The sequence below is a fragment of the Doryrhamphus excisus genome, linkage group LG5, assembly GCF_037039965.1.
Source record: "Doryrhamphus excisus strain RoL-2023G ecotype Guam linkage group LG5, RoL_Dexc_Guam_v1.1, whole genome shotgun sequence".
Classification (NCBI taxonomy): domain Eukaryota; kingdom Metazoa; phylum Chordata; class Actinopteri; order Syngnathiformes; family Syngnathidae; genus Doryrhamphus; species Doryrhamphus excisus.
The window spans coordinates 7,271,088-7,338,256 of NC_136361.1; the positions used below are offsets into that span (position 1 = coordinate 7,271,088).

Below are 67,169 nucleotides of genomic sequence, written 5' to 3' on the forward strand. Positions count from 1 at the left end.
CCGTACCCTTACAGCCACCCGGGTACCACACTTTGGGAACCTAAGGCCTAAACCAGGGGTGGGCAAACAGCGGGCCATGGGCCACATCAGGCCCGAGCATCTTAATTGGGCCCACCATTTCCAAATTCCTTTTTTGAAACCTTAAAGGAAAACTGCACTGTTTTTTTCACCTTTTTTTTGGGGAATTTTGCCCATTATCCACAATCTTTATGTGAAGCATAAACACATATTTATTTCCCTTTTCTGTGCATTATAGCGACAGAAAATGAGTTAATATGAGCTACCTAACAATGCATACATGCTGTGGTCATGCATTAACCAGTACCAGTACCAGTTGATGATCACATATAATACTTACAGCATCTTGCTGTATTTTGATCATCGGTACTTCCTTCCTAGGCGCATTGATTTAGACCAGCTTACGCTACTTCTGTTAACAACAACAGCATAGATAGAAACGACCCTTTCAATGTCCGCTCTCCTTGGGATAGTTGTGTCTTCCAGCACAACACATGTGCTCCAGTCCTCAGGTTAAATGTGTTAAAAAGCGGTAATGTAAAAAAGTGAAATTGAGATACGTCACAGTGTGCATTGACGGTTTGAAAGTAGAATACACAGGAAAGGGAAAGAAATATGTGTTCATATTTCACATGATGATTGTGACTGTGGAAAAAATAGCATCAAAACAACACAACACGTCAATACACATGACTCACAAAGTAACCGACTTCCCTTTGTATTGAGTTGTGGACTCCAATAGAGCAGCTACACACAATAACCCACACAGAAGGTTTTCTGGAGCTTCCAGAATCTGCACCTATTCCACTCAACAGGATGTGATATCCATGTGATGTATTGTGTTTTCTTTTCTGAGGAGAATAGAATGTTGTGTATGTTAACATTCAGACATAACACACACCTCCAATCATGTTGAAACACAAAAGCATCTTTCTGCTTACCTGTACTTGCTTTCTCATTTGCCTTTTATAGTGTGCATTGATACATTTCACCACTGTGTGCTCTTTGAAGGTTCTTTTTCATATGTGAATACATGCCATTAAACCTGTGCAGGTTAGTGCCATAAAATATTGCATGCGTTGATAACAAGCAAACAAAAAAATGGATGTAATATAAAAAAAAAAACCTTTCATAAAAGTACCTATGGCTTAGGGTAGCAGCTTTGCTGTGCCATTATTACTGTGCATGCATGTATTTCTTAAGCTTGGTCTTTTCAGCAGCAATATGTATGAAAGTGTTACAATGTGAATATAAAAAGGAAAAACCTACATATACTGTACCACCATCCTCAAAATGAAAAATGTACATATCCTGAATGGGACTATTTTTATACGATGAATAAGCAAAGCACAAAAATGTTCCTTGTTTCATATATCTCTGAAAGGATTTTGGTGTTTTTTGTAAATGCATTTGAACTCAACAACACTTGTCTAACTCCATTTAAATAGTGTTTGTGTGTGTGTGTGTGTGTGTGTGTGTGTGCCGAGGAGGAATTGGGGGACATCTAAATGTAGCAGATGACATGTTGGCCCACGCACGTATCGCCAATATGACTTTGCCCACTTGCTTTCACACCGTGGAACCTCTCATGTTTGCTCTTATTTTGCCTGAGCATTCTGTTTTTTCTCAGTTTTTCTCCTCCTTCAGCCTCTCTCTCTCTCTCTCTCTCTCTCTCTCTCTCTCTCTCTCTCTCTCTCTCTCTCTCTCTGTCTCTCTTTCTCTCTCTCTCTTTCTCTCTCACTCTGCTGTTTTTTTTTTCCTGTTACATTAGCATAATGCAGCCTTTGCCTGCCAGTGAAGGGGAACATATCCAGCCCACACTTTCCTCACCGACACCAGCCGCAAACGCTGCAAACTGTCAAGGCACACAGCGACACACACACACGCACACACATATGGAAAAGATGTTGACAGGATTATAATTAATGGAAACCAGGACCCATACTGAACTCACAAGTTAACTTTTGTAAAGTTGCATTTGTAGACAAATCCAACACAACCCACAAATGTTTACATAAAGCTTCAGAAAGGCAAAGTGCCTCATTTGCATCTGCTGTGAGCGTGTGTTAGCTAACATGTCATGATTCCAAGTAAGGCTGTAAGGCGGAAGACACAGTGAGTCCGTCAGCTTCAAATTGGACATGTTTATCAGTCATATGCAATTCCGAGATATGGAGAATGATGATTCCACTGTGTATTTTGCAACATAACATAAACACCACAAAGCCTCAAGATAATAAATGTGGATAATTCAAAGCTCACATATGCTGAAGTGACAATGGAACCATTTATTGTTATTTTACTGGTTATTTTGCAGCGATAATGTGAAAAAAATACATTAAAATTGGGGCTGTCAAATCACTGAAAATTTTTATCTGATTAATTGCAAACGTAATACGTATTAATCATAATTAATCACAATTAGCAACAAAAATATGCCAATTTTTACTGCATTTACTGAACAAAAAGATAAATGAGAGGACAGGACTACATAATATCTGTATGACTGTATTCACAGCTCCAAATGAACTGATTATGTCAAGCAAACTAAAAAGATGTCACTCAAATCTAAAAATATATTAGACTAGCACTAGTCTCTTTAATATTAGCGGAACATTTGAATCACACTTTAAACTGTGTTATTAAGAGCAATGAGCAGTTGTGTTCAAATACATCACATACTTTAAGGTAAATGGACTTGTCTGGACTTGAGAAAGAAGAAAGGCTCTCCATATGCAGATTTTGGATACTTTTGTTCATTTCTCCAACACTGATTCGCATCAACACACAAGTTTTAACACATGTATGATTTGATGGCATATATGCGGTGATGCAGTATAAGAATGTAGCATCCTGCACTGTATCAAGCTGGAGGGCAGATGAAATAATAATGAGGTACAGGAAGCCAAAGGAGGAGAAGGTTTGGAGGCCATCAGTGATGTTCTATGGTGGTACCACATACCTGCGGCTGTCCTGAAGCTCCATCCTGATCATGATTATCTTCAGTAGTTCCAATACTATTATATTTGAGTTCTTTACAAAGTTTATGGTGGAGATCTTTTGTGTTGACATAATCGAGAAAGCCTATTTTCATTGAAAACGACACTGGATGGATGGGGATGACAGTGGAGACATGCACCAGTCCACATGATGTCCCAGTGACAGAGACAAGACATCTTTGTTGATGGAACACATACAGCAGCACCATGCACTCATACTCATTTACTTAAAATGTTGTTGTTCATCTGCTATGTGCATCCACACCAAGAAGACACCAGATTATTCCTCATGCCCCCCCCCCCCTTTGTCCAGAGCTCTCTACTCTGTGTCACTACTTCCATGTTCCCTTGTTGCTTGCTGATAGGGTTATTAATGTCGATATCAATGGTAGAGTCAATGTCAGTAAGATGAGATTGATATTTTTTAGTTCTCTTCTGTTTCTTTTGTACATATCTGTATTTTTTATGTTGTTCATACTACTATATTGTTGATATTCTTACATTTATACTGTAGAGAAAACGTTCTTGGACACGGGAGGGCTTTGGGGCCAAAAAGCCAAAGGATTTGAATGAGAGCCAATCATGGCGTTTGCTTGTGTACAGTAATCCTTCATTTATTGAGGTCACTTGGTTCTGCAAAGTAGTGATGTTTTTCATCGGATGTGAAGTAAAATTCATGCTGGGATTTGTGCAAATTCACCTAAAGTTTCTGTCAAATTTTAAACGGTAGTGTATTTAATATCGTAGCATAAAGAATACAAGACATTTAATGGTAACACCTTGAATGGTACACAAAATTACAGTCGTTAATGAGGAACAAACCTACCTGACCCCAACAACTACTCATTTGTTCCTCATTAGTTCCTTAGTGATGACTCTAAATGTACTGTATGTGCCTTAGTCATTAGTAAAAATGAGAAATACAAAAATAGGTAATGAAAAAGTGCCCACAGTAGCGGTATGAAACGTAGCAGGAGCGACAGTGACAGCAAAAATATTTTCATGCCAGTATGTAGCTGTCACGCCATTAAACAGGATTAGCTAATTCCTGAGTAGCGCCAGCTGACGCTCGTGGCTCCGCCCCACAGCCGAGTCCTCGAAATCTGGGTGCACAGAGAAAAGGCAGGAAGTAACTGTCACAACACCAAACTAGTTTATAATTTATATTATTACAGAATACAATTTGAAATGCACATTAATGACAAATTAAAAGTGATAAATGTACATTTAACATCCCTGTTTGAAAACTTGTTGACAAAAGCGGCAATGAGGCAAGGGATGAGGAGGCCCACATGGATTGAACCTTCGTACTTATTTTTTAAATTCAATTGCATTTCTCACCTTCCTTATAAAGGGTGAACTGGTGGACAATAACTTCTGGTTTGGGTTTCCAGTTGTGAGGCCGTTGCGCATTTCCACACAGGGTATTAATAACATGACAAGACTCAATGTCCCCAACACGTGGGATTCTTTGTTCATGCACTTGAGTCTGTGGGACTACACGAGTCCAAAAGGACCAGGCAGCTCTTTATTTGACAGAAGCCAATCATGAGCTATGAAAAACCTGTCAATTGCTTGTTAGCTCCCAGACGCCCAAAGGGAGGCTGAAGTCATTGCAGCACCCCAATGAATGCAATGTACTGTTGCTTAAATGAACCATAGAGAATACACAGTATTGGGAAAACTCCATTAAATGTTGTGTGAACCAAAATGGCTGGATAAACTAGCTATGCTGGGAGTTTCCCCCTCCACATTCTTATTAATACCACAAGAGTCAATGCGACGGAGGGTAAGATAAGTTTGTTACTTGCAACATTGTACAATAGCCAAGACAGAGTGTATGAGAATCAAGGCAAAATTTTGGCAAAAAATATTTGTCTAACGTAAAATCATACAAAAACAGGGGAGTTCAACAACAGATGTTCCACTATGTTCCAGCTATGTTGCACTCTGTGTCACCACGACAGTCGACAAAGTGGTAACTGCATGTTATTTTTTCTCATTCCAGTGGCAGTAAATTAATAGAAACTCTTAATAATTTATTAGCGTTAATTTAGCGCTAACATAAGGCACCGATCGCGACTTCAGTCTGGTTCTGACCATTTATTTTTATCGTTTGCATCTTATATTGCCATAGACTTCTGTAGTTTTTGTATATCCTTCAACAATTTTTTTCTTTTTCACGCCGCCTGTTTCTGTCAGGGTCATAAACGGGCACAATGAAGTTAAAAGTAATAATATGCTGTGTCTGCAACACACTACTGAGGAGCAAGGTCAGGGTTTTTTTTTTTTTTTTTTGAGAAACCCGTGGACAAACAAGAAAGAAAGTTTTCCTTTGAGATACAAATGTCACTGTACGGCAACACACTTCAGTACATACTGTGATCCTGTTTCTTCTTCATCCTTGGTCCCAAGAGACCAACTACAAGCAGGAACTAAGCTCAAGGAAACATGGGATATGAAATGTGGATGCAGTAAAAAAAAGAAAAAGAAGAAGAAACAAATGCATCTCAAATGAATTCCCTGGTAGAATTCTCAACAGTCCCTTGTTGTCAGTGTACTCCTGACTCTTACCAGTACTATATAATACAATAACAGATGTCCTAAGAATTATGTATTAAAGCAATTCAAGTACAACAGTAAAGTCACAAAAAAAACAACTTAATATTCCATGTGAATTTGATAGAAATCACCAGGATTACAATCATTCGATAGAAAGAGTGTTGTATTTGATAGAAGTAAACTGCTGACTAGGGATGCCGTGAATCATTAGATGAATTGATTGTAAAGACATTCACTGCGTATCGAAAGACTAGCAAACGGGTGACAGCCTGGGCTGCAGCCAAAATTATTAGCTTACCGTAACGGAAGACGAGAATGGATGAAAATAGTAGCAATGCATACATTATAGCCACCAATATTATCACGTATTATGTATTGTGTAAAACTAAGACAGGAGCAAAATCGAACTAAAGGCACTTAATGAATACAGACCCAGCATCTCGTGCGAGCCTGGAGTTTGTTTTTCAGAGAGCAAATTACTGTATGTGTTGTTGTGAACATATATTCACATTCACTCAATAATGTAATCAAATCTTACCTTTATGCATTCCCACATAGTAGCAGCATTCGGGAGCAAAGATGAACTAATAAAAGCTATCTTTGTAGTGTGGGAGATGGTGCATTCAAGGACTGTTGAACAAAGTGGGACAGGTCGGCACTCACAACAAACAACATAGACATGCAAAACTGGGGGATTTCTAACTGTATAATTCTTAAAAAAAAATAAAATAATGGCCCGCATTGCCAAAATTAGCGATAGCGATAGGCCTCCTTGACATGTTTGCAACAAACAAAATCACTGCAAAATACAAAAACAAACAGTAAGAAACACCGTTTCTATAATATCTAAGAAAATATCACCTTTCTGCAGAACTTCTGTCAAATAGACCTTGCCTCTCTGTCCCTCTTTGTCACCTAGCTGACACTTCTTTGTAAATAAACCCCCACTCTGCTTTGCAACAAAGCGTTGCAGGCCTTGCATTGATCTCATCCACTACCTTGCTTGGTGTGCTTTTGTGTGCTGGTGTTTTCTCATCGGTTCAGTACAGAGCCAAAGAAAGCAGCAGAAAAGAGAGCGAAAAAGGCGATCAATATGAAGAAATATGCGAGGAGGTGTCCACATTCCTGCTCTTGTTTGTACATACAAGATAAGTCGTCAAGTGAAACTTTATTTTTATAGGTCATTTAAAACTAGTTCGACCAAAGTGCTACACCGGCCACATAAGACAGTAAACAGTAAAAACAATTAATACATACAATAAATAAATAGCAAATGCTAGCTAAAAACCAAGTGTTTGCTCTATTAGTGTTGAACAGCAATGAAAAAATATTTTTCAGCAAAGTTTTCAGTGAGTCTGAAGTCTGAAGTCTGAAGCGAGGGATAGACAGGAGCAGTTTGTCTGCAGACCTCAGTGCCCCGCCTGGGGAGTAAGCCTGGAGGAGCTCAGACAGGTACAGAGGGGCCAGTACATGTAAACATTTAATAACCAACAGCAGGATTTTAAAGTGGATCCTTAAATTTACCGGGAGCCAGCCAGTGTAGAACAGCGAGGGATTATGTGGTCCCAACGTTTGGTCCCTGTCAACAGGCGGGCTGCTGAATTCTGAACCCCCTGGAGGCGATGAAGGGAGGACTGGTCAAGGTGGGTATAATGCGAGTTGCAGTATTCCAGCCTTGATGTAATAAAAGTATGTATTGCTTTTCCAAAGTCAGCAGTGTATATTTATTTTATGACCCTACATAGAAGCTTTAGTTGAAAAAAACTGATTTCTTTATTGTGTTTAAAATTCCTTTCTGTGATGAAACCAAGGTGTCTCACTAGTGATATGCGATACCACTGATTCTCATTTCCTTTCTTGCAAAGGTCTTTTTATGGCATACTGATTCTTATTTCCGTATTATTAAGTCCGCCCCTCTGTGATGTCACAAAAGAACAGTTTTACCACACCTTTTGAAACCGAGCATTTTGAGCCATCCCAAACTTCTTTCAGGGCTCATTTTAAAAAAAAAATAAGCAAACCTCATTATCTGAAACTTTGCCATCGTTTACCACGAGAATACAATATTCTAACTACATTTATAGGTCAGAAAAGTGGAAAAAGCACAATAAGCCCCCCTTTTAAATTTTGAACCCTGCAGTGGCTTATAATTTAGAACTACTAATAACTGTTTAAATACTGCCGCTTACGAGTCAGTGAGGAAATGGTAGGAGCCAAGGTATCACAATGAGCTTGTCAATATTGAAAATTGCAGGAGGACTATTACATATAAGAGTATAACAATAAAATAGTCTGACTCACCATGTTATCTTACTGACAACACTAAACATCACACAACAACATAACACTCAAAGGGTGTACCTGAGAAATATGCAAACATGTATCATGATTTTAAAATTAAAAAAAAAACTCTTAAAGTTTGTCAATAATGGATTGGAAAACTGCAATGACATCAGCCTCCCTCTGGGCTCCTCTGACTCTGCCAGTCAACTATGCCTCTGGCATAGCAGGTGGGAGGGCGAGGAGCCCGGGAATTTCATATTCTAGGCCGTGACTGTTTTGCATCTTGTGTAATTCATTGTCCTTTTGCTGCTCAAGGATCGCTATAATTATTAAATTATGTACCAGGAACACAAGACTGAGGTGTTAACTCCAGTATAGCGAGACGGGAACTGTGATGTCACCGTAACATACTTTCTGTTCACACGGTGATGCTTAGAAACCATTTTGAAATGTATCCCCCCTGGGCGGCTCCAACCCAGTGTATATGCTACATGCTATCCAAAACCCTAAACACATTTATATTACATCTCTAAATTACCGTCAGCTCAACCTCATAAACTGTCATTTTGGAAACAGATTATTGCATTCCAGTTTAAACTGTTGGCATGAGATGAGCTGCCCAGGGTCAGTGACTGTTTATGAAGCGAGTGCCTGCACTGATTGCACATAATATCTCTGATAACGGAGATCATACAGCTGGGAATAAACGAGATATGCAACAGGACAATATTGCTTCATCCATAATGCACAACAGTGGCATGACAGTAACACAATGACAGTAATACTGTAGGAATTAAATTTTTTTGCCTAAATTAAGCATTTCCATGCTTTAAAGGAAGATGTAAGTATAAGCCATTTAGAACACGATCTAAATTGTGAAAGTAGTATTCTACATTGGTCACTAGTTGACAGTAATTGGAAAAACAGCCTTTTATTGCATTCTTAAATTATCTCACAACAGGCACAATAAAAATAATAATAACAAAAATAACAACATGGGCTACTGTTGCGGGCTATAACCCACAATAAGCTAAAACTGAACTCTGAACCCGACTTTTACTTCCTGTCCACCACCCATTATACTCCCCTACTGGAACACATTTACTGTGACACAAACACAGGCACTAGTCTTACTTACGTATTTACTACATGTTATTGCATTTTCTCTGATGAAAAAGTGTTTGTCCTAATCAAATTTTTCAGACGATCAAACACATTTATGACAATACAAATGAACACAAAATTCACTTTTTAAATACAACTTTATTAAAACTGCATTAAAACGTTATTAAAGGAGAAAAGAAATCTACATGGCCCTGTGTAAAAAAGTGATTGCATTCTATCCCCTTAAAACATAACATAACTGAGATGAACGGAGATCGATCAGTCTGGAAAATTTCTACGGCTTAGGGACTCCAGCAAACCACAGTGAGAGCCATTATCCATTATCCAAGAAAGCTAGATATAGCTATATATAGCTAGATACTATAGATACCGTATATAGATAGATAAATACTAAATAGATACTTTAGCTACACAAACTGTAGATAGACAGTATATAGACATGTGTTGTACTAGGTACTATGGATAGATACCGGTACTATAGATAGATCCTGTACTGTAGGATGAATCTTGTTCCAGTCCTGTAATGTTTCTATGGTCAGGACTACACCAGGCAAGATTTTCATTTGACATGTGGTTCAACAAGAAAGACTCACTCCACTGTCCACGACATTGAGTATTAGATTACTGAGGAAATGGTGGCCATTTGCCATAAGGCCATCCATTTCCAGAAGACAGCTGGATGACCTGGATGACTGGAATCAGTAAGGGATGGCACGACATCAAGCCTTTTCTTTTAAAGCCTGAGGCAATCAACGGCTGCCATGTCAGGATTAAGCCACCAAGTGGTGCTCCTTGGCAGGACCGGCCATCTGTGGAAGAGTTTGCCCTGGAGGAGGTTTACCCAGATCACAACAATCATTTTATTTGAGGCAGTTGATGGGGAGGTAAGGTAAGGTTTTGGTAAGGTATTTGCACTCATTTCTGACAAAAAAAAAGAGATGACACCTATTGATCAGCCCTGGAAAACCCAAATGATGGACAATGTGGTGGACAGCGGATAAATCCCTAGATACATAGTTGAGACCACCCCAAATGACAAAAGTGAACATGCCACCCAGCTCAGCAGTACTGGCCGGAGATCCTGCTGATATTTAGAAATACCATCATCCTTTATTTATTATGGTTAGTTGGTTCTCGCCGCCATAGACCACCACCTGCGGGGGGCAAGCAAAAGGGTCCGATACAATGTACCTTGGGTGGTTGTTGAGGGTGGGCACCGAGGCAACTTTGTCTTGGGACATGGACATCACTTTGCTGGCAGAGGAGACATTCCAACTACACATAGTCAAACTCACCTTGGCTCACGGTCTGGGTTCTGGAACCAAAGTTTTCAAGAGGGGGCTGATCCTCTGGAGTTACCACATGGGAGAGGCCATGAGTTGCTGTAGGCTTGCTAGCCCTTTACTTTGCAATACTGTTTCATGGGCTGCACGGCGGATGAGTGGTTAGCGCGCAGACTTCACAGCTAGGAGACCCAAGTTCAATCCCACCCTCTGCCATCTCTGTGTGGAGTTTGCATGTTCTCCCCGTGCATGCGTGGGTTTTCCCCGGGTACTCCGGTTTCCTCCCACATTCCAAAAACATGCTAGGTTAATTAGCGACTCCAAATTGTCCATAGGTATGAATGTGAGTGTGAATGGTTGTTTGTCTATATGTGCCCTGTGATTGGCTGGCGACCAGACCAGGGTGTACCTCACCTCTCGTCCGAAGACAGCTGGGATAGCCTACAGCACCCCCCGCGACCCTTGTGAGAATAAGCGGTAGAAAATGAATGAATGAATAATGTTTCATATTATCTGAATGGGGGCTTATTAAGTTCTAATAACTGTGACCAAATTGTTGGCATGCAACGGAGTCCACCCCCGCCGATGGTCATGAGCTTTGGGACATGACTGAAAGCGGATGAAATGACTTTCCTCTATAGCGTGGCTGGTTTCACTCTAAGAGACTGGGAAGTCTTGGCTTTCCTGCAACCCAGACCTGGATAAGCGAAAGAAAAGGAACTGGAATCCATAAATACCCATTATCTTGGATGAACTGGATGAACTTCCTTTATCCAGTTTTATGTTTGAATACAATTATTTTAGGCCAAAAATAAATAAAATGTTGCTTCAATGTGCACTTTTTTTTTTTTTTTACTAAAAATGGGTTTTATTGAACTATAAAAGATTGTGTTAATTGTGTTAATATTAATACATTTTTGGAATTTTAAGTACTTGGGATCAACAGTCCAGAACAATGGAGATTGTGAAAAGCGAGGTGAAGGAGGTGAAGAAGCATGTCCAGGCAGGATGAAATGAGTGGAAATAAGTGTCAGGCATGATGTGTGATAGAAGATTTTCAGCTAAAATGAACGGAAAAGCATACAAAACTGTGGTGAGACCAGCCATGTTGTTTGGTCTAGAGACAGTGCCACTGAGGAAAAGACAAGAAACAGAACTGGAGGTAGCAGAGATGAGGATGCTGAGGTTCCCATTGGGAGTGACCAGGATGGATAGGATCAAGAACGAGTACATCAGAGGGACATTACATGTTAGAGGCCTTGGAGATAAAGTCAGAGAGGCCAGACAGAGATGGTTGGGACATGTCCAGAGGAGAGATAGTGAATATATTGGTAGAAGGATGTTGCATTTAGAGCTGCCAGGTAGGAGGCGTAGAGGAAGACCAAAGAGGAGGTTTATGGATGTAGTGAAGGAGGACATGAGGGTAGTTGGTGTGAGAAGGACAGATGCAGAAGACAGGGTTGGAAGGAGGCGATTGATTTGCTGTGGCGACCCCTGAAGTGAAAAGCCCATAGAGAATGAAGATTAATAAATTTTTGGAGAAATTTGATGGCGCAAAATTTGTAGTTGCCTCATGTTAGCAATTTGTCTATTATCTGTAATGCACACAACAGGGAAAGTTGTGAGTTCATGTGTGGCATAAATACTGTGAATGATTGGTAAAATTCCAAAAAAGTGCAGTTTTCCTTTAAAGGCTCATCTAAGTAAAAAAAAATTAGCATGTCTGGATTTGATCCACTTGTACACAAGTAGCTGAGCAGTACCAAACTCCTTGAAGATTAAAATGTTAAGTGGTTGGCTTGAGGCAGCTGCAGAGCCCTCATCACTTCTAGTGCCGTTTCATAAAAGTAATTCATTTATTGATTCACCAGTCAAGAGTGATATGTGCTGCAGACCAGAGGGGTTTGACAAGGTTGATCTATAGACAAGGCGAAAGACACAAGTGGGCAATTCAGAGAGGAAGGACTTTGAAAAGAGGAGATAAGGCAGGTTCACATAATTAAGTCACAAATGCCATGTCGATAATGTACACAGTGGTGATATGACTGTACTCGACTTTACCCTGAGAAAAAGGATGTTGACAGGCTCTTGCATAAATATTGAATCATTAGAACAGATACAAACACGTTCCCCTGTACATAATTTTATCACAGTGTTTTTCAAACTATTTCCTAAATGGATACAGATCGGTAGAATCTAAATCTAAGAATCTAGAATCTTAATCGGTAAATCTACTTTGGTGAAAACCATTGGATAAATACATTGAATGTCTTGCAAAAGAATTCACCCCCTTGGATTTTTTAGCATTTTTATTTGCTTTATGAATGAAATCAACGTCAGTGTATTTTTCGACACAGATTTTAAATAGTGGTTTTGTACAAACTGGTGTTAAAATAAAAACATATCATCCATCCATCTTCTATAACACTTATCCTCGCAAGGTTGACGGGCATGCTGGAGCCTATCCCAGCTGTCTTTGGGTGAGAGGCGGGGTACACCCCTGACTGGTCACCAGCCAATCACAGGGAACATATAGACAACCATTCACGCTCACATTCATACCTATGGACAATTTGGAATAACCAATTAACTAAGCATAATTGGCAAAAAAAAGCATTTGCAAAGTATTCACCGCAAAAGAACACTTCAAGAAACTCAGGCAAAAGATAACTGAAAGGTTTAGCTCCAAGAACATTTCCTGCTCACTAGGCATCCTACGGACTTCGGTAATAATTTAGAAATGGAAGGGTACGGCACACAAACTGAGTGATCGGGCAAGAAGAAGTCTGGTGAGGGAGACCCCGTGAACACTCTAAAGAGTTGAAGTACTTGAGTGGTCCAAATGGGAGAGACTGTATACACAACAACTGCTGCATGGGTTCTTCACCAGGCACAGCTGTATGAGAGAGTGGCAAACAGTAGACCACTCACATTGAAGTCGTTTGGAATTTGCCCAAATGTTGATGTTTTTTTTTGGACTGATGAAACTCCAATCACCGCAAACCACCGTAAATCATGTAGTGAAACATTATGTTGTGGGGATGATTCTCTGGGTGATCAAGGTAACAGGGAACAGGAAGGCAAAAAAATCTCTGCAAATCCTGGAGGATCTGTTTCAACCTGCATGAAAACTTTGCTCTAGGAGAAGATGTTATCTTCCAGCAAGACAACGACCCCAAGCCTACAGCAATGTTCACGATCCCTGAGTAACATGACAGAGTTTGAGCTGCAAGGGAGAGTGGTATTGCGATTGTACCCAAAGGTGCATCTACTAATTACTGACCAGAAGGGGAGGGATCATAACTTACTTGACCTTTTAATATTTTTAATTAACTGACTCAAATTTCTAAAGATCAGTTTTCACTTCGACATGAAAGGAGCTTTTTTAAAATTCATGTAATTCTTGTAATTAATTTATAAAAGCAATAAAGGGGCCAAAACACTTCTGCAAGGCACTGTATATGTAACATTATACATCTAATTATTTAGACATTTAATTAGCAGTATTTTTGACGATGTGTTCCACTTGGTTGGCGGTATATGCCCCATAATTTTCTGTTAAGCAGAAATGGGTCTGAGGTTTGTATGAAAAATGAGAAAACAGGTGTTTTTTTGAATGAACGTATCCAAGAACTAGGATCTGTTTCTGGGCATTACTCTTTTACCAATGTGTTCATGACAATGTACCGTTGTTTGCCTGTGGAATTACTTATTGCTTAAGCTATGAGACATGGGATTAAAATGTGTTCCTCTTTGGGGTCCAAATGAATAAAGGAGAAAAAGCTTGCATTTTATCTGAAGTTGATATCAGAGAAGCCTGGAGACTGAGCTGGGAATTAAAAGCATCCTTCCATCTTCAAAAAGCACAGCTTCAATTACCAAAGATCTGCACAGAGCTTGTCATATCACTGGGATCATGCTACGGTGCTACAAGCGCGCCTGATCATGTTAAGCCCGGGCCTGCCGTATGTATTATCCTTTACTGTCTTTGGACAAATCGTCATTTAATTGCAACAGCAAAGAGAGCGGGAGATAAGAAGGAAGATGAGTGTCAAATCCTTAATGATCAGAGCATAGCATAACAGTAGGACACTGGGAGCTAATTAATTGTAGAAGCTATGACTACCCCCCCACAGACTCAATCTAACACCTACTATATTTCCTACGAAGCATACATATCTTCCAATCGGAAATCAGAGTAACATTTGTTTCAAAACACCATGAAAGAAACTTTTAGAAAGTGAACTTGAATGAACAGTGGATATAATCTAGACTTACAAGTCCTGGTTTTTAATAAGGAGGCTTGGAAAGGCACCCTGAGCATTTGTACTACGGACCATTTGCTCGTTCCATCACTTCCCTTCCGCTGTATAAATGCAATTTCCCTGAATTTGTGTTTTTTTTTACTTTTTTTTTTTTAGTTGTTAATTAATCATAAATCATTTTTGTGTACCACAAAACTGAAGTTCATACAAAACTGTGGTGAGACCAGCCATTTTGTTTGGTCTAGAGACAGTGCCACTGAGGAAAAGACAGGAAGCAGAACTGGAGGTAGCAGAGATGAGGATGCTGAGGTTCTCATCGGGTGTGACCAGGATGGATAGGATCAGGAACGAGTACATCAGAGGGACATTACATGTTAGAGTCTTTGGAGATGAAGTCAGAGAGGCCAGACTGAGATGGTTGGGACATGTCCAGAGGAGAGATAGTGAGTACGTTGGTAGAAGGATGCTGCGTTTAGAGCTGCCAGGTAGGAGGCGTAGAGGAAGACCAAAGAGGAGATTTATGGATGTAGTGAATGAGGAGATGAGGGTAGTTGGTGTGAGAGAGACAGATGCAGAAGACAGGGTTGGATGGAAGAGGTTGATTTGCTGCGGCCACCCCTGAAGGGAAAAGCCCAAAGAGAAAGAAGAAGAAGAATCATATAGTTGCTTCATCCTTCGTCAAGAGTCATTTTTTCTGTCACAGTCCTCAGTTCTCTGCCCCCCGCAGCACTTTATTGCCAGTGTTGAAGGCCCCCAGCCTCCTCACGAAGCACAGATGACTTTGTCCGTCCCTGTGGATCGTGTCCAGATTGTTAAACCAGTCCAGATTGTCATCCAGCTGCCGTCCCAGGTACCTATTGGTTCTGATCACCTCCACCACCAAATCCTTGACGGAGACCATCACCATGGTCTTGGAGGTGCTCAGCTGTAGGTGGTTTGTACTGCACCTTGCAACCAGGTCCTCAACCCCGACGGTCCATCCCTAATGCATCCAATAATAATAATTTCTGCTGGTGGCAGAGTTCAGACTCCTACTGGAAGTTAAATTTGTAGAGGGACAGTTCTCGAAGGTTTATTATGTGTCTTACCATGTCTCATTGCAGCCTCCCAGCCTGACCTAGTGTGGTCTTTGAGAGGTAATCCATGATCCAGGAGACCAGGGGCCTCATCTATAAAAATGTGTCTGGATTCCAGTGGAAAACATCACATACTCACAAACCTCAGAATTAGGTTCTATTACACATAGATTTCGGGATAAAAGGTATGCAGGACACTTACTTATCTATTTGTCAGTGCTAACGTGCTTAATACTAACCTGTCATGTTAACAACATCAAACAAGTATCTGTGTGTGTGTAACGGAGTTAAAAATGCACTTTATTATTTATTTTCTAAATGTGTGAATTTATTATTATTTAGTCATTGTGTCAATTTTATCTCAATGAGTTATTTATTTTTCTTATCTTGTTTACTCTATTTTCATTGCTTTCTTTGTATGTGCTTTATTTTATCCTTGCACTTCTGCTCCTCCCGGACTTCCGTAGTTGGCCCCAGCTCTGGTAGCACTTCCTCTCTTTGCCACACAACGTGGTTGGCATTGACGAGGGTAAGTTCAGTTAAAGAGCTGCAGACAAAATGTGTTTAGTTTAAGATTTGATCATCTGTGTATATTGTTTTTATGTCGATATATTTGTCATTTCAAGTGGTTTTATGTTATTTTGATAATTGGTTTTAGTCAAAAAGGCTTCTTTTCATTTACACTTCTGGCGGGATTTGCGTTACATTAGGCCCGTTGTGGTTTTTGTTACGATGTGCAATTTATGTTCCGTCTGTGTAGGGTGCAGAAGTGGAGAGGAAAGACACTTTATTTTCATTCTTTTGTCCAACAGGTATGTGTTTTTCATTTTTGTAATCATAATACCTTTTCACATGTCATTAATCACTCCTTCCCCTTCTCTCCCCGCTGCTACTTATGTTGGCCACTAGTCGGCAGTGTTGTGAAACATTGTAAATATAAAAACTGTGTTTTGTTTACCATTAAAACAAGTACTTGCTCTCTTTGCCACAAAACGTGGTTGGCATTGACGAGGGTGCAGAAGTGGAGAGAAAAGAACTTTATTTTCATTCTTTTGTCCATCAGAAACCTAACAATGGCCGTTACATGTGCGCAGTGATGATGCATATGCAATGTAAATTCATCAACCAATTATGTTGGTTAAAACGACAAGAAGTGATGGATTGTTCCTAAAGTTGACACACTTTTGGATTGCTGATGTTGTCAAGCCGCCCTTGACGAAATGATGTGATCTTCAATATCTGTTCTGTTCCTTGATGTCTTTAACATCAAGTACTTTGGCTTCCTGCGGTTCTCCATTTAAACTGATCCACATCCACACACTTTGATTGCAGAACATTGGCCACCTGTTGCTCTGTTGAAGCAACATCATCTTGTCCTCTGTTCGGAGCACATTCTTCTTAAATTCTGCTCCATTTAATCTATCCTGCACAGAATTTGCGATATTGTTATCCTTTTATTTATTTATTTTTTTTCATTTTTTGCTATTGCATCCACTTTTTCTCCAAATCCATCAATTTGATTTTGAGGTGAGGCATTATCTTAGGTGAGCTGTTCATTGAAGACGGCCAGTTCTGCAAATTTGTTCGACATCCTGGGTTCCAATCCATTTTAAAACATAACGTTTCACTGTTCGCCACTAAATAAAGTAACTGTCAAATTGACAACATTCTCTCAGCAGAATGTGTCCCAGCTCTCAGTCCCCTCACATGTGGCACAGATTTTCATGTTATTGCAAGGAGGGGTATATTTGAATTCCATCTGTGACCGTACCACATACAGTGTGTGTCTCTGTGTGTGTGTTTATAAACATGTGCTGTCAAATCGATTCCCAGAGGCACATGACCCACATGCGCTTTGCACTGGAACATGGCTATTATAATTTGTCAAAGTATGCATTGATATGTGCTTTAAGTCTGAAATCAATCACTGATAAGCTATATGACAATATGTCATATTTGACAATATGCCAAATATTTGCAGGTCATTTTAAACTGGTTTAATAATTATACTAAATATTGCAATTACACTGATCTTACTAGAATTTTACTAGGAATTACTAGGAATTAAATTTTATAAAAGTGTCATAATAGCAAAAATGGTAAGCCGCTATAAATTCTGAATGTGTGCATTAAATTGGTTTCAGACTCGACCGTGATAAGCGGTCATTCATTTATGAATTGAATATATTTGTAATAGAGCTCTGTTATTAGAGCCCTTCAGACATGAAATAACACCCCTATAGTCGGCCCTTCCTATGTGGTGGTTCAAACCTCACTCCCTCACTTTATCGCAGTTTTTCCAAAATTCTGAGAGAAGTGAGAGAGTGTAGAGTAGTGTAGCGTGAATGCATTGCAAGGAAAATTTTAACAAATGTGCACGCACACAGCTTACTTCCAAATGTGAACATTTTAAATAGTTCATAGAATTATATTTAGAATTAAATTGTTATATTGATATAAAACAAAAATGTTTGTGTTGTTTATGTTGTGGTGCAGTTACTTTGATATTTGAATTATCACAAAATTATTTGCGTCAAAGTGAAAGTTATGTTTGAAATGTATCTTCACAAAAAGCTGTTTTTTTCTCTTTTCCTGTTGTTCAGTAATGTTCCACTACATTACATTACTTTTACACTCCATGTCGTCAGCCATGGCTTGTCAGACATAAAAAAGGTAAAAATAACTTATCCTCCCATTCCATGTGGAAGTGGTAAGTTTTTGGGCTCTATTGTTGGCTCTATTCCCCACTCTGAAACCTTTTGTTTAAGTTTTGAATGAATAATTTGGAGGCTAACTAGCGAGCTCGCGAGCATGCTATTCTTAAAGCTGTGGCCGTCTCATGTCCAATAGCCTGTGCATTGACAATGTGGTGTAAATTATTATTAAAAGAGTGTAAATGTGAAAATAAAACCATTTCTTAATGTCTCAGATCACTAATAATTATAATATATATCCATAACTATCACTAACCAATAACCAAAATCTCTCTCGCTTTTTTACGAATACTGGTCTTAATTAATGTGTTTTACATGTCAAGGTCCATAGCAATGATTTAGTTTTCAAAGAGAATAAAAGATCTCCCACCTATGGAGTTCAAGAGTTGTCATAACCCAAAGGCTGTACTCTTCTCTTTTTAAAGCTCAACCTGGAAAGGAAAATGTGTGGGGGCACAATAAAGGCGGCAGTGACAACAGCCCAGGGAAAAACATTTTTGGAAATAATTTCACTTGTCAGCCACGTAATAATAATTCTGACAAGATTTCACTCACAGTGCTGTGTAGAGGAAATTGTGGCGTATTTCCTGTAGAGAGTACGTAGGTGTTTATTTGAAGGAGGCATCTATTAGGAGTGGGTAATACTGCAAATTATTGTATTGATGTGACTCCAAGTAAATACAATATTGCAGATACTTGTACTTTTTACTTGCATTCATGAATTCGTTTTCTACCGCTTATCCTCACGAGGGTCGCGGGGGTGCTGGAGCCTATCCCAGCTGTCTTCGAGTGAGAGGCGGGGTACACCCTGGACTGGTTGCCAGCCAATCACAGGGCACATATAGACAAACAACCATTCACACTCACATTCATACCTATGGACAATTTGGAGTCGCCAATTAACATAACGTAGTGTAATTAACCAAACTTTTGGAATGTGGGGCCTGCGTGCTCACCATTCGACCGTCGTGCAGCCCTTTTTACTTGCAGTTTTTCAAAATAATTGAACGTTACTACCTACAGATTTCTACGTACTGTATTTCATTTTGACAGTGTAATATGTTTACGTCTGCAAAGAGTACGTCATGGTGCTGAGGGATTCAGTAGGGGTACTCGAGCGGTTAGCTTTAGCCATGCACTGCTGAATTAACATTCTCAATCATGAGAAGATGGGAAGGGGCCCCACTGTTCCATGTTTTCGCCTTTTGGGGATAATGCTTTATATGTGACGAGTTTGTGGTAGGAACCGGGTTCGGATCCCAGGATGCAGAGGACACCGTGGTCAGTTGCAGGGCAAGTCTTTTAATTCGTTCTCGGGACAACGAGGAGGTAACAAAGGACAACGGCATGTAACGAGAAAGAAAAGATGCTGCGGGAAAAAACAGGAAATCAAAGTACCAACAGAGGTCGAGGGGGCCACAGGGCGTGCAGCAGGAATAGTCCACGTCGACTGGAGGGCACCCGGGGTCGTCGATGTAACAGGAAGGTAAGAAGTGTGACCATATGGCGTGGAGACCAGAACAATAGCCAAGTGCCCTCCAGTCGCCACAGGTGGGTATAAATGGGGAAAATGGAATGAGGAACAGCTGTGGCACGTCCTGTGGCTCCTCCCAAAGTGGGAGTGGAGAAATCTAAAAGGGACAACAGAATTAGTAAGCAATACCAACAAAGGAACCTGACAATACCCAAGCTACCGCATCATAGATCAGGTGGCGCGTGACAGTATTCCCCCCCTCCATCAATGGACGCCACCTGGCGGACCTCCAGGCTTGTTGGGGAACCTGCGATAGAAATCAGATATGAGGGTCTTATCAATAATAAGTGATCTCGGGATCCACGATCGGTCCTCGGGACCGTAACCCTCCCAGTCGATCAGAAACTGCGTTCCCCTGCCTCGTCGTCTTGCATCCAGGATGGATCTTACTGTGAACGCAGGGTGGCCGTCAACCTGCCGTGCGGGAGGTGGACATGCAGGGGGGGGATTCAGGGCGGATGAAGCCACCGGCTTGAGTTGGGACACATGGAATACAGGGTGGCGTTTGATAGACGCTGGGAGTATAAGGTGTGCGGTCACTGGATTGATCATGTGTTTAATCTCGAATGGCCCAATGAATCTAGGCGACAGTTTCCTAGATTCTCCTGCCAGGGAGATGTTGCGGGATGCCAGCCATACCTTCTGGCCAGGTTTGTAGTTCGGGGCTGGTTTGCGGTGGCGGTTGGCCAGCCTCTGGTTGCGCATGGCGGTACGCGAGAGGGCGACCCTGGTGTTGCGCCAAACCCGGTGAGCCCGACGGAGGAAGGCAGCCAAGGAGGGGACTGTGCACTCTGGTTCCTGGGAGGGAAAGATGGGAGGTTGAAAGCCATGAACAACATGGAATGGCGAGAGGCCTGTCGCGGAGCAGACCAGGGTATTGTGGGCGTACTCTACCCAAGGGAGGTAGGTGGACCAGGAAGACGGACGCTGGTGACAAACACATCTCAAGGCTGCCCCCAAGTCCTGGTTAGCACGCTCGGATTGTCCGTTGGACTGGGGGTGGTAGCCTGATGACAGGCTGGGTCGGGCCCCCAGGGACTTGCAGAAAGCCCTCCAAGTGGCTGAAGAAAATTGAGGGCATCTGTCAGACACTATGTCCTGTGGGATCCCGTGCAGGCGCACCACATGCAGGACCAAGAGTTTGGCTGTCTCCATTGAGGAGGGGAGCTTGCGGAGGGGGACGAAGTGTGTCAATTTGGAAAATCTGTCCACAATGGTCAAAATAACGGTAAAGCCACTAGATGGGGGTAATCCGGTAACAAAGTCCAAAGCGATATGGGTCCAGGGCCGGGACGGGACCAGAAGAGGTGGTAGCAATCCAGCAGGAGGCTGATGAGAAGATTTACTCCTGGCGCAAACTGAGCAGGCTGCGACAAAGCTCCTGGTGTCAGCATGAAGGGTAGGCCACCAGAACCGCTGAGCCAGGAGGAAGGCGGTCCGTCGAGCCCCGGGGTGGCAGGCGATTTTAGAGGCGTGAGCCCACACCAGTACCTCGGGACGGAGTGCCGCCGGGACGAACAAGCGGTTAGGGGGGCATCCAGCTGGAGCGGGTGAGTCCTTGGCCGCCTCTGCTACGCGCCTCTCTACCTCCCATCGCAGGGCTCCTATGATTCGGGACTGTGGCAGGATGGTCTCTGGGGGGGAGTCCTCAACTGCGGGCGCAAACATCCTGGACAGGGCATCAGGCTTCCCATTGAGTGACCCCGGGTGAAAGGTGATGCAGAAGTCAAACCTGGTAAGGAAGAGGGCCCACCTTGCCTGCCGGGGATTCAGGCGGTGGGCAGAGCGGATGTAGGCCAGATTCCGATGGTCGGTGTAGATGGTAAAGGGGTGAGTGGCGCCCTCCAGCCAATGCCTCCATTCTTGTAAGGCCAGTACCACCGCCAGGAGCTCCCGATTTCCAATGTCATAATTACTCTCGGCCGGAGATAGACGACGGGAGAGGAACGCACAGGGGTGCAGTTTCTGATCGGTGGTGGAGCGCTGGGAGAGCACGGCCCCGACCCCAGAGTCGGAAGCGTCGACCTCGACAAAAAAAGGAAGAGAGGGGTTAGGATGTATCAGTACGGGAGCGGACGTAAACAGGGATTTGAGGCGCTGGAAGGCCTTTGTAGCCTCAGGAGACCACAAAAAGGGTACCTTGGCTGAAGTAAGCTTATTCAAGGGTTCCGCCACCTTACTGAAGTTATGAATAAAACGACGGTAAAAGTTGGCGAACCCCAGGAACCTCTGCAACAGCTTCCTAGATGTAGGAGTAGGCCAGTTAACCACTGCCTGAACCTTGGCAGGGTCGGGTCTGAGTTGGCCTTTCTCCACTATAAACCCCAAGAAAGACACAGAGGAAGCATGAAATGTACACTTCTGAGGTTTGACAAATAGTCTGTTCTCCAGGAGTCTCTGGAGGACTAATCGGACCTGCTGGCGGTGTACCGAAACGGAGGGGGAAAAAATTAAAATATCATCCAGGTAAACGAACACGAAACGGCCAATCATGTCCCGCAAGATATCATTTATCAGACATTGGAAGACGGCAGGGGCGTTAGTAAGGCCGAAGGGCATCACAAGGTATTCGAAATGCCCGAGTGGCGTATTAAAGGCCGTTTTCCACTCATCGCCCTCCCGGACACGCACCAGGTGTAGGCGCTACGTAGATCGAGCTTAGTAAAAATGGCGGCCTCATGCAAGGAAGTAAAAGCAGAATTGAGAAGGGGAAGGGGATATTTATTCCTGACTGTGATTTTATTAAGGGCACGAAAGTCGATGCAGGGGCGTAGGGAGCCGTCTTTCTTTTTGACAAAGAAGAACCCTGCCGCGAGGGGGGAAGATGATGGTCGGATGTGACCGGCAGCGAGGGAGGTGGAGATGTACTCCTCGAGAGCGCGGTGTTCGGGTTGAGAGATATTGTATAAGCGTGATGCGGGGAGTGGTGACCCGGGAAGCAAATCAATGGCGCAGTCATAGGGACGGTGAGGCGGGAGGGTCATGGTCCGATCTTTGCGGAACACATCACTAATGGAATGATACTCCCCCGGAACCAAGGACAGGTCAGAGCGGTCAATGGTGGTTAAGCCGACAGGAGGCGCGGGGGGTAAGGCGGCACGAAGACACCGGCTGTGACAATATGTGCTCCAGTTGGAAATAGTTAAAGTCTTCCAATCAAAGTTAGGATCGTGCTGGCGAAGCCAGGGGAGCCCAAGTACTAACGGCGCTGAGCGAGAGGGCATAAGAAATAAATTTGTGACCTCTTGGTGATTACCCGACAGTAGTAAGGATAAGGTGCATGTCTGATGTGTAATACAAGCCAGGTGGCGCCCATCAAGCGAGCGGACATTCTTGTGGTGGACAAGTTCGACAGTGGGAATTTTAAGAGACTTGACCAGTCCGCTATCGATGAAGTACTCATCTGCCCCGGAGTCAATTAATGCAGTCATAGGTGACGCTCCCCCCGGCCAGGATATCGTACCTTCGACTTGAAGTCGCCCCACCAGGGAGGATGACGCCGCCATTGTGGTAGGGGCGGGGAGTGCCAGCAGCTGGGGAATATCCCCGGTGGAGGATGAGCGTCGACATGCTGGGCGTACTGGGCAGCGGGAAATCACATGTGTGGGGCTCCCGCAGTACAGGCACAACCGCAGGCGTAGCCGGCGACTCCTCTCCGCCGGCGAAAGGCGGCTGCATGGGGACGACACCCCCGATGTCGTCAGATGGAGCTCCGCAACTAGAGGAGGGAGGAAGGAGCGGAGCCGGAAGAGCCCCGGGAGGTGGAGATTGGAGCCGGCGTGTTGGTAGGAGAGGCTCCGCCCTCCGCTGCGCGCTGCGCTCCCGCAGCCGGTTGTCAAGGCTAATGGATAGCGAGATCAGCTCCTCCAGCGTCTGCGTCTCATCCCGAGCGGCCAACTCGTCCTGCACCCGTTGGCTGAGGCTCGCCCGGTACGCGCTTCGCAGCGCCTTGTCATTCCAGCCGCTCTCTGCCGCCAGGATACGGAAGGAGATTGAGTGGTCGGCCACCGACGCGCCGTCCTGCCGAATCACGAGGAGGCGGCTGCCTGCCTCTCTCTCTCTCACCGGATGGTCGAATACGCTCCGGAGTTCCGCAATAAACAGAGGTAGGCTGGCGCACAGTTCGGGTTTCACCTCACATACCAACATTGCCCAGCTTGCCGCACGTCCCGCTAGCAAGCTGAGCATGTACGCCACCTTGGCTGCTTCCGTGGCATATGTATGAGGCTGTTGTGCAAATATGAGGGAGCACTGGTGGATGAACAGCCGGCATTGTCCGAAATCCCCTTCGTACCTCATAGGGTGGGGGATACTGGGCTCCCGGGGGAAGTAATTGGGAGACGACGCGCCAGCCGCGCTTCTGGCGGCATGTGGAAGAGGATCTGGCGTGGAGGTAGCGGGCCTGCTTGACAGCTGCGCATGTAGCTCCCTAACGAGTGTGGTTAGCTTGTTAAGGGTTTGCTCATGATGGCTAATTCGCTGGCCGTGGGCTCTGAGGGCTTGTCGCACCCCGTCGTCCTCCGCGGGATCCATACCTGACTTGGCTATTCTGTGACGAGTTTGTGGTAGGAACCGGGTTCGGATCCCAGGATGCAGAGGACACCGTGGTCAGTTGCAGGGCAAGTCTTTTAATTCGTTCTCGGGACAACGAGGAGGTAACAAAGGACAACGGCATGTAACGAGAAAGAAAAGATGCCGCGGGAAAAACCAGGAAATCAAAGTACCAACAGAGGTCGAGGGGGCCACAGGGCGTGCAGCAGGAATAGTCCACGTCGACTGGAGGGCACCTGGGGTCGTCGATGTAACAGGAAGGTAAGAAGTGTGACCATATGGCGTGGAGACCAGAACAATAGCCAAGTGCCCTCCAGTCGCCACAGGTGGGTATAAATGGGGAAAATGGAATGAGGAACAGCTGTGGCACGTCCTGTGGCTCCTGAATTCTGTTCCAGAATTAGTAAGCAATACCAACAAAGGAACCTGACAATACCCAAGCTACCGCATCATAGATCAGGTGGCGCGTGACATTATAAATGGCATTTTCCAGAATCTTTGCATAAAACTGTGCATGGAGCATTTGTAGAGCACGATACCACAGCATGATTGTTTTGTGTTACCATTTTTTGCTCTCTGGAACGGATTGGATTGGAATGGATTTCCATTATTTCTTATGGTAAAAATTGATTATTCGAGTAAGCCCTTCTGGAAAGGATGAGGCTAACTAAGCTTTTACTGTAGAATATAAGCTAGTCAGCCCCTAAACAACAATCTGTAACTTTTCTGCAGAAAATCATGGAGAAAATCAAAAGGATTTTCCCCGACCCTATAAATCTTTGTTCTTAAATGTTCCAATCCGCACCGAAGTACAGTCAGTAAATGAAAGAGACAACTGATAAATCAAAAGGAGTTTTTTTTTTTTATCAACTCCGAGCGCTTATCATCAGGTTAGCTCCACTGTGTACCATGAGGTCCATAAAGTAGCATGGCAACGCATCCTGCTAAGTGAACCAACTTCATAGTACTGCAAATCCAGAGTTAATCCATGACCTTATCCCGGATAAGAAATAATATCTATTTGTATTTTCTTCATTTGGCAGTGATCAAATTCCTGCTCCAGTGTGACTAAATAGTAGTTGTTCCAATGCAAATGAAGTAGCTGTTTTTATGTTTGTATATGAGTGTCTTTCATCAGTGTGTTTGTGTTTACTGAGTTGTTTCTCTCATCTCCCCAAACAGCTTGCCAACGAATTGTTACATTCATGCAAGTCTCATTGATGGGTCATGAATTTATCCACAGGTACCATCTATACACACTATATATGTAAATCCACAATGTACATGCAGATGAAAAGCATGCAAATGCAAATAGGTGTCAGTATGAACACAATGCAGACATACACCATTAGCATACACATTCTGCGCATTGTGTGTACTGAGTAAAATTAAACCCAATGGGATATGTTAGAATTTTGCATTCTCGTGTTAAACGATGCCAAAGTTTCACACAATGAGGTTTGTGCATTTGGAAATGAGCCCTGAAAGAAGTTTGGGTTGGCTCAAAACGCTGTTTCAAAAGGCGTGGTAAAACTGTTCCTTTGTGACATCACAGAGGGGCGGACTTCCTTATAAGTAAACTCTCTGCCCTCCCCCAAGTGCTGCTCCGTATTACACATTACCGATGCTGTAGAAAACATAAACGTTAAAATGCTAATGCTACGTTCACACCGACGCCGAATCGATGGCGAATTAAATCGGCGAGCAAAGCGGCGGCAAAGCGTAACAAAGCTTAATGAAAGCGTAAAGACCGTAATACAGCGTAAGAAAGGTTTGAGCAATTCGGGACATTTGCCAAGAGCGCCAAAAATTTTTAAACTGTTTAAAAATTTGAGGCGATCTGTCACGAATTGCGTAAAGCGGGGGGAGCGTATTAAAGCTTATCAAAGCGTCACAAAGCTTATCAAAGTTTTGCTCAAAGCGTAGGAAAGCTTAACAGAGCTTGGTTCAAAGGATCAATGGATCTGCTGCATCTTTATATATGCTCTGGATCAGAGGCGGGATGCAGTCGGGATCTCGAAATTTTCCATTGCGTAACAGAGCTTAACAGAGCCTATCAATGCACAAGAGAGCTTGATAATCGTATCAGAGCGTTATTTAAAGCGTGATAAGCGCACCAAAGCTTATCAATGAGTATTAAAGCGTATTAAAGCGTGATTTAAAGCGTAACAAATCCTGATCAATCGGCATCAAAGCGTGAGTAGCCGTAGCGATTCGGGAAATAATTTGTCGCCTAAAGTGGGAACGAATTTCGTATCAGAGCGTATCAGAGCTTATCAGAGCTTATCAGAGCTTATCAGAGCATAAACATATCTGAGAAGATCGTGAGATTTTTTGAAAAATGACGCCTAATTCGTCGCCGATTCAAAGCGCGACATTCGGCGTCGGTGTGAACGTAGCATAAAGCTACTTACCGTTGAGAGACGTCTTGAGAAACTTATGATTGTACAGTCTCCACTTCCCGATCGGATTCGGGATCCAACACATATGGCTGTATGTTCAAAGCAGACATTTAAAAAAGATAAATTATCGTTTATTATCAACTCCTGTAAAGTTGGCAGTACAAACCGGAAGTCTTTATATGCACTCGGCACACATCAAAACAGGCAGTTTTCGCTGGACCACGAAATCCAAAGGAATACAGCTGAATAGGTGCAGATTCTGGAAGGACTAGAACGCTTTCTGTCCTGGTTATTGTGTGTAGCTGCTCAAGAGGAGTCCATAACTCAATACAAAGGGCCAAAAAATGAGCATAATAGGTCCCGTTTCAAAATGTTGACTGCTTGCTGAACTTCACAATAAAATATTACTATTACATATTGTGCTCATTGTTAATCCATGATACTCTATTGTCTAATTATTTAAGTAGGGATGAACCGGATACGGGCGGCACGGCGGTCTAGTGGTTAGCACGCAGACCTCACAGCTAGGAGACCAGGGTTCAATTCCCACCCTCGGCTATCTCTGTGTGGAGTTTGCATGTTCTTCCCGTGCACGCGTGGGTTTTCTCCGAGTACTCCGGTTTAATTGGTTAATTGGTGACTCCAAATTGTCCATAGGTATGAATGTGAGTGTGAATGGTTGTTTGTCTATATGTGCCCTGTGATTGGCTGGCGACCGCGAGCCGCCTCTCGCCCGAAGACAGCTGGGATAGGCTCCTGCACCCCCCGCGACCCTCGTGAGGAAAAAGCGGTAGAAAATGAATGAATGAATGAAACGGATACTCATTATAAACGAGTATCCGTGATGGATAATGCATGTGGCAAGTACATTTCGTCATTATCCATATTCGTGTTTAAAGAAACCGCCTCTTTGCAGGCGGCAGCCACAGGAGCTCAGCTGTGCTTCACAAGGTGCAACTGGGAAATAGTATGTAATACTATTAATAACATGTAATAATACATGTAATAATACATATAGCATATAATACACATACACATATTTATACCCCGCCCATTCAAATTAAGTCACACCCACTTCTGATTTATGCCCCGCCCACTCCAAGTACAGATATGGTTATAGATGATTTTAATTGGTGAACCGATTTGTACAGCCTTTTGTACTTTATTTACATTTTAAATTGAGCACCACAACCTAATAAACTGCAAATGCACTCTGTTAATTAAATACATTGTCAAGCTATTTCTCAATTTTGAACATACATATTAATTTATTGACATAACAAAACATGCACGATTTATAATCTGTGGACAAAAAAAACACTCAAGCATCAGTCGTTGTGCTAAGCCAGAAGAAACGGTTGGTAATTGCAGGCATAATTTATCACAATACAAAACACATCAAGGTGCTTGCATCCATTTAGACAAAGATAAATCACTTTTCATTTGTCTTGCTGTTAACATCCACGGACAGGATCTTCATGAAAATAACAATTCCTGCACAGTGGTACCTGTTTAAGAGGTTATTGACATTACTGTAAATAGCCATTGCTTGAGAATTTAATTTTATTTAAACTTTCGACAGAGACATAATGATACTGGACAATAATTATTTTTTTTAAAACTGTTTTCCTCCGTTTGTGCAAAATAAAAATTTGAAAAAGGGATTAAACAACAGCTGAGAGTAACAGGAGCAAAGGTCCTTTACTCCATTGTAAAGGACCTTTGGTCCTATGCTGATTGCGAGTGATGGTATAGGTAGGGGTGGTTGGAGTTGATGACTCCGGGCCAGCAAGAGTAAAATGTGGGATTGTTTTTTTGACCGTTTTGGATGTTGTGATGTTGTTGTTGTTGTGATGCCTCCCTTTTTGGGACGGTCGCCTAGATTCGTATTTCTTTGCTTCAATCAATCGCACTGTAGTTAAAAGACAACCTGAAATTGACAGCTGAAATTGACTAAAAAGTGTAAACATAACCTGTACAAACACTTGTATTTCCATGGCACAGAAGTGAATGAGTCAAGCGAAGGACACGCTACCACTTTGTGGAAGTCATATTCTGGGATAGTCACTTGACCAAAATGTGTCCAATATACAGTTGTTCCCCATTTATAGAGGTTCATTGATTCTGCAATAAATGTATTTCCACAAAGTACGATTCCATATGAATAAATTGAATATTTCCATAGTTAGTAGTTTCATAGTTCCCAAATGGCGTGGGAAAGAAGGACAATGTAACACTCTGATAACTTACCACTTCCACACTGAATGGGTGGAAACTTTTTTCACTCTATACATGCCATGACTAACTCCATGCAGTGTTACAGTAATGTAATAAAATGTCATGTCTCATCAGTGTTTTGTGTCATTACTGACGCCTAGTGTCAATATTTTGGATGATTTTGGTGCCATAGTCAACCACGAAACAGCGATCATTTATTAACTTTTGAAAGAACGCAATAAACCACGATATAGCAAGGGACAACTTTATGTGACGTTGGGGCGGAATGAGTTAAAATCAAATACAAAAACTGTATTGGAGTTTAGGGTGTATATATCACCGTTTGCCTCAAGTCAGCTGGGGCAGTCTCCAGCCGCCCATGATGCTCAAGGTCCCATAAAATAATTCACATACCACCCACGGAATCTAAAGATCACGGCCAGGTATTTCTCCATTGTAAGCAGGAACATGATAATGACCAATAACCAAGTCAAGTGTATAATGTCAATTATAAATTGGTTCATTAATCTGGCGGGTCAAATTAAAAGATTCAATCAAGTGTATAAAGTCAAAGACTTGAAAGAATAGCAAACATCGAATGAAAATCTATCATTATACTTGACAGCAAGTTACCGATACTGAGATAAAGTTATTTTGTGAGTGTGGCAGACGATGCATCAAGGTAGGTAAGGAACGCTCCGGGGTATATATAAATCAATGATAATGGTTCTGGCTGCCATCGTGGCATTTTCACAGATTCTGCACTGTTGAATGAGTGGCACATAGCAAAGAGAGCAAACGGTTGCTTCTGTGCATCAAACTCCCCTTCGTCTTCCAACCTCTCCACTGTCTATCACACTCTACGTGGGATTTATCCTTGTTTCACCCGTTTGGAGCTAACTTATTTTCAATGCCAACATTCTGCTCTTAACAAGTGTTTCAAACCCATTCAACAATTACAGTCATTTAATGGGATGTGAAATACTACAATTCAATTAAAGATGACCTATTATGATCATTTTCTGCAGTGTTTCCATTCATTTCCTACTTCATAAAAGGGTTTCCTATGCTCTAACTATGAAAATATTCAAATTATTAATATTGAATACTACTTGACAGAAATTCACGTATTGTAGTCAGGTCTGAAACCAATTAACCGTGATAAAGGAAGGAGGACGGTAATTAGAAAACTATTAAAACATGTTTTCTGTTCACATTTTTACCTTTCTTGGTAAGATTCATTTAATTTAAATTGTTTTTTATGAGAAAAAGTTTGGTTAGTGTCAAGCTTTCTGAAATAATTAATGACGCTAACCAAGGTTCCACTGTATTGTGGATGACTGCGTAGTCTTTGGTTTAACTCAAAGTACATCTTTGGTATTAACCACAACACACACAAATATTTAAATTATTTTACATTAAGCACAAATGGGTCTGGGTTCTTTTGAGCTTAGCTAGGTGGTTCCTTAGCAGTTTTCTCCAAGGATACCTTTTAAGTTCATTGGGAGATGATTTTTCTGCAAAATGGGTTAAGAATTAATTTGAATTTGGTGTGTGGTAGCCAAGACTGATACATCATTCCTGAGAGAATATGGAGGAAAGGGAATTCAGCTGTCACAGAAGCCTCAAACACAACCTGAGGAAATCTCTGTTCTGTATTTCGTTGTCTGCTTCACTATTTCTCCTACTGCCTTTTTTTTCTGATGCACAGCCTCTTCATTCTTTTCTCGTTGTTATTTCCATGCTTGCACCTTCCAAATTCCTAGGAGTGAAAATATTCAAGAACGAGAATGGCCTTCAGTCGAGTCAAAACAATACCGCTGTTAATCCCACCTTTACTCAATTAAATAAGCGCCAACTGCCAAATATTTTGGCAGCAAAACTATTGTTAGATCCCCCTGTGTACCTCCTGTCTAGTGGTCCAAATATGTCTCGCAGATGTGGGTTTTGGTGCAAGGCTTTCAAGGGACTCACCGAGTTTCTCACCACCATACCGCTACACCAATTCTGCTTCAGATGGGCCACACCTGACTGACTTAAAGCCATGGAGGCTCCCTGAGAAACCATCAGTGCCTGTAGGAAATGTTCGAGAGCCTTACTTTCATCAGGGCTGGTTTAATTTATTGCCACAGTTATAGTGCGGAACCACAGGTTGATGTTATGCACCAAATGATTTATTTTTCAGTCACAATATAACTGTCAGCGATTCCTCACCCATAGTTTTTTGATGCTTGAAAGGTAATTTATTTGCAAGTTGGCAAGGGTGTAAAAAGAGCTTAAATGATTGTCCAAATGTTTAAATAAAAGATTATAGGTATAATAAACTGATCAAATTGATAACAAAAGGAAATTATGGATACATTCAGTCCTTAATCTGGTTAAGGGCCAATAATGGTAAAAGGGTAAAATAGTCCATGTCTTTCTGGGGGGAAAGAGACCTGCATGCTAACCACTCAAGCACCGTGCAGCCCTAGTTCTGTTTTAATCTTATTTTACTGAATTATCTGAAAATGTTGAAACTCAGTAAAGAATCAATAAACTGTCAGGCAAAATATCCAGGGAGATGTCAATGCAAGTAATGAAAGAAAAACCACACACTAAAAGGGAGGTCCCAAAAACGACAGCTAAGATCGTGTTAGACTTGTATTGTATGTCGTGTTACCCTGTCATTCGTTTTTTGCCCCTCCGACTGTGGCATCCTCTCACTTTAGCATACAAACACTGTCTTGTGGGAGTTGTCATTTCCAGCTGACAGATGTGAAAGTGATAACCGTCTCAGCTTTCACATCCATGCACAAGAGTCCTCGGAGGATCGGCACAGCAGTGGCAGAGGGCTGCCTGCCATGTCCATTCATTCATCAGCCAATAAAGCCGAACTCCAGCTGTGAGTCTTTGCTCCTCATCCACAGCACAGGTGGTCACTTGTCCAGGTGAGAGGTTGTACAAGTTAAAGCTTGGATATTGACTTAGTAGTGGCGGTCGGAGGGAAAATAAATTATGCAGTGAGGAAAAGTGGCGCAGAGATCGCCAAACCGCCAAATTCCCTCAACCAAACAAACCCCCCTTTGATGGAAACGCTGGCCTCCTGGAAGGAAGAGTCACCTTTAATTGACAATACAATGTCAAAGACTGGTTCGAATGTAAAAAAAAAATGGTCTTTGGTTTGGAGATATTGATTGGCAACACAGCTAAATGAAAAAATATGAATAGTATGAATAATGTATGATGCTGAACAGACCTTTTTGTAGTAGCGGAGGGATTAGAAGGCAATATGCAGTTGTCAAAATGTTTGTTCAGAAATAAAGCTTACAGAGACTTTAACAGTGACCTATGTCATCTGCCTAAGCTCTGTCACATTTAATTTGGACTTTTTTTAATGTTATATGAGGAAAGTAGAAAAAGAGTGGCGGAAAAAAGAGTTACATATCTGTTTTATCTAATCAACTGCAGTGCTGGGTTTCTTTATGACCACTGAGTTGGGCTGAGTTTCAAAATGACTTCTCTCAAAATAAATAAGTCAATATTAAAAATGTATCTAACATTTCAAAATTGAAGGTCAAACTATTGATTTGTTGTTTATAAGCTGGTTTCAACAGAAGGGAGACTGAATGAGAGTCTGCAACTTCTCTTCTGCAACTCTTTGGAACGGAATTTGGATGAGATTGTCCATCCGTTTTCTAGGTCTTTGTCTTCACTCGGGTTGAGGAGGTATCCCAGGTGACTTTGAGTGAGAGGCGGGCACACCCTGGACTGGTCGCAAGCCAATTGCTGGGCACATATAAAACAAAAAAACTAAAATCTTTACCTGCAGTATGGACAACTGACAGTCTTCTCAATTATTTTCTGTCATGAGCACCCCAGGGACAAAAAAACTTCAGCACCCCCTGATTTTTACTGGAGAAACTGATAATATTTATTCATTTATCAGTTCTGTACAGACTGAACGTGAAAGTGAAACCAGGAAAATGCAACAAAATGGAGACCATACAAGCGTATTAACAGTCAAATTGTATGTTGAGTACTATAAATTTGTACATATTGAGAGGTGTGCATTGACATTTTTGTATTCATTGTCCCATCATACGTATCTGATATCAGATTAAAGATGTCATGTGTAATGGGAACTCTGAAAGTACGATGCCAATTTGCCCCCCAAATCAACATTTTAGAAGGGAAAACCAGAAAAAGCACAAGACAGCTTCACTCATCACTCATCTCCGTTGCTGTGCTGGATGCGTCTTCACAGCCTACAGTAGCTCATTCCTCTCCTCAGTAAAAATTAAATCACTGTTAGTAAGCAAATGAGCCAAGACGCAGCACGGACTTTGTGGAAACAGAGAAAGTGACCCATTAGACAACTTAACATTAACAACAACTAAAAACAAAGATTGTTAAAATTTGGCTGTAGGATATATATTTTTTTACTGTTCATTTTTTCTTAAGGAGGAGATACTGAGAATATACCATTAAAAGTTCTCCTATTTGGCAATGTAGAGCAGGAATGCTGGTGGATACAAGTAAGACGCCTGGATTAGCCTGCTGCTGTGTTTAATGTAACTGTGAGGAACAGATGACATGTCCCACGAGGTACCATACGTGGTGCCTGACACATTGTGGTGTGCGTCTGATGTGCGGTCCAGTGGGCCCTGCACATTTAGAGGCAATGTGAGGTGCTAATTTGATTGGCTAAGATTACACTTGGCTGTGTTAAACCCTCTTACACCTTCTCCCCTCCCTCTTGTGGTAGGAGGGACCCATAACGTGGGTGCGCTGGACTGCGCTGCTCACAAAAATTGCAAAGGGCCACACCTCGTTGCCACAGTGTAGGCGCAGGGTAGGTTGCACCTGGTCTACGAAAAAAACAGCCCAATATGTTAACATTGTGTAAGATCTGTCTGTTTGCATTCTAACATTCATTCAACCAACATTCATTCATTCATTTTCTACTGCTTATCCTCAACCCCCTCATGCGGGGGTGCTGGAGCCTATCCCAGCTGTGTTCGGGTACACCCTGGACTGGTCACCAGCCAATCAATTTGGAGACAATTTGGAGTCGCTAATCAACCTAGCATGTTGGAATGTGGGAGGAAACCGGGGTACCCGGAGAAAACCCACGCGTGCACAGGGAGAACATGCGCCCAGCTGGTCTCCTGGCTATGAGGCCTGCCCCCTAACTACTCGTCCGCCATGCAGCCCTCTAAACCAAAATGTCTTTCTTTATTGTGTTCACTATGGGCTACACCTCTGGAAATACATTTAAATAATGAAAATTGTCTTGAAATATTACCCACCTGACAATGTCAGTCATAATAACTTTATAAAAGGCAAAACTTTCCTTCCAAGTGAGTAGAACAATTCCATGCAGTTTTTTATTATCTTTGCATCAAATGGTAGATTTGGGGATTATGATACGGTGCTCATTAATTTTGTTTCTTTGTCTGTTTTTATTTTACCAGCGGGTGTGGAATTAATCAAATATTTGTTGTTGTTAAAACCTCGTCGACTCAATGTGAATGAAAGTGAAATGGTGTGTGCTGCCTCCAGGTGCACTGACATTTCTCTTTCCTACAGGCCTGGAGTCAAATTTGATTTAGCAAAGTCAGCCATCAACCGTCATCCAAAACTATTTAACCCACAAAGAGTCCCGATGAAACCGCAAAGCCTCGCGCCATCAGTGATTGATGAGCTGCCATGTGACAAGAATAGGCTGATTTTAAAATGGATGGAACCTGTCAGTTATTGTTTGCTCGCATGCCTCTGATTATTATATATTATCATCAAAATTAACTCATGAGCACCCAGAGCCATGCATGCTCAAAGGAAAATTGATTAATTGGATAATATACACACAGAGACCAAGTGCAACAACAGAACAAAAATGTTCATTTTTTTTTCTAAAATGAACAATGTCAAACATGGGTACGAATGAAAATACATTTTTTAGGACGTCCTTACTGCCAAATTTTTCATCGCTGAAATCCAGGTTTTGTAACATTGTTAGTGAATAGCGGTGCTGAATGCCAGTTAGACCCAGCAAGTCGTTCTCCTAGAGCAGAGGTAGGGAACCTATGGCTCGGGAGCCAGGTAGGGCTCTTTTGATGACTGTATCTGGCTCTCAAGCATTTCTTACCACAATAAAAATGTATTTTTGCTAACATTTTAAAGTAAACCATCACAGAAATGACTGTTAAAAATAATATTCAAAATCAACAACTTTCTTATGCATTTTAATTTGTCCATCTATATTCTGCTGCAATACAGCCAACCATATCTATCTTTCCTGATGATATTTTCCAGGTCAAACACCAAAACTTGATTATTATTGGGTAATGCTGTAGTCTAGTAAACTTTCCTCCTTTAGTCAAATAGCTAAAGCTGCAGAACCAAGCCTTCTGACGAAGATGGCCAAAAGAATGAAATACGTCTACGGAGTACGGTGCAAAACTATGCAGCAGCAGAAGTTGTATTAATGGCAACAAGTATTTGATTTATTATTAGACACTGCCCTGCTCACGAAAGTGTGCTGGCCACACCCCATTGGCGTGGGGTAGTGTGCCTGGTCTACGTAATTAGAGCCCATTATCTAAAACTGTTGGTCTTACATAAAATGCACACATTTTATTGCATTCAATGTTTAAAAAAAATGTATATGGCTCTCACAGATACACATTTTAAAATATCTGGCCTTCATGGCTCTCTTCGCCAAAAAGGTTCCCGACCCCTGTCCTAGAGTTAGCACGTCGCACTAGTGGCGAAAAGGTTTTATTGAGAAGATAAAACCATATTAAAAAGTCACTTACATTGACAGTGCTCACGAAGATGCCAACTGATGGGATGGTTGTATCTTCCAACATGAGACTTGTGCTCCTCGTTCAGAATGAGTTAAAAATGCAAGCATCTAGCGATGTTGAGAGCCATTACCACTACCAACTTACCAACTTTTGAATTGATTGCCACAGCGGCATGAATTACAGTATAACAGAGCATTAACATATCCAAACTCACAGGCAATGGCGCAGCAGATACGGTAGCCTTAGCTTCCTGAGATGTTTTGAGTGCGCTGTGAATGAGGCACTGTGTGCTTTGGTTTTAGCTGCCACAATAACAATGCCAATGGACCTTGGTTAATTCAGTCAATTCTAAAGACATAGTTATATGTTATATGTTATACCCGAAAACTCCCTCCCATAAACATATTTATACGTCTTGTATAACGCAACTGCAGACTAATAATCACTATTCAAGCCATAATAGCAGCCACAAGGTCACAGAAGTGCATGTTTACATACGCAACATCAAGGAGGACGTGGAAGAATACGGAGGAGGAAAGTATGCAGAAGGTTACGTATTACAGTGAAACTGTATAAGGCATGCACACGCATAGTTTAGTTCCGAATGTGAAAACTTTAAATAGTTCATGGTTTTATATTTGTAATTTTGATGTAAGACAACCCTTTTCTTTTGTTTATGTTGGTACAGTTGTTTAGATATTACAAAAGCAAAGAAATTGTGTGAAACTGAAAGTATTGTTGGAAATGTACCTTTTCACAAAAAGCAGTTTTTTCAGTTTTTTGTTGGGAACTCATATTTTACTGAAACTTATCTATGTTCTTATTTTGTATATTGCACAGAGAAGGGAAATATGTGTGTTCATGTTTCACATTAGGATTATCGAAAATGGGCAAAATTTGCCAAAAAAGTTTTCCATTAAATGCCTGATATCAATATTTTTGTAGCTTGTTTCATATGAATTTATTGCAGAAATATATTAACAGTGTAATTGCAATATTTCACTCTCTATAAAAGCATTATAATAGTGAAATTGGTTTAAATGCTTTCAGGAGTTAGCCTGACCCTTCATATGTTTACATGCCATATTGGGGAGGCCATATCCAGAAATAGTCAGAGGATCGGAACATGAAATCCATGAAAATGCTTCCTATTTCTCACTTAGAGACTTAATAAGTTCAATTCAAGCATACCGCTGTATAGGACCCATTTTAGGGCATTTAAAGTGTTGACACGCCTGTCACCATTGCTTCTTAAGGAGTAAGTCACAGCATTATGTAAATGAATTGCAATGTGAACTGCAATATTTGTATATGTATATATAAATACCAGTATTTACCTTGCTCACAAAGCTCAACATGTTTTTAAATATAAAGTTGAATAACAGTATATTTTCATCCCTCCTTTTCTTTATCTGCTTCTCCTACTGCTGCCATTGGTGTCATGCTGCCAGCTGCGGAGTTAGAATGAAACACAGATTAATGAAGTCATTCTGAGCCAGGTGTTTCCATTCAGATTTGAAGCAAATTATGGAGGACAAAATGAGTAATTTCACTACTTTTTCTCTGCAGCGGCATGAGCTCCAATCAGGAAACATATTGCTCCCAACGGGACTCTGAAAAGAGAATTTCACTGGAGCTTTTCCTTGATAAATGGGGATAAAATTGAAAGATGTATCAGGAATAAAAAAAAAACTCACATAAATTTGGATGAATAATCAAGATTTTCACATCCAGTACTGAAGGATAATCCTTTGAAATCTTAAGTCATTTCCTTTGATTTTCAGTGGTAGATATATTTTTACAGCTGTGTCTGTCTAGTTGTAATAGAATAATAAGTTATTTAAGGCTGTCATAAGGTGTACTTAACCCCATGGGTAGTTTTCTGTTGCATGCCAATGCCTCCAGTAGCATCCAGTGCAATTTGCAACAGTCTTAAATAACTTTTATTCTGTCAACCGATACAACCACAACACAATATAATGCAAATGTCAGGAGGGGATATAAAATACTGAAAAGACATCCAAGGGTGCAACATCCATGGATGACTGGTGGCATTGGTAGCTCCGCCATCTTTTCTCTTGCCCAACCATCTGCCGACCAAATTGAATGTCAAGTAAAACTATTAAAATACAACTGAAATGTGCATCCATCCATTTTCTATACTGCTTGCCCTCATTAGGGCTGTGGATAAACTGGAGCTCATTCCAGCTGATTTCGGTACAGATTTTGGTACAGTGGTGCACCCTGAAATGTGTCCGCTTGTATACATGATTATGCAGGCATTGTGCTGATCCATATGTCGATCTCACACTCTAGCCTTTTCCTCATTCATGAAACAAAGATACTGACAGTAAACTACTCCACCTGAGCCAAGACCTCACTCCCAATCCAAGATGGCTCCAACTGTGTACATTGATTACAACAATAACATCAACAACAACTTTGACCACATCAACATGGAAGACAAAGTTGCTAGAGTACTTACTCTGTGGATGTTACCAGATATGTCACAAGTCGAAACGCTGCTACCGTGGAACCCATCTACTATGTCTACTATGTCCGGCTAACTCATGTTAACATAAGCAGTTGATGTGAAAATGTGAAAGCAATTTCTACTTTCACATTTATTGTGACTTTGACCGGAGACTTAATGAGAATGGGTGATAATGTGTGTCATGCATCGAGCATAAATTCTCCCGGAATCGTAAAGTTTTGAACATTTTGATTCCTACGTTGGATAATCAACCAGCCCGCCGACCAAAAATGGCTGATTAACTTCATAACTCCAATGAATAACAAGGCGGTGAACAACAACGAAGAAGAAGGCGGCAGGAAGAGTTTGTGTTCATCCATTTTAACCATGGACAGTGTGCAACAATGCTGGAAAGTTTGGCTGAAATTCAGGGGAAAAAAAGACATTTACAGTACTTTTGCAATGCCATCATCATGCACAGGAGGATGCACCACTAACATGATTAAACACCTCTGAATTGACTGTGTACAGAGTGGCCTGTTTTTGATGTGCTATGCCCGACTTCTTCCAAGCAGTCAGGTAAAATAAAACAATAACGTAAAGAGACTTCAAAACATTTATGTCAATGGTTTTAATATGCATATACTCGTTTAAAATTGTCTTGTGAGAAATTCATAGTAAAGTAATTCATAAATGTTCATATAGTTTAAAGGAGATCTATTATGCTTTTCCTACTTTTCTGACCTATAAACGTAGTTACAATGTTGTATTCTCATGTTACACGATGCCAACGTTTCAGATAATGAGATTTGCACATTTGGAAGTGTGCCCTGAAAAAGTTTGGGATGGATAAAATATATCCATCCAAATATGATTTGTTTACTGTATTATCAACTCCTATACCTACTAAATTAAGGCAGGCCGTGGGTGGACTAGACTAAAAAAGACTGTTTTGGTGTGAAGCACAAATGCAAGGAAATACAGCTGGAATGGGAAAGGTGCAGATTCTGGAAGATCGAGAAAGTTTTTTGTGCGGGTTATTGTGTGTGGCTGCTCTGAAGGAGTCCAAAACTCAATACAAAGGGTCGAAAAATGTGCACAATAGGTCCCCTTAAGTTCGATTCTCCACTTGAACATCTCTGTGTGGACTGGCGTCTTCTCCCTGTGCATGTGTGGGTCTTCCATGGGTATGCTGGTTTCCTCCCACATTCCAAAACCATGCAAGTTTGGTTAATGCAAGATTAATTGGCAACTCCAAATTGTCCATAGGTATGAATGTGAGTGTGATTGGCTGGCGACCAGTCCAGGGTGTACCCCGCCTTTCGCCCAAAGACAGCTGGGATAGGCTCCAGCATACCAGTGACCCTAGTAAGGATAAGCGGCATTGAAAAAGAATGGATGGATGGGTCGGTCCCTTTAAAAAAAATTCGGAAGGCATTCAGACAATTCAACCAAGAACTTTGGTTAGTGCCCCCATTTAAACATTACAAACTTTTATGACCCTACCTCTGAAAAGAATCGGAATCGTTGGAACCGGAATTGAAATTAGGAAACAGAACCAAAACCGAAAATAATGCCCAACCCTACCGATAATATGGAGGTTTGTTGACATTTTCTACATTTTTTATTTGTATTGTTGTGTTTTAATATAATATAGTATTTCATACTCTTATCTAACTGTTGCTGTTGTAATTTCATGACAATGACAATAAAGCTTTTGTTTTTTTCTCTGCTCATTCTTTCGTTTGTGTTCCCAATCACCGGCATATGCACTGACACCTTCGCCTGCAGATGTGTTCTCTTGCAAAGGATCGTGTGGGCAGCTTTGCAATCGAGTGTCTGCTGGTTCAGAGAGCTGGAATGAGCTGTTCAGTTCAACAGTTCGCGGAGCCAGGCATCCCACTGAAGAAAATCTTACTGCTCCCAAAATGGCCCGTCTAGTGTTGTGTCTATCTTACCATTTTGTGTCTATTGTGATGCTCATATGCAGTGTATGTCTCAGTTTGTGACTCAAAGAATTGACACTTCATCCAATTTTTTGTGTTTGTAGCATAACATATGTTGTAAATCTGGACTTGTCAAACATAATAGATGCAACAGCAGAAAACAACAAGGTAATATTAAGGAAGAAAACATTTTAGGCAAACAAAAAATCTCCAAAAAAGTAATATTAACAGCAATAACTTGTGTTACAGAGTAAGATGCTTTATTCTGTCTGCCGTCGTGTTTGTATTAAATGAGTTGGACATTGACGTAGCTAACAGAAAGAAAATGTGACAAAGGCAGGGGCCCTGTAGCACTGAGTTTCACTGAGGAGCTGACCCTCAATAATAATGATGGGTGACCAGTGATTGAAGTGATCGATCATCATGTCTGCTCAGTCCCTGATGTGGCAACTCAGGGTTAACTACAGAATAATGGGTAATGTTGATGGTAACATTGAAATGCATCATAACACTCTGTTACGCGCTTTGGGGTTTGTAAGGATGGCATGCCCATATGACAGGTGACAGAAGGCCTCATAGTGGACAAGTGGTTCGCTTGGCTTCCAGCTTCGCTTCCAGCTACTTGATGCTTCCTCCCACTTCACAAAAACATGCATGTTCGGTAAACTGGAGAGTTCAAATTGTCCATAGGTGTTAATTACTCTACATGTATATGATTGTATATACAGTATATGTGTTAAATATGTGTCCTGTGATTAATTGGCAACCTGTCTCGGGTGTAGCCCCCCTCACCTGATGTCAGATGGGATAGGGTCCAGCTCACCTGTGACCCTAATGAGGACAAGTGGTTTAAAGCAATGAATGGCTGGTCTTTAGAGTAAATACTATTAAATTGACTAATTGGCTAATGGTTGTGGTTCACACATAAGAGAAACAGATACATGAGTGGCCTCATTTCTAAAAAGCATCATTTGTCTCAATAATCCAATGAGGTCCATTTGGCCTATCATTCATACATTCTAAATAGTTCTTTTCACAGACCAGAGTTGGCTAGTTTTTCATACCTGACAGTTTCGACTGCTCACTCACAGTCTTCTTCAGTGCTCACCAAATGTTCCTGGCTGGAAGACAGAGCCAATGTAAGTATACATCAGTTGAGAAGAACATCACAGGAACATCCGGTGACCACTTTGAAGAAAACTGCAAGTGAGCAGTCGAAACTGTCAGATATGAAAAACGACCCAACTCTGGTTTGTAAAAAAAAATCATAAAATGTTTGGAATCACTTGTCTCAATTACTATTGTACTTGTACTTGTCCTCTCCCTGAGCCTGAGGTCTCTACATCTCGGCCAAGGAGATCACTGGCAACAAATTAAACTGTCACTGTGACATTTGTATCACAAAATGGATGCCTGAATATAAGAAACTGAATAAATATTAAATAAGACAAAATGCACCTATTGTTGACAATATGGCCACTTGGTTAAATCAATAAAATTCACTTTTATTGAATTTTAATGTTAAAATGTCGTGTGTTCCACCACCCCTACTACATATGATTTACGTCTTTGAAGGCATCTTCTAAATGCCTTATTCTCGTTAATTTCGTCATTTGTATGCGTGAAAATACTTAATTCAGGCAAAGAATATGTAAAACATGATTGTTTGCAATATGTTATTTGAAAGTGTGGTTGATGTGCGACAGGGATTTTGTCAATCTAACTTGTTCGTAGCAATCTGTCAACCATTCCATGTCTGTATTGTCATTGGGTCTCTGTAAATGGACCAGCCACTCCAAAGGGTTGGGGGCGGGACTAAGAGCACGCGCAAATTGGACAGAGGGGAGCGGGAAGGACGTCAAGCCAGCACAACAAGACATAAGTTAAGTAGTAACACATAAGGCTATCATCTAAGGTCGACGACTCGTGGTCGTGATATTAACTTCTTTTGAACTGCAAAAGGTGAATACATGTGTAAGGTATATAAAAGATAAGGTAACATGGTTTTAAAAAAAACTGTTTAAAATGCATAAATATGTTTAGAGCATTTAAGAGTAGTAATAGTTCATATCAAATTCAGTTGTAAAAGAAAAAAGACACCCTACTATTTTTTTTTAGATGTTTCTTTCTAAAATAACCAAAACCTCCTTTGTTGGCGTTTGGATGTAATATCGCAAAGTCCACTAGGGGGTGCTCGCCGCGATGGTGGTATAGAGTAGGTGACAAAACGACAGAGGAAGAGGAAATCCTGAACTCCTGAATACGTCAAGTCATCTTGGATTGTCTTCCTTATTCTGTACCACAGGTTAGTACAAAGTAGAGATAATTTATACTAACGGCTGTAAAGAGTTTATAAAGTTGCTAGAGTAAACAGCTGACTGCTAAATGTTTGTTACACAATGTGTTGTTGAGCATTTGAACATAAGCAACATAGCTAATGCTAGCAAGCCTTAATGTACAGCTGATAATATGAAGCAGGCGGCTAATTGAAATATGTGAAATGTGTCTGGAAACAAATGGGTAATTGTTGACGTAATCATCTTATGATATCTGAAGTGTTGTTATTTTTGAGAGGAGAAAAAATCCTGAAGGTGAATATACGTCAAGTCATCTTGGATTGTCTTCTTTATTCTGTACCACAGGATTTTCAATGCAGACCCCTCTCCAGGTTGTGGAGGGGCAACATATGCTGTGACTACTTGTTGTAGCTGTAGAACTTGAAAATGTAATGCTATTTAGAAATCGCTAGTAGCCTAGCATTGCACAAGTGAATAGGCCTTGATATCATAATTTAGCATTGTGATGTGTATCCAGCTAAATGTAATGCTAACTCGACATGTTTAGCATGTTTCATAGTATCTAAATGGAGTTTATTTGCTTAAAAGGAGGTGATGCTTTCCCGATGGATGGTACCTGCTGTTTTCTGCTGCCCTGCCATTTTTTCTGCCATCCTGTAGTCCGGGCCTGCTGAGTGACACCGCCTTGTCTTGCCTTGCTTTTGGATGTTAAGTATGCTGACATCAAAGAGATTATCTGAAAACTACATATCCACATGTGCGCGGGTTTCCCTAGCCACTCTTAAGGATTTGTGAGTACCCCAATTGACTTTATTTTGTGCTCTCCTTGCCATTTTGTTTGTAGGCCTCACCGCACCCAAGCAACGACACAGGGTATCTATTGCAAATACATTCATGTTCATCTTTTATATTTAAAATTTAGTTGTGGAGGTCTTTATTACAACTTAATAGTAGTATACTAATAGTAGTATACATTGAGATTTTTGTGTACAACACACAGAAACTCAGGCCCAGTCTTATTGTATTAACCACTACAGCGTTTTATAAATTAACTACATTAGACCTAGGTCACAGTAGTATTTTAGAAATGTGTTCCACTGAGTCTGTGGTATATCCCCTATCATTTTCTTTAAGCACAAATGGGTATTGGTTCTTATGAGTTAAATTGTCTTACCATCCTACAAAACCTCAACCAATTATTTAAATAATGATTTATTTTCGCTCAATAATTAATTTTTGCATTAATCCATCATTGGTGTCCCTCTAATATTGACGCATCAGATAATTACTGCCATGACCTGTCCAGACCAAACGATCATTATTCATGTTAAACTGACATGCATTTTTGTGATGAGTTATTCATTACAGCTTTATTTCTGCTGGGATGACCTTATCCTAGCCTTTAACTAATTGATATGTTAATTAACTGTATTGGCAATATTGAACGCAACAGAAGCACACTTTGCATTAAGATGCGGTTATGTGCACACAGTGCAGTGGGTCAAAAGGCAGCTCTCTGAATCAAATACGTCTCTTGACTCTTGAATAATAAAACACACCAAACACACCTCCAATGTGACAGCTGCCTTTCTGAGGAAGATGAAGGTGATTTTGTGGTCAAGTATGTCTCCTCCTCAAGCAGAAGGTGGAGTGCATCCACCATCTCCACCACTGATGTCCTCGTGGGAGGAGATTCCAGTAACAACCTGTGCAGATCTGGTCAGATCTGATCTCAAATAATTACTATTATATGTAACAAAATTAATAATTATATGATACTGTATGAGTCATATTAGACATTCTTAGACTAACCTAAAGAATATACAAATATTTAATTTCACCATCACAATATAATCAGAGAAAATAAGACATTTAAGACATAAATAAGACCCGTGTGTGTTGCAATATATGATTTTGGACGTGTGGAGCACAGGAAGGGATGTTGGGGGTTCAGAGTTGAAGGGAACCTGGAGGCGATTATAGCCGCAACCGTGGCCTGTGTTGTTATTATTATGATGATTAGACAGTTACACACAGGCAGATAGATACTTTATTAATCTCCAAAATTAAATTCAGATTTCCAGCAGCTCTACAAAAATGCTATAAAAGACCTGCAATCAAAGTCTATTGTTCCAGCAAGCAAGGCTGATGCTTGTCTACCTCACTAAACATGACAGTATCATGACTGACTTAGTGGAAAGGCCTTGTGGTCCTTCATCCTCACAGGAGTCACAGCATTCATAGCACAGCAGTCAGAAGTATGGGCGGGTCTGTTCACACTGAGAGGCATGGACTATTTGCTTATTTTTCAAACATTTGTTAAGTTTTAAAATGTTATTTAATGTTTATACTGTGATTGTATATATTTAGATTTAGCATGTATAACACGTATTTAGATTTAATATTTAGACATTAATATTTAGCATATATATGTATATATGATTTTAAAATAGATTTCACATGAATTAATTATACATAAGATTTATATTTAGATATAAAATATAGCACTTACATGCAACATTTAGCATTACAAATTTATATTTATATTTTTTAAATTGTTTTACATTTAGTTTTAACATTTAGATTTACATTTAACAATAATGTAGTTGTATATAATATATATATATATATATATATATATATATTTTTTTTTTTAATTACAAGTTCCAAATGTTTTTGTCTCACTCCCCCTTCTTACTTTTGCATATTGTACTTCTTAAAATCTCAGTAAGGGCCAAATGTGCCAAATGCATATTCTAGCAATTTTTTAATTATTTTTATCAGGTCTATGTTTTTGGATTCTAACAAATAAAAACGGTTCAGAAATACAGTGCATCCGGAAAGTATTCACTTTTTCCACATTTTGTCATGTTACAGCCTCATTCCAAATTGTATTAATTTAATCTCTTACCTCAAAATTCTACACAAAATACTCTATTAGGACAATGTGAAAAAGTTTTTTTTTTTTCACTTTTTTTGAATTTATTAAAAATAGAAAACTAAGAAATCACATTTACATAAGTATTCACAGCCTTTGCCATGAAGCTCAAAATTGAGCTCAGGTGCATCTTTTTTCCACTGATCATCCTTGAGATCTTTCTACAGCTTAATTGGAGTCCACCTGCAGTAAATTCAGTTGATTGGACATGATTTGGAAAGGCACACACCTGTCTATATAAGGTCCCACAGTTGACCAAGCATGAAGTCAAAAGAACTGTCTGTAGACCTGCGAGACAGGATTGTCTTGAGGCACAAATCTGGGGAAGGATACAGAAAAATTTCTGCTGCTTTGAAGGTCCCAATGAGCACAGTGGCCTCCATTATTTGTAAATGGAAGACGTTTGGAACCACCAGGACTCTTCCTAGAGCTGGCCAGCTGACCAAGGCCCCGATGGTCACTCTGTCAGAGCTCCAGCGTTCCACTGTGGAGAGAGGAGAGCCTTCCAGAAGGACAACCATCTCTGCAGCAATCCACCAATCAGGCCTGTATGGTAGAGTGGCCAGACGAAAGCCACTCCTTAGTAAAAGGAACATGGCAGCCCGTCTGGAATTTGCCAAAAAGCACCTGAATGACTCTCAGACCATGAGAAACAAAATTCTCTGGTCTGATGAGACAAAGATTGAACTCTTTGGTGTGAATGCTAGGCGCCATGTTTGGAGGAAACCAGGCACTGCTCATCACCAGGCCAATACCATCCCTACAGTGAAGCATGGTGGTGGCAGCATCATGCTGTGGGGATGTTTTTCAGCAGCAGGAACTGGCAGACTAGTCAGGATAGAAGGAAAAATGAATGCAGCAATATATAGAGATATCCTGGATGAAAACCTGCTCCAGAGCGCTCTTGACCTCAGGCTGGGGCGAAGGTTCATTTTTCAGCAGGACAACGACCCGAAGCACACAGCCAAGATCTCAAAAGATTGGCTTCAGAACCACTCCGTGAATGTCCTGGAGTGGCCCAGCCAGAGTCCAGACTTGAATCCGATCGAACATCTCTGGAGAGATCTGAAAATGGCTGTGCACAGACGTCTCCCATCTTACCTGATGGAGCTTGAGACTTATTGCAAAGAAGAATGGGCAAAACTGCCTAAAGATAGGTGTGCTAAACTTGTGGGATCATATTCAAAAAGACTTGAGGCTGTAATTGCTGCCAAAGGTGGATCAACAAATTATTAAGCAAAGGCTGTGAATACTTATGTAAATGTGATTTTTTTGTTTTCTATTTTTAATAAATTCAAAACATGTCAAAAAAATCTTTTTTCACATTGTCATAATGGAGTATTTTGTGTAGAATTTTGAGGTAAGAGATTAATTTAATACAGTTTGAATGAGGCTGTAACATGACAAAATGTAGAAAAAGTGAAGCGCTGTGAATACTTTGCGGATGCACTGTATTGTGTAGCTAGCAATGCCATTTTTGAGCTGATGGTAGGGCTGATTTGGAGCCAGCTACACAAAAGAGCCATGCCATATCTCTATTGGAGAAACCTCTTGCAACACTCTACTTTCAGGATCAGCAGTTGCAATACGAGCCGTGCACCCCTGCTGTGTCCTTGAATTAGTGCAGTAATGTCGACTTCATCTCGATATGCATCTGAGTCACGTGTTAAGTGGGCAATGCTATCCCAACAGACTTTGGGCAAGAGGCTGGGTACATCCTAGACAAGGGGTGTCAAACTCATGCCATGGAGAGCTAAGACACTGCAGGTTTTCTTTCCAGACGTTCACTAAAGCAGGTGATTTTAATGATTAACCCTCCTTTGGTTTCACAAATTCACACCTATGGACGACACCTATGAATTGCAAACTGACTTATCATAGTCGGGATAAACAAGAGATTACTGTATTTTTACTTTTACAGAATAACATTGTTTTGGATTAGTGAGGTTCAAGGACGGTCTCTTTTTGTTAATTTCTACAGTGATGTTTTTCATAAACGCCATTATATTTGTCCCTAAGCGGAATGCAGTAGTATCATCTGTAAATAGTACCTGCTTTACAGATGTAATTTATGTATAAGTTAGGATATACACACACAATTTTTCAGTCCTCAGACCAACAGCTTTCTAGTCTTGCAGCCTTCTGCCTTCTAACCATGAACCTGATAGCCTTTAGCCAATGAGCCACCATCCTGATAACAGGTAGCCAGCTAACCACAAGCCAGTTTCCCAGTCCTGCCGTCTGCTTCCAAGCCTTCAGCCCTGCAGCCAAGACACCAACTCTTGAGCTGCAGTCTTTGTTCCAGTTTTGTAGAAGAGAGTTTTATTGCCATGCATTGATTTGGCCTCATTTTTTGATGAACATGGTACAGTCATAGCAGTTATAAGTCTGTTGTTGTGTGTGGCAACATACATATTCCCTCTGTTGTGTTTAAAAAAAATGCAATATCCATAACAGATACTTGTTTATAATGGATCATACCTAGTTCATACGAGGAGCGGAGTCGCTTATAGCCATTTCTCACCACAATCAATGGCTTTTAGTTTTTTAAACACTGGTAGCCCTGCAAAAAACGTGTAATAACCACATTACACGTAGGAAAGTGCTAAAATGCTAAAGCTACTTACCATTGAGAGACGTCTTGTAGTGACCTCTTCTTGAGAAACTTCGGACTGTCCCGCTTCTACTTCTGGATCAGATACGGGATCCAACACATATGGCTGTATGTTAAAAGGGGACAATTTAAAAAGATAAATCACCGTTTATTATCAACTCCTATATAGTTTATCAACTCCAATAAAGTTGGGTTTGCATCGAGCGGCACAACACCAGAAGTCCTGCTAAGCACTTGGGAGTGTGACCAACAGCAGCGGAGTGGGCGTGCTTGGAGGCGGGCTATGGGTGCAATAAATTAAAACAGACCATTTTCACAGGAGCATGAAATCCAAAGAAATACAGCTGGAATAGGTGCAGATTGAGTCCAACACTCAATACGAAGATGAGCTTTCAGAGCATTTTTCAACTAATAATTCCACTGCTTTGGTGAAATAATTTTTGCTGTTAATTCTAAACAAATTTAATGCAGACGTTTTTTCCTAAGGTCTCTCCTCTTGTACTGAATATACTGAGGATGTAATAGACATTGGGAATGTTAGCTAAGAACAGCCTTCCTATTTGAGCCAGTGGCAAAGCCTTGGGCTATGATGCTCGGAAAACCATTTCTCCTTACTTCTCCCATTTTTGGAAAGAACACTTTTCACAGATAAAAGTTCAGAACAAATGGACAGCATCAGAGTTCATTCCCTCCTTGTGGTGTTGTGCAAGATATGAACTAATCCAAAAGTCTCCAACAATTGTTGTTGAGGAAAGAGTTGTAAACAACTACAGTAGAGAAAGACTACAGCCTCTTTTAGCACAGCAGACCAAAAGTTAGTCAGCTGAATCCATATGAAAGATTTACACTCAGGGAGAGTTCTGAGAGAGCTACTGAAGGAATGATGAGAAGAGACAACCCACAAGTTTGTGGGAGCCACATTGGGAGCAAATTGCTAAACCAACAGCTTTTTGAGGGTAAAGAGAAATTAAGGTTAAAAAAATGCTATTTTGCATACCAGCAAAAAGATGTTTGAGCTGCATGATAAGGGTTGCCCGGGTGCAAAGGGAATGCATTCTGTCAGTTCCATGTGAGTCTGTATCTATGTTAGTGAGCCTTTTCCTTCTCAGCCTGAATGTATTTACCTGAAATTAGTTATTCAAAGTCGGCTACAGCTGACCTCCCTTGCACCTTGGTCAATGAAATGTATCTATTAAGTTTGCTCACTTAAAATCCATTAGCTCTTCAAAAAAAAACCTTGCTTCTCAGCACTTTTGCCCCACCAGTAATGCGTTTCCACATCAACAGCTCTTTGTCTAATTTGCTGATAGTGTATCCAATCTGGAAACCCTAACTCGCTTTCTCAAAGGGCCACTAAGGTGTCCTTTCTCTAACTGGGACCTGCTTAGTGGCATTTATTTTAACAGAGGGGATTTGGAAGAGTTGAAAACTTTAACGCTGCACTCCCTACAGGCAGGTCAGAAAAATCATACCAATATAATCATATATCATATATCTGATCACTGTTTCGTGGTTGAATACGGTCTAGTATTAGTGGGGGGAAACCATATTTAAGCAAATTATATGTATTTATGGCTTAAATTAAGCTTTTTCAAGCATAAAAATGGCTAAATGACTGAAAATACAAATGTAAAAAATGTATACAAAATCTTGTGGCTTGTTGTGTCTGCCTTTAAAAAGCGGGGCCTGGGAAGTGACGTCAGATAGATAGAATTAGCAGTGTAGAAAGTCACAGCTCCTGTGTGAATGTTCACCGCACATGCTTGTTAATAACGCGATTGAAGTTCATTGTGAGGCTCTCCATAAACAGTGTCAGGAGAGTAGTAGTCTCCAATGGTCTCTAAATGTCTATAACACAAGTGGGCTGTCAATGCTAATATGTGCACTTGTTATCGTATTTATTGTATATTATTTATTTATCGTTTTTATAGTCAAGATGGCTAGTGATATCAGGGGTTCAGAGTTGGGTTTTAGCCTTCTTCTTTACTGTAGCTGAGTTATGGGCAAAACAGTAGCCTGTGTTATTATGATTATTATTATCATTATGTTACTAACAATAATAACAAGTTATATTAGATATTCAAGTTATTCAAACCTGAAATAAAAGTCTCTTAAAACTCTGGTGATTGTGTAACATTACTCATACCTAGTGACTAGTGCAAAGTATTACATACCACAATTTTAATTCAGGGCTCTACGTTAAAAACAAAAATGACTTGCCCATGGGGAATCCTTAAGGTGAGAACTACTTGCCCGAACTTGTCCCATGTAAAATGAAAAGACTGCCATAATGATATCATATATCAATATATGCTGATAATTCATCAGATAATAGTACTGATGCATTGTATTTGGAAGAATGTCTGAAAAATTGTGGAGATGTATGTTAACATGGCAAGCCATGCTACCTTACACATTGTAGTCGTAGTAAGCAGTGATATTTAGAAGTTGTGCACCACAATGAAACATTTGACACATTTGTGTACTAGTAAAGTGTTTTTAATCCAGAAAAAATGCTCAATGGTCAAACAATAATTTGTGAAGCAAAGGTGAGAAAAATACACAGAGAAATTGAACCGCTAGATTTTGTAGCTTGTACAAAATCAGCACTTGGTATTGGATCTAATCGGTGGTGTTTCATTGCGACCACTTAAAATTGTCACAGCAATGTGATTCACTCACCTGTGCCATCGTTTGATTTGCTGCCGCTAATGAAATACTTGTTTAGGAGGCACTGGTTCATCAGTTTTTGCTGTTTTCCTTCAGAAGTTGTTGAAGAATTAGACGATGTTGGCAGGGACGCCATGATAGATGTTTTCCTAGTCAAACGATCGCTGATTGGTTGATCGCGAACAAGAACGGGTGTGGGTAAAACGCGGATTGTGGATTACGGACCGCGGTCTAAATAAACGATTCTGATTGGTCCATTTCAAGATTTGCAAGGATTGGTTTACAAATTACCACCGGAATTACGCAGTCCGTGTTTTACCAACACCCAACAAGAACCGCTTTAAAAAAACTCTTGGCAGTACGGCATGCTAAAGTGCACTTGCCCGACGGGAATATCACTGATTGGATTTACTTGCCCAAATTTTGTTTTAACTTGCCCCGGGCTATCGGTACATCGTTATTGTCGAGCCCTGTAATGTCTTCTGAATGTTTTATATTTGTATTAAAGTTTATTTAGCATTTTTTATGCTTGAAAATGCCTGCTTTAGGCAAACTAACCACTTTTCAGACCTATAAATTTAGTTAGAATGTTGTATTCTCGTGTTATACGATGCCAAAGTTTCAGATAATGAGGTTTGCGTATTTGGACGTCAGCCCTGGACGAAGTTTGGGATGGCTCAAAACACTCTGCTTCAAAAGGCGTGGTAAAACTAACTTCCTGATATGGTTCATAGTGAGGCAGCACTTTGGGTGTGTGACCAAACACAGTTGAGTGGGCATGCCCATAGGCAGGTTGTGCATGGAATAAATTAAAACAGACCAAAAATACAACTTGAATAGGTGCAGATTCTGCAAAAATCTGTTTTTTGTAGGTGCTCTATAGGAGAACACAACTCATTACAAAGGGTCAACAAAAAAGCATAATAGGTCCCCTTTTAATAAATTATTTTTTTTAATACTGTGATGGAGTGAAGCCATGCAGTTTAAAGCACAAAGGGGTGAGGGGCTGCTTATCCAATAAGATATAATATTCATTCATCCATTCATTTTCTACCGCTTTTTCCTCACTAGGGTCGCGGGGGATGCTGGAGCCTATCCCAGCTGTCTTCGGGCGAGAGGCGGGGTACACCCTGGACTGGTCAAGATATAATATAAAAAGGAAATTTTAAAGCAATTTCTATAGTAATTTACTATTTTGTAGGTAACCAAAGGACTGGGGTCCAGTGGTGAACTCTCGTCCCTTCCCGTTCCATTTGGTTTTATCCACTTTGTGTGAGCAGTAGGGGGTGCACCACGACCCCACCTGCCACACATCCTCATAAAGAATGCCGCCCTGAGCAATTGCCCAGGTGACCCATATCAAAACCTCTTCACTAATACTACTACTACTACGACTAGTGTTTCCTGTGTAGTTTTTTAACCATTTGGATTTTCTGAATTCACATTTCTGAGCAATGCAGGTTACATTTATCACAGCACTGAAGCAAGCAAACATTTCCGTCCTCTTCTGCCCACTCTTCCCTCATTTCCTTGCACCATCTAAGCTACATTGGCAGACACAAGGGAGAGATTGAAAAAGCAGTAAAAAATATATATACAAATGGAATGCTCACTGATTGTGGTTTAACATGCCCTCCATGCCTTTCCCTGGGCTCCCCTCCTCAGGGGTTCACTGTAACCATCTTAAGTGCCATTCCATTTCTCTTAAAAGTCCAGTGAATGTTCATGAGTAAAGAACATCTTCAAGGGCGAAAGGAGAAATGGGGTAGTAAATACAGGACCAGTATTGTCCACAATGACATACATACTATGTACCTATGTATGCTTATTACATTACATTTTCAAAATAATTTAATGACTTTACTTTTATATGTTGATTATGGTTATAATCAGAATAAACAACAAATATTTATATACATCCATCTTCATTTGCTTGTCCATGTTTGGGTCGAGGGGGCAGCAGCCTAAGCAGAGAAACACAGACTTCCCTCTCCCTGGCTACTTTCTTCAGCTCCTCCCAGGGTATTCCCATTCCCAGGTCAGTTGAGAGACATAGTCTCTCCAACTTGCCGTGAGCCTTTCCCAAGGCCTCCTGCCAGTCAGACATGGCCTGAACACCTCCCAGGGAGGCGTCGAGGAGGCATCCTGACCAGATGAATGAGCCACCTCATCTGGATCCTCTTTATCTGAAGGAGCAGTTGGTCTACTCAGAGTTCCTCCTGGATTGACAGTAATTAGAAGTGCTGTTCATGTTGTTACATTGTTGGTACAGTGTCGGTTATGACTGATTTTCTATTGCTTTTTTATTTTTTTTGTACTGATTGATCATTTATTCATAAGTATGTTAACATTATTCATCATTGATACCCGATTCTCTTACAAAAGATAATCTAACAAATCCAGCAAACCCATAAACAAATCCTGCACTGTTCAGTATCCAGGTATTATTTCACAATCACACTGGATTCATTTTTGGCTAAAAAGCTACTGAATTGATTGAAATTTACTGTATTGTTTTGTATTGTCCTATTGTCCTTGAATCGATATCGATAATATTGAATTTAATCGAATCATTATTAAAACAAATCGATACACTCCTAATAGTTAGCATTATGAAGAGCACCAGTGACTGAAGTGAGTTGTCACTGACAGCAGCTCCTGTGTGAATGTTCACTGTGCCATTGCAGTAGTATTTTACTACACTGGCCAAAATGTGTCAGCAACGTTACATTACTGAGACAACAACCACCAGGTATCCTGTCAATCCTCACTTGTGAGTCTATGTCATGTCTTCTTTATGTTTATTTATGTTCAATCAAATGCATGTTTTAAAAGGGACAAAAAATACGACACACATACACATACAAATTCTAAAGCACGTGTGCATACATTCGGTCACTTTTACAACGGTTCCTTGCTTGGTCTGCTTTGACTGCTAATATAGCTGGTGGCATGTTGGGGAACATGCCCTCCACGCTTGCCATTTCCACACCAAGCGAATTAGTCTAATACGGCAGCGTGAAATTATCCCTTTGGGGGAAGAGGGCATGTGCTCAATCAATCTTGCAAAGACTGCAGAGTTACTGCCTTGCTCTGTGTGTTCATGCATGCATGTGTGTATGTGTGTGTGACTTGATCTTAATGCAGCAGGAGCAGAAATAGTAATACAAAATAGATTGGTGTTGAAATTCTCTGGCATGAAATGCTAAGGAACCAGTGTGCACATGAGCACATAACTTTCCATGGTGTAATGCTTTTCTGACTCAAAACGTTTTATGCCTTATTTGATGTCAACTTCTGAAGTGACGACATAAGAAGAGCCAAATAATTACTTGGGCCTTTTACACATCATATGTGATATATCAGTCATCTTAAAATCATCATCCTTAAAATGGAGATTAAAATGTTTTGTTCGTCTATAGTCACCATGACCAAAAATAAAACAGACATAAATAGATGTTTGCAATGTTTATTTTGTACAAGTACTTCAATTCAATAAATATTTTATTAGTCCTTGAAGAAATAAATAAGTTATGTTTGCATGCTAACTAGACGCACATGCTTGCTGGCACACGTACTTGATAAAATTAATATTGCTCCCCCCTCCCCCACACACACATACTGTTTTTTCGTGAACTATGAGGACACCTCTCTCCAAACAGGTTTTTTGGTGTATTAGGGTGGCACCCCTTTCCGCTTGTTTCCCAGAGGTGTGGCATATATAAAAAATTTTGGTTTGGGCTGTAATATGCAAATCTCACTTCAAAAGCCCTATACACAAAAAGCAATAGAAGTTACAACAACCTGACACTATGATGATTTGTAAGGACAAAGTTAATGAGATGCTAAAAACCGCCCATGACAAAATTGAGAATTATAAGCACCAACTTGATTAATAAGGACATTTGTTATACACACAAACACTGACACTAATGTGACTTGGAGGGTCACGTGACTTGCTGGAACATGGATTCACACAAACACAAAAATGAAGGTGATGTGCATTAATAGGACACACCCAGTATATGAGGACAAATAGCTGAACACAATATTATTGGGAAATTTAAAGACATACCTGATCTGTGGCATGTGTGTAAGACATGCTCAATATAAAATAGTCATTATCCACCTTGGGTAAAACCTAGCAATACATATCTCATAGACAAAGACATTACACCAGGTATAATCAGTTACGAGGAACCAACTTTATTTTTTGTGGCTTTGTCGCAACTTAATAGAGCTCAGCTCTTATCTTTTAACTTGTAACAAACACAAAACAACATCATAAACAAACAATGGCTCTCTCTCGTCACTTATTGGTTCTTCCTCTTCAAGGTTATGCCACGATATCTAACAAAGTCTCTTATATTTTGAACAGTGTGATTGGCAAGCACATGATGCTCAGTGGTCTGGCACTGCTGACACTGAATCATTGTCACTAGTTTACCCTGGTGGATGTAATCTTTAAAGTGTCTCATCACTGCTGCAACCTCAGCTGGACACCGGCTGCTTTTTTTTTTCCTCCTCAGATCATCCACTTGCATTTTTGGTAACCACTATAAAAAAAATAATAAAAACTATAAAAAATACCTTGACCTATACAGGTAGTACCCTCTACCGCCATGTTCCTTTTCACATTTGAATACAGAGGTTATTCAATTGTGTCGGTGCATGTGTGATTTACCACTTTGTTTATGATGGGTTTTTTTTTCCTGCTGGACTTTTTCTTCCTATTCTCTAAAAAACAGCAAATAAACAGTATTAGTGTTTATAGTGTTAAAATTGCATTGTTATGTAACTTAATTATCAGTAAGAAAGCCAATCTCTAAGCACATCTCTCGATGGTTAGTCAACTATGTCTTTGATCATACCGCTAGAAGCCTCTACAAGGGCAGAGTCATCTGTGACGTCTGTGGAATAAGAAAAACTGATTTAAGATAACCCCAACACCTGATTTTACTTAAAATGTATGAAACAGTGGTTGGTGGACCGACATGAGATCATACCATCTGAGGCAGCTGAAAGGTTGTCAACAGGTTGCACAGCTCTCTCCTGCCCTGGCAAATCCACATCAAGGTTTAGTATAGGTCATGTACTATGCAGGCTAGTGTTCATTCAAATGCACAGTACAGTTAATCCAGAGATGATATTGAAAAAAGCTGTATCAGTAGCACATGTATTTGATATGCAAATGTGACAATGCCACGATAACAAGTGCAAATAAAGCCTATTTGCAGAGAGTAGAAGTGCCACTGGTTAGCCATTGACTGGGTATATGTACTAGGTAAAGTACAGTAAAGAAGTTCAATGAAATTGGAAACAACTGAGTAAAGACCATACTAAACCAGGAAGTGCAGTCTTTGCGCCTTAGATGTTTAATGCTGGCTACACTTTCATGTTGCCCAAGAACTATGGAACTACGGCAGATAACATTTAACAAACTACATCATGTTTCATTAGTTCTCAGTGTCACCACTGGGCACCAAATAATCCTTTGTGTCTGCTGCCAACCTAGTATATACTGTGCTTTAGGGGAGTGCATCATAGAACACTCCATATGTGGATTTATATAATTTGACATATATTCCATCTTTTCATACATTTAGCTGCATGTTTGAAGATTATCAGTAATTTAGATAGATTATCATTTAGGTAATCGAAAGTGCTATAGTACGCAATTTGACTACTGGACTTGGGTTGCCTACATTTAGCTACACCTACCCATGTCTGTTTGTGGATATGAGAGCTGATCATCTCCCTCAGCTTCACTTTCTTCACTTGCTTCAGGAGCAGTGAAGTCAAGGTTATCTGGAAAAAAAAAAAAATCAATTACATATTAACATCAACTTGTTTACATCATGAATTCACTAAATTGTAGTCTGTAGACAAGTCATGTTTTGCTAAATATCGTCAAGGAATGCTTGCCTACAAAATGTATGAAATGTTAATATCACCTAAACCTTTAACAATACCTTATATCTCAATCTCTTCAACAGTTTTTCCCTGACGGACTACTTCTCCATGGCAAGCAGTAGTTTGGATATTTTGGCCAGCTGCGTTGTCACCTCTGGAAGTATTCTCTGTGGACACGAATATCATGTCCGAGGAAGTCAGCAACTTGGTCCAGTTCATGGTCTTTGAGGTTCAGGACCTGAGACAACGTTGCAACATGTTTGTGTAACTGGATTGACCTCAGGAGTTCTGGGTTCTGAGCACCACATTCCCCACAAGTCCCTAAACAGTCCTGTCCTCTGTAAGAAGTTGAGCAGTGGGGCCTTCCAAACAAAAAATTGTTCTCCTCTGGAACTCCACATTCCTTCTGTTTTTTGAAGAGAAGTGTCAATGAATCAACCACGTCCGGTGATAGCAACACAGCAACTTTTCGTCCTCTTTTACCCCTAATTTCCACCCGGCTGAAATGTTCACAGAGTTTTTGTTCAAACTTTGTGAGGCCAAAGGCAACATCCTTATGGAGGGGCGTTCTGTCTCTGCACAGGAAGCTGTTTAATTGCATTTTTGAAACTTCCCCTCCACGTCTTCAGTGGACTAGTATGATCTTTGCCAAAGTTGCTCTGCAAAGTTCACCACACACTTGAAGACGGGCCGGGTGGATGGCTTGTTAAGGGTGTGCCCAAGGGTGTGCCTCATTCAAGGTGGTCAAAGCAGTGTGAGAGACAAGTTCAGACCACTTGGTTTCTCCTAGTTTTGACAGACATTTTTGAAGATGTCATCACAGATGCCTCCGAAGATACAAAGCATGGCAATACATACAGTGCACATAATGTTTTACATCTTGCTCATTCTTGGGTTTTCGTTTCATTTTCAGCATTCCAGTCCCACACACACACACCATATTTCTGTATGCTACCATATAATTGTACAGGTTTAAATTATCACACACATTCACATAATGTATTTATAAGCAGAGGAAAACCCTGATGCGTTACAATGGTAACCCCACGCCAAAAGGAGACGAAAAAAATCACACCCTTTTCTTGCTCTGATTTGGGGCTGGGTCGGTAGAAGCATTCTTCAAAGCTTGAAGGCTGAAAGGCATTTTGAAAGGAGCTATGAGAGGACAGGATGATCCTCCACACTTTGCAGTGGCGGAATTGGTTATTTTGTGGCTGTTGCAGGAAAGACTCACTTGTTTGTATTATGCAGAGTTTATTTCTTGACGGCTCAGAAACCACCCAATCACAAAAATCGAACATCTTATATAGCGCTAACATTTACGCGCCAAAAGAGAGGGATCAAACCACGGCCCCAACCCGCCTACCGACTGGGTGAGAGACCTGCCCCCTAGTGTCCAACACACAACCCCCCCGAACACCCAGAAGGGAATCCTAGGGAGAAGGCGAAAACCTAACAGGGGGCCTCACCAGCCTGCCACCACGGCTGCGTTGACCATCAGCCGGAGGAAGGGGCAAAATCTGCAAAGGGGAAGAAGGACAGTCCTCTCTGATCCGCGCAGGGTCGGTCGGAGACCTCGGGGGGCGACCACGACGAGGGACCTGTGCCGGCAACATCCCTTCCCCCGCTACCATGTGCGCAGGTTTAAGCCTATCCACCGTAACAAGCTCGTTGCGGCCGCCAAAATCCAGCACAAAACCTTTACGCCCACGTTCGAGCACCCGAAAAGGACCATCGTAGGGGGGCTGAAGGGGCGACCGGTGGGCGTCATGGCGTACAAAAACAAAACGAGCTGAACTAAGGTCCAGTGGCACGAACGAACGTGGAAAACAGTGGTGAATGGATCGCATCAAAAATCCGGCGCCGCCAACCCGCCGGAACCACGGGCCGGGGGCGGCCAGTAGAAACATCACGTCGGGGTCACCAATGTGGCTGTTGCAGGAAAGACTCATTTGTTTGTCTTATGCAGAGCTTTATTTCTTGACGGCTCAGAAACCACCCAATCACAAAAATCGAACATCTTATATAGCGCTAACATTTAAAAAAAAAAAAGAGAGGGATCAAACCACGCCCCCAACCCGCCTACCGACTGGGTGAGAGACCTGCCCCCTAGTGTCCACCACAATTGATTTATTATTATTATTTATTATTTATTTATTATATCAGTCACCCTGTAAAATAAATACGGTGAATTTCACATGTTGAGTCTGAAAAATCTTGTGCTTTCATCCTCAATGTATTCATTGAGGTGTACCCCAGGGTTCAATGCTGTTACCAACATTGTTTATGTCCAAGGTTTCCAAAGTGGAGTACAGGTAAGGGCCAGAAAATTAGAATATTTTCATAAACTTGATTTATTTCAGTCATTGTGTTCAAAAGGTATAACTTTTACATTATATTTAATCATTGCACACAGACTGATGCATTTCAAATGTTTATTTCTTTAATTTTGATGATTATAGGTGGCAACAAATGAAAATCTGAAATTCCGTGGGTCAGAAAATTAGAATATTACCTAAGGCCAATAAAAAAAAAAGGATTTTTAGAAATATTGGCCAACTGAAAAGTATGAACGTGAAAAATATGAGAATGTACAGTACTCAATACTTGGTTGGAGCTCCTTTTGCCTCAATGACTGCATTAATGCGGCGTGGCATGGAGTCGATCAGTTTCTGGCACTGCTCAGGTGTTATGAGAGCCCAGGTTGCTTTGATAGTGGCCTTCAGCTCTTCTGCATTTTTGGGTCTGGCATTCTGCATCTTCCTCTTAACAATACCCCACAGATTTTCGATGGGGCTAAGGTCAGGCGAGTTGGCTGGCCAATTGAGAACAGAAATATCATGGTCCTTAAACCAGGCACTGGTAGATTTGGCGCTGTGTGCAGGCGCCAAGTCCTGTTGGAACGTAAAATCCCCATCTCCATAAAGCAGGTCAGCAGCAGGAAGCATGAAGTGCTCTAAAACTTGCTGGTAGACGGCTGCGTTGACCTTGGATCTCAGGAAACAGAGTGGACCGACACCAGCAGATGACATGGCACCCCAAACCATCACTGATGGTGGAAACTTCACACTAGACTTCAAGCAACGTGGATCCTGTGCCTCTCCTCTCTTCCTCCAGACTCTGGGACCTCGTCAGTGATGGTTTGGGGTGCCATGTCATCTGCTGGTGTCGGTCCACTCTGTTTCCTGAGATCCAAGGTCAACGCAGCCGTCTACCAGCAAGTTTTAGAGCACTTCATGCTTCCTGATGCTGACCTGCTTTATGGAGATGGGGATTTTACGTTCCAACAGGACTTGGCGCCTGCACACAGCGCCAAATCTACCAGTGCCTGGTTTAAGGACCATGATATTTCTGTTCTCAATTGGCCAGCCAACTCGCCTGACCTTAGCCCCATCGAAAATCTGTGGGGTATTGTTAAGAGGAAGATGCAGAATGCCAGACCCAAAAATGCAGAAGAGCTGAAGGCCACTATCAAAGCAACCTGGGCTCTCATAACACCTGAGCAGTGCCAGAAACTGATCGACTCCATGCCACGCCGCATTAATGCAGTCATTGAGGCAAAAGGAGCTCCAACCAAGTATTGAGTACTGTACATTCTCATATTTTTCACGTTCATACTTTTCAGTTGGCCAACATTTCTAAACATCCTTTTTTTGTATTGGCCTTAGGTAATATTCTAACTTTCTGACCCACGGAATTTCAGATTTTCATTTGTTGCCACCTATAATCATCAAAATTAAAGAAATAAACATTTGAAATGCATCAGTCTGTGTGCAATGATTAAATATAATGTAAAAGTTATACCTTTTGAACACAATGACTGAAATAAATCAAGTTTATGAAAATATTCTAATTTTCTGGCCCTTACCTGTACACAAAGGATCATCCATCAGGCAGCAGCTGTAATGCCCCGGTCCCAACCCGCTGTACTTGCAAGTGTGGGCACAATTTGGAGATGAGTACCCCTTTGTACATATTTGGGAGCATGTAGGCACTATGTAGCACTTGTAGGAAGGAGGAACTTTGGCAGGAGGAACTTTTATTGTGTGCGGGGCTGCGTCGGGTACGTGCCCTCTGCAATGTCTACTGACTCTGTGGTGGGTGCACGTCAGTCTCTGCATTTCCCCAGTTCGGCTGTTCAATGAGTACACACAGCCTGCGTGGACGGTGATGAGTGAGCGTTTGCACACTGATTTCAGAAGTGCTGCCAAGCTGACAGACAAGTGCTGGCATTTTCTCTCCTTTCCGGGCACAGAAGAGGCTGCAGTTCAGAAGGCAGCGGTTGCGGCTGTAAAGGCCCAGCATAGGCGGGCAAACCTGCTTTTCATTCAGGTTTTTTAAGTTAAGAATGTGAGAAGACTAGAAATGAATGTATTGTGAAATACTGTGGATACAAGCATTTTGTTTATGTTCTGATAAAACAAGTATATTAGCTTTGTTTGGCTTGAAATAAGCTAAGTACTGTTTATGTTATAAAAATGAGTGGCTCTTGACCATTTTCATTTTGTAAAAGTAGCTCTCAAAAGAAAACAAACTTGGTGACCTGTTATAACTAGGTGTAAATTTAAATGTGTATAATGTATGTGACCGGTATTGGTATCCGTATCAGCATCGGCCAATTTCACTCATGCATTATCGGTATCGGCAGCATAAAACTCTGATATGAATCGGATGCACAACCTTGAAGATAGCACCTTTTGTTTGAACCCACCCCGTTTTTTATGTGAACAAAAGTATCAGAACATGTGATTTACCAGTGTATTTTGTTACCCAGGTGTGTCCTATTACATTACGTATTCCATCAATAAATATGACTTCATGTCTACACTCAGTTTCAGATTGGTCTGCATAGTTTTTGTCTTTTGGTCATGGCTGAAAAACAATGTGAATCTGGGAGAAAATAGAAAATCAATCAGGACTGTTGCACAAACATTGGCCTTAGCCATTACAACCATTTGGAATGGTACAACAAAGGAAAACATCAGACATTGGTGACAGAAGCATTGTGAGAGCTGTAAAGAAACACCTTAAAACAGCTGCTGGTGTCATCATTGACAACATCTAGAGGGCAGGAGTGAAGGTATCACTATCTCCTGTTCAAGGAAAACTTGCGAACCACTCATGAGCACAAATAGGAAGATCAGGCTGGAATTTGCCAACAAAAAAGTAAAGCTATAGCATACAACATGAATTCGTCCATAAAACATTTGTCTTGCAATTGTTTCATTTAGTTTTCTTACCATCAAACAACACAGTTGACAGATCAATATTGAAGTCTCCACATGTGAAAATAGATTTTTGACTATTGTCTATGAAGGTTGTTTTGATGCAACCCTCAAACATTTCTCTCCTTGAATTTGGAGTTCTGTATCGGCAACTTATTGTATGTTTTGCTTTTTACTTTACAGATGTCAATGTTAATGCGTTCTGAAATATTGTCAATGGCAGTTGACATGTTCTTTACCACTTAATAGTTCAGTTGTTTGTCCACACACAGCGACTCCTCCTCTCCCCGTGTCATTCCTGTTGATGCAGGTCATCTTGTAACCCTCCAGCTCAAAGTCATAATAATAATAATAAATCCAAATAATAAATCATACCACATGATACTGGCAAATAAATACTGACATTAATTACAGGTTAATTACATATTAATTACATGACATATTCAGCCCAAATGTCCCTGTCACTACAGATGCAAAAATGTATTTTGTTGATGCCTGTGAAACAGTGGGCCATGACGGACAAGGACAATTACATGGTTAGGGGGGGCACATTCATATTCTTGTATTCTACAATCAAAAGCAGTATTGTTTTCTCAGACAGTCTGGAGGTGTGAATGCAATTTGTAATGCAGTGAGACTACTGAGCAACTAACAAGTGCAGGCAAAAAAATCACAACTTTAGAGCTTGTTTGGCATCTTCTGAGTTCATATTGTGAGTGAACCCTTTGCAGCAGCATGTTTGAAATCCCACCATGCCTCACTTCATTCTCATCTGACACAATGATTGTCATCATCATCTGATGAAAACGGATTAGATGATAAACGGGTTTAGAATGGAAGAGTGCTTGAATGTTCAAGAGGAACAGACACGCTTCATTAAAATTACGCGAGCCAGCAAACTACAGATACAGATTACTAATTAAATCAGCAAAACATAACGTGCTTCTGAGAGGAGGCAGCTGATTGAGTTTAAGTTGAACTACATCAAAGAGAATGCACTGATAAAAGCATCAAGTTTTACCAAGATATCTTGAACCCCTGAATTACAAGTTGAGGAGAGACAGAAGAAGGGTAACAAGTATCGTTTTTATGCACAATATTGTCATAGATTTACAGATTTACGTACTGTATGTACTGTCAAGGGCTGCTAAACTGACATACCACCTGAAAGTGAAGAGAGGATCAGAAGGATGATTCTGGAAGGACAAGTATCACTATCCTTATGATGCCACAACGTCAACAAATTCAGCTACGTAGTAAAATTATGTTTAAATGGCCAAAGTTTTTTTCAGCCTCACCTGCGGAAGGTAATCATGTGGGCTTTTGTTTGGCCTGTAAACCAGTTGGAAAAATTCCATGCAGAACTTGAAATGGGTGTCTTCCCCGTTCTCTCTTGCCACACCCAATTTGGCTATCGTTGCACCTTCACATTTATCTCCTTGTTACTGGTGTTGGTGAGGCCGGTAATGGCAGTGCTAGGAGCAGACCATTACTGTCACTGCTGTCATCACGGGATTATTACGGTTGTGCCTCCATTGTTCTCTCCTCCCTCCCCCGGTTGCTCAACCCTTCTATTCTGTTTTTTGTTGCAGAATATTATATAACTGCACTGAGACATGATTGATAGTGAGACAGTGAGCAGGTCCGTTAAATATTGTCAATGGAACATTGCCCATTGCAAATAGGGTTAGAAACAAATGACATGAATTACACCAGGTTGTCTCCCAACAGAATATGCTTGAAATTGTTTAACGTTACAGGTGGCTTTCTATGTAACGCCTCTATATCCTATTATGCAACGTTGTTGTGAGTTATGCTGACCTTGGCTCAGTCAAGCTGTAGTTCAACTTTGGACCATTCTACAACATAATGACACTTTGTTTATCCTACATTATTTTCTCTCTTATCATCCTCTGTCTCTCTACTCAGTCTTAAACCGATCAGCCGCCCCAAAGAGTTGTGTTGCACGTTTTCTTCCCTTGAGGGAGTTTTTCCTCGCCTCTGTTGCCCAGTGATTGCCCATGTGGGTTTCAGTTGTTTCTCTATGAGGAGTGTCTTTCAACAAAATTGTTAAACACTTATACTGTTTATCAACTCCAAAACAGTTTGCGTCACAAACCGGAACTCTTTCTATGCACTTGGCAGTGTGACCAACCACAGCTGAGTGGGTGTGCCTGGAGGCGGACTGTGGGTGGAATTCATTAAAACAGACCATTTTTGTGGGAACCACAAAATCCAAAGAAATACAGCTGAAAAGGTGCAGATTCTAGCAGAACTAGAACGTTTTCTGTGCTGGTTATTGTGTGTAGCTGCTCTCCAGGAGCCCACAACTCAATATAAAGGGACAAAAATGAACATAATAGGTCCCCTTTAAGTACAAAGCATCAGTTTAGGCATGTGCAAACCTGGTATTGGATCAATACCAAAATTTGCCTGGGGCCTGACCACATACTATAGAACATGACTTCATATATACATAATTGTATTTATCGTTACTCCCTACATCCCTTGAAGCAATATTACGCTCAAACGTAGCGAAGGGGTGGTAGCATTACGTCAAAGTGAGTATTTGTGAGTGTGTTGGATGTGCAATGAATGATGAAGCATTCCCAAGCCTGCGTGGTGTGTGATGACACATCCGTCATGTCTGATAACAGCAACAGATTCAAATCTACAGTGTCTGACTTCATAATGCTGCTCTCCGTTGTTGTGTGAGCAGTAAAGAACAGGATTATAAAAGTAGTCACATCGGAAACGTTACACCAAAGTTGCAACAGCATTTATACCGTCTGTTGTTGACCAAGTGTTCCAAGCTTTATCTATCAGAGTGGGAAAACTTTTTGAGGTTATAAAATTTGTCCAGGCAGTCGGGTCACAAGCCGATCGATAGGGTGTGTAGTTCACATCTGGCACAGTCTATCTTTTAACTATAGCAACGTAAAACAGGTAGTGCTACTTTTTTATCACGTAGTGGAGGGGAACTTTTCCTCGATTCAGTAGACACGTAAAAGAAACAGTCTGATACCGTTATGTAAATCAAACATTAGTGCAATCACAATATAATAAACTCTCAATATAGTGCACAGCAATAACAATATAAAAATAACTCAACATTGTTCAAACATTAATGTCCATATTCACAATACGACCAACCTTGTTCAGCTGTAAACACACTAAAGAAACAAGTACATTTCACTTTATCAGTTCATTCCTCAACAACAAATCCCTCCTATTCTTCTTCTTCAATGTCCAAATTGAACAGTTGGGCGAATACAGCATCCAACCTGCTTTGCTCCGTCTCGTCAAAGTTGTCATTCCAATCAGAGTGCTGTTGTCTGGCAGTTCAGTGACAATTCCTGCCTCCCTGAAAGCTCGGACCACAGTTGAGACTGATATATCAGCCCAGGCATTTACGATCCACTGTGTGTTCGCCTTCTGTCATCCATTACTCCCACGCAGTTCGCCGTCTAGCTTTGAATGCCCTGTTGACACCAATATCTAGTGGCTGGAGGTCTTTGGTCAATCCACCCGGAATGACGGCAAACACTGAATTATTGTGCTTCACTTGGTTTTTTACACCATCACTGATATGGGAACGTATGGAGTCATATATCAATATGCTTATTGATATATTGATATATGATATCCCTATTGGTATACAATATATATAACTATCCCTATTGATATATGATTATATATAACTATCCCTATTGATATACTATATATATAACTATCCCTATTGATATACGATATATATCAATATCCCTATTGGTATACAATATATATAACTATCCCTATTGATATACGATTATATATAACTATCCCTATTTGTATACGATTATATATAACTATCCCTATTGATATACGATATATATCAATATCCCTATTGGTATACAATATATATAACTATCCCTATTGATATACGATATATATAACTATCCCTATTGATATACGATATATATCAATATCCCTATTGGTATACAATATATATAACTATCCCTATTGATATACGATTATATATAACTATCCCTATTTGTATACGATTATATATAACTATCCCTATTGATATACGATATATATCAATATCCCTATTGGTATACAATATATATAACTATCCCTATTGATATATACTATATATCAATATCCCTATTGGTATACAATATATATAACTATCCCTATTGATATACGATTATATATAACTATCCTTATTGATATACGATATATATCAATATCCCTATTGGTATACAATATATATAACTATCCCTATTGATATACGATTATATATAACTATCGCTATTGATATATACAATATATATAACTATCCCTATTGATATACGATATATATAACTATCGCTATTGATATACAATATATATAACTATCCCTATTGATATACGATAAATATAATAACTATCGCTATTGATATACAATATATATAACTATCCCTATTGATATACGATAAATATAATAACTATCGCTATTGATATACGAGCGGGGCTGTGTGAAAAAATCCACCCGGTCTCTTGACGTAAATTTCTCTCAACCACTCACTCATCTTTTCTTCATCCATCCATCGCTCTCTTCGAGTTAGCTTTGATGACGACGCCGGCTGGAAAGTTTTCTTTTGCCAAGGTTTTCCTCTCCCCCCCGCCACACACACCACCACACAGCAACCACCCACATTCAACCCCGCAGGTATTTCAAACCCATTAAACCAGTCAACTATTTTATTTCAACATTTAAACATATTGACAGTTTTAACATATTCTTAGTTGACATCAACTATTCAGGTACGAAATGCAATGCACCACACTTTTGCTGTTGCAAAGTCGTCAATAAGGTCATTGAAGTCCAGCTTCTTTGCGCTCTATAGAGAACATTGCCAGCCCATCGAGCCTCTCCAGTCACATGTTTGAGGGCAGCCAGCTTCATTTTACTAAAGGCCCGCTCAGCTCCAGTCACAGTCACAGGCAGGGACAGGAAGATCCTCAACAAGATGCAGAGGTCCCCGTAGATGCTCTGTAGCCCTATTTTGTGTATGGCATTCAGTCCATCCAGGGGTTCAGATTTTCTTGGAATGTTGCGCTACATTTCTTGATCAAGTCATCAAGGGACTTTGTCAGGTCACTTGTATTTCTCAGAGAGCGCTGTGCATGCTTCACTGATGCTCCCCTGTGGCATATCTCTGAGTTTCCATAGGACACAGAACTCTCTGCATATCGGCTGCATTGATGAGAATCGTGTTTCCAATTGGGACATGATGCTGTCCATTGTA

General features: G+C 40.9%; 2 long non-coding RNA genes across 2 annotated transcripts; one reads left to right on the forward strand and one right to left on the reverse strand.

Moving 5' to 3' along the window:
• The first annotated feature begins 42,489 nt into the window (after positions 1 to 42,489).
• LOC131108760 (uncharacterized) lies at positions 42,490 to 57,178 on the forward strand. The gene is made up of 3 exons (XR_009120530.2): positions 42,490 to 42,544; positions 43,125 to 43,327; positions 56,755 to 57,178. It is a non-coding gene; the product is annotated as an uncharacterized LOC131108760 (long non-coding RNA).
• Positions 55,486 to 56,566, reverse strand: LOC131140318 (uncharacterized). The gene is made up of 4 exons (XR_013627387.1): positions 56,480 to 56,566; positions 55,765 to 55,810; positions 55,630 to 55,668; positions 55,486 to 55,495 (listed from the first exon to the last, which is right to left on the reverse strand). It is a non-coding gene; the product is annotated as an uncharacterized LOC131140318 (long non-coding RNA).
• Positions 57,179 to 67,169: the final 9,991 nt, after the last annotated feature.